General features: G+C 34.2%; 1 protein-coding gene across 1 annotated transcript; it reads left to right on the top strand.

The window, feature by feature from the left end:
- Window positions 1-28,596: 28,596 nt before the first annotated feature.
- Window positions 28,597-60,570, top strand: Tom7 (Translocase of outer membrane 7). The gene is made up of 3 exons (XM_089090065.1): window positions 28,597-28,735; window positions 51,324-51,372; window positions 60,468-60,570. The coding sequence occupies exons 1-3, from the start codon at window positions 28,636-28,638 to the stop codon at window positions 60,481-60,483; spliced, it is 165 nt and encodes a 54-aa protein (XP_088946191.1). The 5' UTR covers window positions 28,597-28,635; the 3' UTR covers window positions 60,484-60,570.
- The last annotated feature ends 378 nt before the right edge of the window (window positions 60,571-60,948 follow it).

Below are 60,948 nucleotides of genomic sequence, written 5' to 3' on the forward strand. Positions count from 1 at the left end.
TTCTACTACTACTAATACTACTACTGCTACTATTATTACTACTATCAATCAACAGTGGAATCAATCAACAGTGATATAGACAGAGATGAAACACCTTTGTCTATATTTATAGATATTTGCAAAGCATTCGATACAGTTGATTTTCAAACTCTGCTAAGTCGGATGGAGTCGTTAGGTGTACGCCGCAACTGATGAAAGTAGTTTGAAAGTTAACTCAAAGGGCGATCCCTCAAAATAGTGTTGAATGATGTGGGCTCAGCAGCATTTCCAATGACATGTGGATTACCACAAGGATCAGTGTTAGGTCCGCTGCTTTATCTCATCTATGTTGATCTCATGCGTCTTTATTTGAAAGATAAGTGTCTTATCTCGTTTGCTGATGATACCGTTTTAACTATGTTTTCCTCATCTGTGAAGGACCTGGTGAGAAAAGCGAATCTCGCATTGGAAAGGCTGGAGATTTTCACTTCATTAAGTCTATTGTGTGTAAATGTTCGCAAGACATTTTTACTGATGTTGTGTAGAGTTGGTACACCACTGGATGTGTCTGGCCAGGTAACTTTATGTGGTAATCTAGTTCAGCAAGTTGATCATCTCCGCTACCTTGGTTTTTATCTTGATTGCCATCTGGTATGGAAGTGTCACAGTGACGCAATTTCATCAAAAATGGCCCGTGGGGTAGGAATACTTCGACGTCTGCAGCACTTTCTCCTTTAATATTATTCGTTGGTTTATTCATATATCTCCTACGGTTACCTCCAATGGAGAAGTAACTTCTTATGCAGCTATAAAAGAGTGCAATCTCTACAAAATAAAGCTTTTAGAACAATCGGTAGGTATGTCTAGGATGTATATGACGCATGTCCTTGTTTTAGGTACCTGAAGCTCCTCAATGTAGGTCAGATAAGAGACTATCAAGCTGCAGTATTTGTGTTTCAGTGTAAGAATGGCTTAACCCCTGATGTTCTTAAGAATTTTTGCCAAATTAATAATGACGTGCATAATTATGGAACTAGGCAAAGTGAAAATATAGTTGTTGATTTGCGTCATGGTACCAGGTCTTCATTTTTTTCATATTCGTATTCGTATTCCTTTAATCAAATAGCTTTCGTAGCAAACAAAACTGAACGCTAAATTATGCTATTTTACAGTCGTTTAAGAAAAAAAAAATATCACTTATTTAGTACACTAACAAAATATGGTACGAAGGAATTTGCAAATCTCATCGTTCGGCACTTGACGGGTTGTAGTCTGTTCTGATGCCTGGTGAGTTTGGGGGTCGGTTTGGTTGGAGGAAGAATTGAGCGATGTTTCTCGCTTGAGATGAGTGATTTCCTGAATCTCATTATCAAATCGTGTCTTCGGGCGAACAAAGTGGGCAAACTCATATCCACAAGGGAATGCTCGTAACTCTCATACCTGAGTCCAAGAACTATTTTAGTAGCACGTTTTTGAACGTCTTCTAGTTCCTCTGACATGTAGGCAGTGTTTTTTGCTTGGGGACCCCAGACAGGACAACAATATTCAAGGATTGGCCTGATATATGCCGTGTAAGCCAGTAAGAGTTGACGATCTGAGAAACCCAGCCTTCGCATACTCGCTAGACTTTGGATTGAGTAGTGTCCTTTGCGCACGATATTGTCTACGTGCAGTTTAAACGAGCAATCGCTTGTAAAAGTCACGCCTAGTATTGTTGCGGACAAAACAGTTGGGAAGGGAGCATCTGGTATTGTAATATCTCGTTTGAGCGGCTTGAAGCGTATAACTTTCGATCTCTGCTCGTTCAGTTGCAGGCTATTAGATTTACACTGGTCAAAGAAGTCCGAAAAAAGTGTTGGTTCGAACTGCTGTTTTGCTACTGCGTTTTCTACTATGTATTTGAGAAGCGAAGACAAGTCGTCAACGAACTTGAAACGATCCTCAAATTCTACAAGGATTTTATTGATGACTGCCAGGAATAAAAGGGTTGTTTCTCAACTTGTTCCCCTCCGATACTTCTCCTACGGCATGGAGATTGCATCGTTTTTTGATCATTATTTTGAGCTCTGAGTTTAGCCACGGCTTATCTGTTTCAGAAACCAAGCGCATTTTTACAGGAAAGAATTCGCTGTATTTTTGTTGCAGAGTCGAATATAGTGTCTCGACCTTTTCATCGATGTCAGTTATAGCACAGATTGCGGCAAAATCGAAGTTCTCAATCCATCTCCCAAAGGCTTGGAAGGAGTTTTCACTCAGTGGTGTGTATAGTATTCTAGTCTTTTTTGGTTTAGGTATACAGTTTCTGTTCTTCGACTTCCAGCATAAAATGTTGTGATCAGATTTTGCAAGTGGTCCTAAGGAAAATGGCGGTTCATAGTACGCTTCAAGATTTTTCAGTATGAGGTCCAGTATGCTTCCACTTTTATGAGTGGGAACATCGACAACTTGTTTAAGGTTCAACACACGTGAAATCCATTTTTTGTCGGTTAAGTTGAAGTCTCCTGCTATGATAAATGCTGGATTGCTGTACTGTTTCCGAAAACTGTCAACTTGATATTGCAGATACGTCACTAATTCTCGCCTATTACGCGTACCTTCTGGATAGTATATCGCTGCTATTATGATGCATGAGTAAGTCCTTGGTAGCCCCTTCGGCTTGCACCAGAGCCAGATTGTCTCGTGGCACGAATCTGAGGGGATACCAAGTTTTTTGCATGGTAAGTCTTCGCGGCAATAGATTCCTACGCCAGCTCCACGTCGGTTGTCCTCTCTATCGCGTCTGGTATTAAAAAAGTTCAGATATCCTTTGATTACACCCGTTTCGGTTGGTAAGGTTGCCCCTGCTACTAGGGCTAAAATTTGGTAGCGTATTGTTACTGATGCGTGTTGGTAAGATTGGTACTCTGAATTCAGTGACAACTGATATTTGTTATTAAAGAAATAAAATGAAATTATTCTAACTCTAATTATAATAATTCTCAACCTCTTCTAGGTCTGTTGTCTAGTATCCAATGGGTCTGCTTGTTCAATCCACCAATTTTTACTGAAAAAAAGGATTTAGTTAATTCTAGGCTATCTAACGTTTCAAATTGAAATAACTACACTTGGATGATCAGACTGACTTGGGCACTGGTGTAATTAAAGTTCTTTGCGTCAAATTATAGTTCCTAGGAATAACCTTTTTATCAAATCTCAATGGTTGTATAAGTTAAACCAAGTTTAGAGTTTATAACCTGAAAGGAAAGTTGATGTTATTCGGAACTCTGATAAACTACAACTTTCTAGAGAAAAATGGATCTTTAGACCAAAGAGATTGGAAATCTTAATGTAGCAATTTAATTCTTCCTTTATTCCCCATCCATTGTGTATAAACATCAGGCCTGCCTTTATAAATTGTTAGCACGGGATGAAATGCTAAAGTGGCTAAAAGAAGAAACCGACTCACTCTTTTGTATAAAGTCAGAGAATTCACTAGGGGGGGAGTATTGTAGGGTCCTATCACTCCATTCTTTTTATATATAAGATTTTAGTAAACGCTCGGTAAATTTCAAAGGTCACTAAGCTGGAAAAAGGAGGCAAAAAGGGCTCTTTGATTTATTCTTTAAGGTCAAGGAGTTTATGTGGTGCTCAAAACTTCGGTTATTCCCACGTTCCAATTTCTAAAGCGATCCAATCTTATTTATCTTCTAATCTTTATGAATTGCTGTATTTTGCTTATGGCCCTCAAGCCTGTCCAAACAAACGTATTCTAAAGCACTAAATCATAGTCAAATGTCTTACCTTAGTTTCAGAACTATTTTTTATTCTTGTCTTGTATATGTGTATTAAATTTGTATCCAGGTGACAGAAATATCTTAGAGAAGGTTTACTGATTATCTTAATTTTATTTTCAAAGGGAAATTCAGAACGACATTGGCAGCCAATCTTAATTACAAAGAAAACACTTACTCGTTGTTAGTTCCAAAAAAGACTACCCCCTTTCTGTCCCCGAACCATTATTACAAGCTTTGTCTTATTTTGTCAGTCTTGTCTCCCATTGGCGAGAGACCCGTTTTGTAACAATTCCTCTTTTTGTAACAAGGCTAATAATAGTTCTTTGTTCAAAATGTTGGGTTCCGCTTTCCCTATTCAAAAACGCTGTTTTTGTTCTATATCTTGTCTATATCTTTTATATATTTTTGTCGCTTAATATTCTAACCATTGACCTCTGGTTTGAAGCGGTCCGGTTTATTTGCATTTTATGGACCTTGTTGAATCAAGGGTATTTTTATTCAAATCTGATTTCACAAAGTTTGGTTTGTTTTTCTTACACAAAGAAAATTAATGCTTTGCTTCTTTAGCCACTGCTCAAAAGTCATAGTAAAGCTTTGCTATTTTTACAATTTAGTCAGGTTATGATAGCTTTCTCACAGGTTGTCATATCCCAGCATTCAGTAATTACTGCTAATGGTGCGAAGTTTATGCGCAAGACAAGTTCTAATTCATCAACCTTGTTCGTTAGGGACCGGAATTTGCAAAGAATCAGGTTTGGAAGATATGTCTTGGCATACAGCGTTACAGGTTTCATTGCGGGAGGGGAACTATTCGAGGGGAGGGGGTCCACAGGATTATCAGGAGAGTAAGGTGAGAGTAGGTTTCATTTTCAATGAAACACCTGAGTCCATCAGTATGGAATGCGCTACCATTGAGCATTATAGTAGCGGAACATGCACCTCAATTTAAAAAGAATTTAAAAGATTAATTTTTGGGGGGAATTTTGTTAAATTTTATTAGGGCTGGTAGGATGGGTAGGGGAGGAAGAGGAGCTAGAGAGGTAAAGGTGGGCTGGGAAGGTAAGGGTGGGTTGGGGCTAAAGTAAGGTTGGAAGGGTAGGGTGGAGGAAGGGAGAGGGAGTTGAGTATAATGAGTGATGGAGATTGGATTTGTTATTATTAATTTTCTTTCATATTTTATTTATATAATATTATTTTTAATTCAGTTATTTATTTATTTTATGTTTATTTTTTTATATAGGTTATAGTTTATCTATTTTTGATTTATTTATAATAGTTTTAATTAAATTGCTGAGGTTTATGTAAATAGTTGAGTTAATAGGTAAGTACTTACGTGGACTTTCGCGCGATCGCAAACCTTCATAGGTTTTCTCCAGCGTGAAAAAGTTGTTTAATTTATTTATTTGTTTGTGAATGTGGATTAATAAACTTATGAACTTATGAACTTACTACAACTACTACTGAGGCTAAGGGCATTAAGGTGAAACTTTCAGGAAACATTTAGGGGGACGTTGAACTAAATCAAAACACACTATGTGGATATAGGTTGTTGAAAGGATATCTCACAAAAACCTTAGTAGCGGCTTAGAATATGTTTTGAAACTTTCATGACATATTGAGAAGGATGTTGAATTAACCATAAGGCACCATTTGTATACTACCATTATTGCTACTACTATTACAGCTATTACTTTTTACATTGCTGAGGCTAAGGTTATTAACGTAAAAGTAATTTCTTAGACCACATTGGCATGTCATTATATAAAAAGAAAACGAAAAAAAAAAGGTTTTTCTTTAAGGCCAAACGAAAATACTGAAAAAACCACACAAAGCGAATATTTTGAGAGGACAACGACCTCTCTTCTTCAGTGCAAATAAAAAAAAAATGTATTTAAGGAAAATGCCAAAAAAAAGACAAAGAAGAAAATAAAGCAAACGCGGAAAGTCAATGCGAAAGTCAATGTAGTTGTTCACTATTATCTGTCGAGGGCAGTTCAAATTTTGGATTCTGTGCAAATTGCGGATTTTGGTAAATGACTCACTTTATGGTTGTTAGGTATTTGGTTCTAATTCTTCTAATTTTGGCTTTTATTGGATTATATACATCTTTTAATTTTGTTTTTTCATTGGTGTTTATTTAGCTTCTTTTTGGTTTTCAGGGAATGTTGAGGGAAATAATTCTACCGAATTTTGAGGGGACGCTAAACTAAATCAAAAGACACTGCATGCTTGCAGGTTATCAAAAGGGCACATCAGCTATATTTCAGGAATAGCTTAGAGCATTAAGTAAAACTATCAATGCATGATGGGGAAATTATGAACCAACAACAAAAGCATAATGTTAATACTAATACTGCTACCGCTATTAATACTACTACAGCTGTCACAACTATGACCCCCATTGCAGTTTTTGTTACTATAAAACTAAATCAAAGGGTGCTATGTGCTTGCTGGTTGTCAACAGATTGGATATAGGGGAGTTACATTGGGAATTTTAGAGCGTGTTATTGAAGATGCTGAAGAAATCAAAAGCCACTATGTCGATCTAAGTTTGTATCCAAGTATGAGGGTATTAGATTGAATCTTCCAGAAGTACTATAGCTACTACTGCAACTTTTACTACAACTGCTACTACTGCAACTACTACTTATGCTAATACTATTACTGTTACTATTACTACTACTACGATTACAACTACTACTACTACTACTACTACTGCAACTATTTTGACTGTAACTGTGAATATTTACGACTGCGACTGCTAGCATTTGCGACTATTTACGACTGACTACTTGCTACTGGGACTCCATTTACTTTTAACTGCAACTGTAAGTATGTGGAACTGCAATTGTGACAACATGGGACTGCGACTGCAAAAACTAATCCCGTCTGCAGCTACTTACGACTGTGACTTTAGGTACTTGCAACTGCGACTGTAAATACTTGATAAAATAACTGTGACTACTAATGACTGTGACTACTTGTGACCACTACTTCGTCTTCTTCGAATTACGACTGTGGCTACTTGCAACTGCAACTACTGTTACTACTAGTAATATGCTACTACTACTACCTCAACTACTACAGCAACTACTATTACTAGTTCTGCTACCACTACTGCTACTACTACTACAACTACTACTACTACTGCTTCTACTACTACTACTATTACTACTACTACTATGACTACTACTACTACTACTACTACTACTACTACTACTACTACTACTACTACTCCTACTAATAATAATAATAATACTAATACCACTACTACTACTAATACCACTACTACTACTACTAATACTTCTACTACGAATTATACTGGTACCAAGTCAAGCTCAAGACATGCCAAGACTTGCACTAAGGAAGTAGGAATGTATCAATTATTGTGATTTCTGTTTGTTTTGGGATTTCTTTATTTACTGGTAGTGATTTATGGAAGTTTTACGCTTTGTAATTTGTTTATGCTCATCTTTAGTTTAGTCTACCTCTTCACTTTTCTTTGAAAAACTTCTTTCGTGGAAGAAAATTTTCAAAAGTGACAGTCTTTTTCATTCGCTAAGATAAAAATATCTAAAATCTTTTCCGTTTTTCTCTATAAGAATCCAGATTTGACTTACAATTTATATTTCGTACAATATTTTGCATCAATAGTGGTACTACTACTATTGCTAATACTACAAAAACTGCTACTTCTTATATCTCAGGAAAAACTCAGGGGAATTACGTTGGAACTTCAGGGTATGTGCTTGGGATGTTAAACAAAATCAGGAGACACTCCGTGCATCGAATTTTGTCCAAATAGTATGTCTGTAACGGCTAAGGGTTTTAATTTAAAATTTTCAGAACATTTTGAATAGGAAACTGAACTAGATCAGAATAAACTAAGTGCATTTAAGGTTGTCAAAACGGTGCATCTGCGATATCTTGGGAAAGGTTAAGGGAATTAAGCTGCAACTTTCAGGGTATATGGAGGGCGGGGTGACTTATTAAGCTGTTCTTATGCTCAAAGTCAACATGTTGTGAAGCTTTATTTATTGTATTTGGGGGTTGTAGTCTTAGATGCCTTTATTCTCCCTTTATAGGGGAGATAAACTCTGGCCCTAAGGTAATTGAACTTTGGTAGCGTGCCTTAGGCTATGACCGAACCAATGAGGCGTACCGACTGAGTATGTTCGAGAGGCTAAAAATAGATCGTAGAGAGTTCGTCTAAAATACAATACTTTTTTTCATTTATCAGATAATAAAATTGGATATATTCTGGCTACTGGGACTGGCTGTCCCAAGTAGCCCACAAGTCTCAAGAAAACAACAATTAAATATAAATTAGACACTTACGATTATAAAGAAAGGTCCCAAAGTATTGCTAAAACAACGGACCACAGGTCAGTCCGGCATATAGTTTGTAAGAGATTTTTCCTTCCGATAAAATGTATCTTTTATACATTTTTATCAACCACACCTTCCCACGTAAATGCTAGGAAGTGGTAATTTCTTAATTTCCCGTTAAACAGAGCTTAGCAGGATATGTTTTTTTTATCTTAATAAAAAGTGGTATTTCCAAACTTCATATTTGCGTCATATATATTTTTACTAAATTAATAATTAACTAATATTAGTAAGCTTTACCACAATGCTCCCCATTTAAAGAAGAATTGTCCCAATTCTCAATATTTTACTTTTAAAACAAATTAATTTCGTTTAAAGCTTTTTTGCTGCCATCTTTGGGTAATTTTGTGCATCTACCCTCAATGGGTTTCCTTTGGGTTATGTTTCTGGTCCATTTTAGGCCATGTTATTTTTTTTTTTTTTTTTTTTTTTGTCGAAGGATTTAAATTTTAAATTCATCCTTTTTTATATTTTTATATGTCTCTAGGACAAACAATTACTCTTTCATCCTCTTCATATGCATCTTCTGTTTTACTTGACCCCAAGCGGCTTGTACATTATATTAGTGGCTTTTCTTAAATTAAATTTATATTAGAATAGTTTTATGAATTTTTTTTAGTTTAAGTTTAATTCCCATTAATAATTTAATTTATCTGTGTGATGTGGTTGATATACCGTATATTTTTTTTTGTTTTAGGAATGCCTTGGGTAAATCACATATAACATTATTGATTTTAAAAAATTTTCACATATATTTTTTTTCAGCAAAAAGCATTTTCACATATTTCCATACATAAGCCATTTGGCTATATATCACATATTCTAGGCCTAAATTAAGTTCTTTTTTTTATCTCACTTTCGATGATTTTGTAGTTCTGTAGTTTCCAAATATCAGTTGATCAAGTATGGTTTGGTTTCTGATGGTATTAGGATATAATTGAACTGGCTTTGAAATTTTCTACTTTCCAAAAATGCGTCAAAGAAATGATTGAGAAATGGGTCCAAAAGGATGTTATGAAAAATTTGATTTCCAAAAAAAAATTAGCTAAGGCTGTATCTAAAATAAATATTCACATTAGTATACATATAAAGCATATATTTTTACATACATAGTAGAATGAAACACTCAGCATTCGAAAGTTAATTACTTTCTTTCTCCACTTTTTTTTAATCACTCCAAAAATAATATCCCGCTTAAATTGAAACATATACCAAAAAAAATTATTAATACTTTGACTCGAGGTCAAACATTATCATATAACAATAAATCACTAGTTAAAATTTAAAGTAAATTCAAACAGCGTATATATAAATAAGCATTGTATAATAACTTACACAATTATGTTAAGTAGCAATTATACTTTAAAGCATCAAGCATTCTTTTTTTTTTTTTTTTTATTATTATTATTTTAAACGTCGATTTTTCGCAAAACAACTTAAAAAGTGGTATAACTCTTTTTTTTCCTTCCGTAAACACTTGAATTGCGAATTTATTTACATTAGTAACAAGTATTGCTGTGACACAGTAATAAAATCGCTTCAAAACAATAATCGATTTCTCTTTTATTTTCATGTTCTTGAAAACATAGTGACAATCGAATTGTCTGCGGTTGTAGATAAGTTTTTTTTTTTTTTTTTTTTTTTTTTTTTTTTTTACGATAGATTATGGTTTCGTGCAGACAGGGTTTCTTATATCCTTCCCTCTGGGGTTTGATGTTTCCTATAATACCAATATTTAAAAACATATATAATCAATCCCATAATAATTAAAGCATTTATGGTTGTCAAAACCCTGAGACAAGTTTTTTTTTTTTTTTTGTATAATACTAGGTTTAACTGTAGTAATACACATATTAAAGGTTTATTCTTTTCTAAAAGAATATATATCTTTTTTTTTCAAAATTATATTCAACAATATAATAAGTTTGAAAAAGCTTGAGATGGAATTTTCTGACTTTTTACATTCTTGTTGTGCCCTTACCTCAGTAATGTCTATTTGGTGCTTGATCACCATAAAAAGCGTCTGGTAGGTTCAACAGCAGTTTTCCTTGTGATTCTGTTCAATCTAATAGGTTTATTAAGAACACTAGACACAACAATATATTATGTATATCTAAACTTTTTATTTTTAGCTAAAATCTTCCCAGAGGCTCTTCCCTTTATTAAAAAGGTGGTTCCTTTCCAAGGAATATATCCTTATCTCCATATTTTTTTTTTTTTTTTTTTTTTTTTGTTAAAATTTTAATTAAGTTTTGCCTTGCATTTGCTAAATTTTCTTTATTAATAAAAATGTACGTTTATAATATACTGATTCCCACAAATTTGTGTGGTTTTTGTAGCAGACATATATTCCATGTCTGCGGTATTTTACCAAAAATTTGTGCCTATGTCGAGCTAAAGTTGCTCAGAGATAGGGTTTATCTTTTCTTGGCTTCCCTATAATTTTTTTTTGAATATATAATTCGTGTCTGGAATTTTCCTCAGTTTAATTTGCGCTTTTGTTTAATACAGTCATTGAGTGTAGTTTGTCCCTTTTGTGATATTTTGGATATTACTCTGTTCTACAAGTGTATGAGTTTAGTGCTTGTATGAAAGACAGTGGCGCCATTTCTTCTAGCACGACGTACTCCACACAAACACTCGGCCCGAACCTCCTCCAAAGTTTGACTTTTTTTTTTATCTATATTTGGTGAGCTTGGTGGATTCCCCCTAATGACAACTCTTAGCATTTTTTGTTTTCAAATGCAGTTCTGTCATTGTTGTTATTCACCTGCAATGTTGTCACCCTGTAATTTCTGTCAATGGCTTGTAGTGAATTTATTTATTATGTGAAATTAATTACACCCGAGAAAAACTTTGCTTCACGCTATGCTATACTTTTTAAATTGTGCCCGTTTTATCTACGTTTTCTTGTTTATACCTATTTTCCTTATTAGTAAGTGTTTAATTTATTATATATTCTACTATTTATAACAAGATCACAGCTAGCTTTTACATGTAGTCGACTTAACGTAAACTCTTGCTGTTTTTCCTACTATAATTATTTTAAAATTTTCTAAAACCATTTTTTTTTTCTTTTTTTTTGAATTATCCCCCCCGAAAAAAAAATAATTTTTTTTTCAATATGCATATCAAAAGAATTGCATTTTAATGCTGATTCTAAATATGTATAATTTAATTTGGTTTACTACCCCCATTTAAAAGTTACGTGGCCTTACTTATTTCCCTTTTTCTCTGAATTGAAGCCTAATTCGTTTTGTCAATTTCACCGCTCGCGAAGTCTTATCTCGTATTGGAAACAAAATGTGTTGCAGGAACCCACGATGTCACTTCCGATCGGAAATAATAATTTGACTTTGGAATGTGACGTTCATAATTTTTACTGGCGATATGTATTTGAAGGAAACTTAATGTTATCTATGTACCGATTAAAAAAATATAGATATTTATTTAGTGGCTTTTATGCTCGTTTGATTTTTATTTAAAATATATTTTTTTTTTGTTATTATTGTTTTATTCAAATATTAATCTGCTGGGTGCTGTGCTTGTTCTGCCTTTCTCCGTTTCTTGGTCCGAGTTTTGGACTCCAAATTTTTGCTTTTCTACTTTATACTATTTGCAAGTTTTTCCGTGATTTCTATAGTGTGGTTTGAAAGGCCGAGTGCTGTTTTGTCGCCTCGTCAAATATCTTAAATCGTTGTTACTCTTGACGTTTGGCCTTCTTCATGAGTGTTTTAGTGACTTGTGCTGCTGACAAAGGAACTTCTTCCTGCCCCTTCGGTTTCTTCACTGTTCTCCATAATTTTTCGCTCAAAGAAGGTTTTCTTGACGATGGCCTAGGTTTAGCTATATCAATTTCTGTCGAAGAATTTTTTGTGTCACATTATGTTAGCTAGCGTCTGGTAGATGGCGTTTGTTCCAAAAGCCATTTTTGTGCTACGACTGTAGGTGAGTCTAGCGTATTAAAATCAGATACTTCTTTGGTTTCTTTCAATTTTTCTTCCTCTTTGGATTTAACCTCTGGTTTATTATGTCTTAAACCCGTAGGTTGTGTTTGAGGCTCTTCTATTTTGCTTACATCGCTTGTATCCGATGTATATTGAACTTTTTTTTTTTTTTTCTTGTTTGTTGTGGAAAGTTTACAGCCAAGTCTGTGCTAAGTATTCCTTCCACTTCTCCCAACTGTTGTGGTCGTTAAAAAGGTCATAAAATTCATATGGTCTTTTTATCTTCTTCTTTTTAACAGCAGGCGGGATTTTCAGTAAAACTATTTAGCCCTTTTCCTTTTGCTTCACTCTGTGGGCTACAGAGCTACTGGCTTGATTGCCTCATATTTATTATATATATTCAGATATCTTTCAGTAGATCTTTTGACTCAAGGAGTTCGAATATAAGATGATAGATGTCGATTTCTATGCTCTGTGTGCAGGTATAGTTGGCTAGGCTCTTGGCAGATAGTGGGATTTTGTGGTGTTTGAAGTATTTTAACAGTTTACAAAGCAAGGTATGTTGTGCAGACGTCATCATATTACATTCAAATAGACAATGGTCAATTGTTTCATTATTCATATTACAATGCCTGCAAAGAGGGGACAGGGGAATTGAGCCACTTGAATTAGAAAGCTTATATGAGAATGCAAGGAAATTTAGTCCATTTGTTCCAGAACGAATTCTATGATAAATTTTAGAAAGATGCTTATTGGGAAAGGGGGAAAGGATAGGATTAATCTTATTAAAATTAATATCTGATAGCCTCCATCGGTAAATATCTCTAATTGGGATTGGTCTCCCACTTGGCTGGTCAATATTTAGAGCATTTTTTGCTATTTCATCAACCTGATGATTACCACTTATGCCAGAGTGGCTAGGAATGTACTGAAAGTAAGTTTTTATGCCACTTGAAGCAAGATTATCAATAATACTGAGACAATGATAAGTGTCAATGTCCAACTTATATTGAGGAGCTGAGGCCAGCAACTCAAGGCTTGATAAAGAGTCGGAATAGATGATAATATTATTCGAATTTTCAATCAAAGGTTGGTTTTGCTTAAGGTGTTCTAATGCCATGATTATGGCATTTAACTCAGCAGACATTATAGATAAATTATTAAATAATCTCTCGCCCATTGCAATTTTCAGGTGAGGAAGGAAAACACCACTTGCAACCATCTCATTCATTTTTGACCCATCAACAAATATTTGGAAGTGATTTTTATAATTAATTGTATTAAGTTCTGCAAATTTTTTCTGGACAAAAGCAATGGGGGTTAAATCTTTATTCCATTTTGAAAGTTCAGTATTTAATATTGGAAGTGACCAATTCCATGGAGGGGATTGGGGGAAAGTAGGTGCAATAGACTTTGCTGGTACAGGGAACTTCTTTTGAATATTGGCATACTCATTTGCAATATCTCTATACATGGCTGGATTTCTTAACCAAATATGCAATGTGTGTGAGCTATTTGATTCAATTTTTGTAAGATGTTTTATCAAGAGAAAGCTACGTCTCTCCCTTATTGTTGTTAATCCACTCTCCATAAGCAGAAACTTGGTGCTTGTGGGTTTCCTAAGACCAAATATGAGACGTATTATATCATTTTGTGTTGTTTCAATTTTTTGCATCTGGGTCTTTGCACATGCACCATAGACAATGAGCCCATAGTCAATATGGGGTCTTATATGTTAAAAAACTGGAGTAAGGTTTTCTCCTTACAACCCCAGTGTGTGGAAAGAAGTCTTTTTAGTATATTTGCTTTTCTATAACATTTTTTTATTGTGTTTGAAATGTGGAGGTGGAAATTAAGTTTTTGGTCAAGCATGAGACCTAGGTAATTAATATTATTATCTTCTGGAATAGTTGTTTTATTTAGAGTTAGTTTTGCCTTAACAGGGTTTCGCTTCCGGTGAAATTGGATTATTTTTGACTTGGTGGGTGCAATGGGTAAATCTGAATGTTGAGAGAATTTTTCAAACTGGAAAAGTGACTTTTGCAGATTTGACTGTGCTATCTGAAAGGTGTTGCCAGATGACCATAGCACCAGATCATCAGCATATTGTAGATTCGTGTGGGGTAGGTTCATGTCCCAGAGATATAGGGCAAAAAGGAGGCAACTGAGGACTGCTCCCTGAGGTAGGCCTTTGGATATTGTCTTTTGGGGTGAAGAGGCTGAACCAACACAAACAATAAAACATCGCACTTCTATGAAGGATTTAATAAAGGATACTAGCTTAGGAGGTACTCCAAGGTTTGCAAGTTTATTTAAAAGGATTTGGTGGTTCACATTGTCATAAGCTCCTTCAAAATCTAGGAAAGCTGCCACTAGGATATTATTTTTTGAGAAAGATTCATTTATTGCATTTGTTAGCAAAATGAAAGCATCTGTTGAGGAGTGGTATTTCCTGAATCCAGTTTGAGTGTGTGGGATCATGTTATTTTTCTCAACAAACCAGAGGAGTCTGTGATAAATCATTTTCTCCATTATTTTCCCCATCACAGGTGTACTCATGATGGGCCTCTAAGACTCAGGGTTATCTTTTGGTTTATTTTTCTTTAGGATTGGTAGGAGGGACGAACATTTCCATATATTGGGGAACCTAGAAGATGCCCAAGCATGATTATAACAATTTAGCAGTTCTTGTTTGTATGAAGGTGTGAGATTCTTTATCCATGTAGGGTGTATATTGTCATAGCTACTGCTAGTTTTGGACCTAATATGATGTATTGCATTATTCAATTCCTGGATTGAAAATGGATTAGTTATGTACTCGGATCCTGGGCGAGGTTGGTAACTAGGGTTCATAGGAATTGTGGACAGCTTGCTTTGATTATTTGATGTTAGCTTATTAACAAAAAGAGTTGCAAATAGGTTAGCCTTTTCGTTATCATTGTCATAATGGGTATTATTATGTATAAGCTCATACAGGAGTGGGTTCGGAAAAGTCTTTTTCCCACATATGTGGCTTATGACTTTATGTATAATTGGCTCATTTGTTTCTCTGGAGAGATTATTTGCAAAATTATTCCAGTATTTATATTTAGCATCTATTATAGTCCTTTTTAGAATAGATTCTGCTTGTAATTTTTTTAAATATGTAGTAGGTGTTGGTTTTTTTATGAATTCTGTCCTAGCTGCCTTTTTTATCCTCCATTTAATTAGGCACTCATTTGTCCACCATGCTTTAGGAATTTGTTTAGGGAATGTTTTCTTAGGTGTTGTCCTGGGGATAGCATGATTAGCTGTATTTATTAGTAAAGATGTCAATGCTTCAGCATGTGTGTCAACTGTTGTGTTAGAAATGCATGAACTTTGGGTGAAACTTGTAATTTCATCATTTAGCTGATTTTGGAAAATAGACCAATTTGCTTTAGTGTTGATATATTTGGATGTATAAGATAAAGTTTCAGCAGGTTCATTTAGGGAGCAAACTATAGCAAAGTGGTCTGTACATAGACTATCAATTTTATTTATGTAAATTTTGTTCAAAAAATTTAAAGACACAATTTGTAGGTCAATTGTGGAGAAATGGCCACTTTTGGGGTTGAAATAATTATTCAGGTTTGGAGGGGTAGCAACAACTAATTCATTATTATTTGAAGTCATATGCTCAATAAATTTACCAGCTTTATTTGCTGGTTTATTCCCCCACAAAAGGCTGTGGGCATTGAAATCTCCACAAATAATGATATTTTTTAACATATTAGAATTATTTATATAATTAAAGAAATCCTTGGCATCTGTAGTTTGGCCATTAGGGTTATAAAAGCTTATTATGTAGGTTTTTAAATTATTCAGCCAAACACTTATACCAATTACATCAACATCATTTTCAAAATCTGGAAATTTGATGCCACAAAATTTTATATTATTATTAACTAATAAAGCTACACCACCTCCTTTTCTCTCTGAAGATCTATCCTTTCTCAGGATAGTATATCCCAGAGACTTAATTTGTTGATTTTGGGTTAAATGAGTTTCTTGGAGGCAAGCAATATTAATTGAATTATTATTCATAAATGATGTTAGTTCATTTAGCTTATTTTCTGTGAGTGATCTTACATTCCATTGGAGTATTGATAAATGTTGTGTTGTTGATTTATTCTTCATATGGATGTGTATCAATGTTCAGCTTTGTTAAGAGTAAAGCAAGATCGTTTTTTGCTTGAATGAGCATATCATCTGGGATGTAAATTTTTGCAAATTATGCAATAATATTTGCTTTCTGTAGTTGATGTATGTTCATGGCCTGAACTGCATTACAGTTTAGAATGAATAAGCATATATTTGGGGATTGCATTTTTGGTAGTGCATCCTGTTTGTTGGTTAATGAATTGATTCCTGGTAGTGTTTCTGGTTTGTTTCGTCTTGGGAGGGAGGGCCAGACTGGCCTCATCTCACCGGACATGGAGGCTTGTTGGCTTGGTGATTGCTTCTGATAGGGATTTGAGCTAGAGGGCTTAGAAGATGGTGTTTTCTATGGGGTGCTTGATGCATTGGGGGCATTTGACTTTGGGGTTTTGGTTGGTTTCATTACAGGCTTTATTTGGTATTGTTGGGCAGCATTTGCTTCCATTGCTGCAAAGGGGTATGGGATTGCCTTCTCTGTTGATATTTGGAGTGTTAGAGCTCTTTTCTTGTATGCAGGGCATAATGATTTATTTGTAGATTCATGTGGGCCTTTGCAATTGATGCATGTAGGCTGAGCGTTGTTGCAAGTTGTCAGCTCTTTATGATGGAAAGATTTACAATTACTACACTCTTGGAGAATTTCATTGCATTTGTTTGTTGTGTGTCCCAGTTTTAAAACACTTCTGACACTGAATAGGCTTAGGTTTGTATTCCTTGTGTGGTTTGATTTGCCCAAATAGGAATAATTTTTCTGGGATATCAATTTTATCCTTCAGTGTGAATAAGAAGGATCTACTAGTTTTTAGGCCATTAGAGTTGGGTTTTCCAAGTTGGGTAACATCCTCAACTGGGATTGTGTTTCCAGCCCTATCTGAAAGGCCTTCTTTTAACTCCTGAGTAGATATCTCTGGGGGAACATTATAAACTACTATTTTTGTTGGTGATTGTTTTGGGTTCCAATTAGATGCAATAATTGGGGTATTCAGAAGGGATTTAAGGTTAATTATTGTATCTGCTGATTTCTGATCTTCTACAGCTATTAGCAGAGATCCATCACGGTTAATGTTAAGAGAGAACATTGATTTTAGCAATTTAAAAATTGCAACTCTTATTGCAGTGATCATTTTTATTTCAAAGGGGGTAGTGGGAGTAATTTTAAGGTAAATTCCTAAGTTTTTGGAGGGAGGATCTTGGGCAGGGAGAGGAGAAATGCTTTTAATTGGGGAGATTTTTTTCCTTTTTTAGAACTTCTAGAGAGGACCTCTTGAAACCCATTATCATCATTTATGGTTACATTAGCCCCTACACTTATCATTGTCCTATTCTCCGAATTGGAGCTATCATTTGAACTTTGAGAAAGTGTGCTTGACCAGCCAAGATGGGTATCTTTCACTATGGCACATTCACTGAAATTTGATTTGGGATCTGGGGGGACAATTTTTTTGGAGGACTTCTAAACATTGCCTATTGGAAAAAGCTTTAAACAGAGAAAAACAAAACTAAAGCAAGAAGGGAAAATGGAATGATATCAAACCGTCTGCACTATACTATGGGGAGGAGAACACCACAGTATAGCCCTGAGGATGAGTTGAGCAGGATTGGTTTGGTATAACTTTTTATATATACTGGTGAGATCGTTTCTTCTATTTCTTCTTCTGAAAGTATAGGCTCTGTTTTCCACGGTTTTGAAAAATATCCCTTTTTCAATCTATTATGGTGTATTACTTCTTTCTTTTCCTTATGCTGATGTTTTGGAATATATGTTAAGTTATTTGGTAGAATTTTTGTAATCGTATCAGGTCCGTCCCATTTTGGTTTTAACTTTTTTGTTACTTCTAGATTCGTTTTGTGAACATAAACCAAATCTCCTAGACAGTAACTCGTTTTATTTTTGCTTGTTCTGTCTTATTTTTCTTTTTGTTCTGTTTTCGCATCTTCCAGATTGTCTTTAACTTGTTCCATAGCTTTTTTCATTCGCATCACCATTTCTTGCTTATATTGGTCTAAGTTGTAATATATTCTGTCATTTTCTATTTCATTTAAACAAATTCTGGGATCTCTTATGTGTTGAAAAAAAACGGTGTTTCTTTAAAGGTACATGAAAAAGCCGTATTTATTGCAAAGAATAAAATTGGTAAATGTTCATCCTAATTTTCATTTTCCTCTCTTGCATGTATTCCCAGAATGTAAGCTAATTCCCTATGCTTAAGTTCAACCTTCCCATTGGCTGCTGCAAGGTAAGACGAGATAAACCATCGTCTAAACCCCAGATATTCTGTAATTTCGTCTAATAATTTGGCTCTAGAACATGGTCCGTTGTCGCTAAGTAAAACTCTAGGGATAACCCCGTGTTCCAAAAATAAGCAATGTACCAAAACTTTCGCAATGGTTTTTGTCTTTTTATCTCTAATTGGAAAAGTGTAAAAATATGAATTAAAATGGTCGACTATGGTGAGTACACACCTGTTTCCTGTCCTGGACACTGGTAAACTTGCACCTGATCCCCACACATTTATTGGTGTTTTTTCTCCTAGCCCTTAGGGGGTCGAGTTTTGAGGTTATACAGCCTTAGGGGTCTTTGGTGGCGACTGTTGTTTTACATACTCTTGGCAGCCGTGTATTGAAGTCTATACTTTTGAGCACATTTTTCAAAAACAGAAATTCCTTTTTTGTCTCCCTATAATTTTTGTTCTCCGGTGTGACAGCCAAGTGTAGCATGGGCCATCTGTAAAACTTCTCCTTCAAGAGATTTTGGAATCACTGGAATAAATTTTAAGTCATTTTTCTATATTCTTGCGATGGTCTATGGTATCTTACTAGAAGATTTTCACTTTCGTCCAGATCAAAATTATCTTAGTCCTTTAAAAAACGTTTAAAGTGCTCTGGCAGTTCCGTTCCTTTTGATAAACAGGATTTCATTGCTAAACAAAAATCGTCTTTATTTTGATGCTTTGAAATATTTTCATTAGACAGTATTTCTACCCCTTCCAGTTCGTTCTGGATGGTTGCTATCACATTTTACTTCTTACCTGGATTTCGTGATAAATAGTCTGGTAAAATATTTGTATGGCCCTTTATATATATGGGAGTATATGAATATGCTTGCAGACGCAGTATCCACCGTGTCAGCCGGGCTGAAGTATTTTGCATCGTATGTAGCCAAACTAATGATTTTTGGTCTACTCTTAATATAAATTTTTTTCCAAGTAAAAATTGTCGAAAATATTCTGTAAAAACTATAACTGCTAAACACTCCCTTTCGACTGTCGAGTATTTTTTTTCTGCTTCCGTCAGTGACCTACTGGCGTATTGAACTATTGATTCTACTCCCTCAGAATTAATATTTAATAATATGGCCCCAATACCGTACCCCAAAGCATCTGTTTGCAAACAGATGTCTTGTGACAAATCTAGTAACTTAAGTATTGGTGTCAGTAATAGTTGTCTTTTTGTTCCATTTAGCGCTTGTTTTGCGTCCTCTGAACATTTGAATGTACCTGATTTGTTTAAAAGGTTTGTCAACTGTTGTGCTATTGTGGCATAATTTTTAATATATCGTCTAAAATAGGTTAATAGCCTTCAAACTGATCTGCAGCTTTTTTGATCTTTAGGAGGCTTTAAATTTTCGATGAATGTAAAATTTTCTGGATTTGGTGAAATAGTACCTTGGTATATCAGGTGTCAAAGAAATACTAATTTTGGTACTACTATTTTTAACTTTTCTGGTTTTATTTTTAAGCCTACTTTTTCAAACTTTTCCAGTATTTTCCTAAGTCCTATCAGGTGGTCTTCCAATTTTTCATTAAACAGAATTACATCATCTAATTAAGCCAAGGTATCTTTTTTCCTTCCTGGTTCGATATGTTTTAACACCAAATTCATTAGCTTACTGAAACAATTAGGACTAAATGATAGTCCGAATGGCATACGTTGAAATGTGAATGTTCTTCCATCGTCTAAGATTACTGTAGCCTTATGCTTAGTTTCTGCTTCTAAAGTGATTTGCCAATATCCTGCTATTAAATCAAAACTAGTGTAATATTTTGAACCCCCTAACGCATCTAAAATTGAATCCATTCTTGGTAACTTCATTACGTCTTTAACCGTTATGGCGTTTAGTGCTCTAAAGTCTATACATAGTCTCCAGGTACCATCTTTTTTTCTGACTGTCACTAATGGAAAGCACCAATCACTAATACTTTCTTTAGTTATACCCTGATCTTCCATTTCTTTTATTTGGCTATCTAGCCATGGCTTTAAATGATAAGGTTTTTTATACGGTGACTTTTTGGTTGGAGGGCCCTCTGTTGATATCTTGTGCGTGATTAAGTGATTTAATCCGTAATCTGATTTGTATCTTGCAAAAGTCCATTTAAAATCCCAAAGAATATTTTCCACCCTAGTTTTTACGTTTTCCGGTAAATGTTTTAAATCAAATTGTTGCAAAAAATCCGTTTTCGTCAGTCCATACTGTTCTCGTGGTTTCGGTTTTAATGAGGATAAATGTTCGTGGCTAGAAGTGAAGTTTACGCTTAATTCTGGACTGCTTAGAGATTTTATTTCTGAATCTGAAATCTTTTCTACTGATCCAAGTTCTACCTGGTTCAGTTTTATTTTATCATTACTTAGATTTGATGTTTTTAAGTTTGCTACACCATATTCAATTTTTATAATTTGATTTTCCACGGAAATCATTGGGTATTCTCTTATTGTGTACCCCCCTATCACTGCATCCGTCGTTTGCCCCTGTTCTTCTTTTTCATTTAATTTAGATAGAAATTGCGCTGTCGTCCCCGTTTATTGTGATTTTCTCGCTTATTCTTAGGTTGACATTCGAATATTTACTGTTGGTTTTTGTTGTTTAGCAATTTTACTATTACTTTCATTTGCCTGGTTTATTGTGATTGTATTGGATATGGGCTCCCATACAATCCCATATTTTCTGATGGCATCTACTCCTAGAATACAAGGAAATGGTAGCTGCTTGCATATTATTACTGTTACTATTATTTCTTTATCCCCTGCACTAAATTGGAGCGGACGTTCTCCCAAAATTGTCAGTTTGTGCCCTGTCCCTAATATTAGGGTATTTTGGCATCTGCTTACTTTATTTTTGACACTAAGAGGACACATATTTAAGATTTCCTCTCGAATTAAGGATTTGGATGCGCCTGTATCTAGTAAATATAGTAAATTTTGAAAACACTCAATTTTAAAACAACACAGAATCGGTAGATTGTTATTATTCGCATTTGTATCACAGTATTCCAAACTATACAGGGGTTTTTGTAAGGAAACTGCTCTGTCGAACCATACAGGCTGGTTTATCTGTTTAAGTGCCCACTGTTTGGCCAAAAATGTCTGGAAATATCCCAGTTTTCTTCAGCGCTGCTACTTTGACCCTGGGTATATTTAACCGTTTGCCTTCTAGGCCTAAATTCAGGAATATTATTAGGTGTTTGCCAAGTATTATTTGTTCCCTGTCTTCCTAAATTTCTGTCCCCTTGCGTTCTGAATTGGTGTCTTGTCTTGTACGTCTGACCTTCTTTGCGTATTCTATGCCAGCAATCCGCTGCATAGTGGTTTGGTTTGTTACAATAATAGTAATAAAATTTTCTCTTAATCTGTTTGTTTATTTCCTGGTTATTTCTAAATATTTTTGATCTGTCCTTGTTGGTTCCCCAACTATCTGTCTTTGGTGGGGGAGGGTGCCCATATTTTCTATAGTTATTAGCTGCTAATCTCTCAAGGTCGTGGAATTTGTCAGTTATCTCCCTAAACGGCAACCCTCGGCCTCCGTCGCGCCTTTTTGGTTCACGATTCGGCTCTTCAAAGTTCACCCTTTTCTGTCCTCTTTCATATTTTATATTTTCTTGGGCTCCTGTGTTATTTATTGACATTTGGTCAAACTTTTTCATAGCCTCGTCAATTTTTACCTCTGTTTCGACTAGTATTATAGCCTGCTCTAAATTTTCAGGTTTCCGCGATAATATTAGTCTTAATAACTTTTTGGTAACCCTTGGGTAAAAGTATGTAGTTGTACTTTCTGTACTGTCTCGTCATTTCCGCCTTTCTCTAATTGTAAACAAACGGATCTACAAATTTTGTCAGCATATTCCCTGATAGTAGTTGAGGTATCGAATGTGACTACCTCTGTTCTTAACCTCTCGGAGATGCTTGTCTCAATCAATCTTGTTTTAAAAGATTAAGTTAGAGTACTGATGTCCTTGGGCTCTTTTTCCTTAATTGCTTTAAAATGTTCAAGGGTACTTCCCTTTAATATGGCCGCAACGCAATGCTCTTTGACGTCATTTTCAAACAATTCTGTTAGTTCATCGAAAATTTTTAATTTTTCGATAAATTCATCTACATTTGAATTTCCATCATATACCGGTATAATTTTGAAATTTCATGTACTGTTGATAAGGAAGTCGTTTTTTTCTCTGCTAAAGACATTTTATTTCAATCTACTATTTTTTATATAGCCTTCTCGACCGAGTTTTTCTAGCGACCACCAGTTGTTGTGATGCTTTATTTATTGTATTTGGGGGTTTTAGTCTTAGATGCCTTTATTCTCCCTTTATAGGGGAGATAAACTCTAGCCCTAAGGTAATTGAACTTTTGGTTGCGTGCCTTAGGCTATGACCGAACTAATGAGGCGTACCGACTGAGTATGTTCGAGAGGCTAAAAATAGATCGTAGAGAGTTCGTCTAAAATACAATACTTTTATATTATCAGATAATAAAATTGGATATATTCTGGCTACTGGGACTGGCTGTCCCAAGTAGCCCACAAGTCTCAAGAACACAACAATAAAATATAAATTAGACACTTACGATTATAAAGCAAGGTCCCAAAGTATTGCTAAAACAACGGACCACAGGTCAGTCCGGCATATATTTTGTAAGAGACCTTTACTTCCGATAAAATGTATCTTTTATACATTTTTATCAACCACACCTTCCCACGTAAATGCTAGGAAGTGGTAATTTCTTAATTTCCCGTTAAACAGAGCTTAGCAGGATATGTTTTTTATCTTAATAAAAAGTGGTATTTCCAAACTTCATATTTGCGTCATATATATTTTTACTAAATTAATAATTAACTAATATTAGGAAGCTTTACCACAATCACAATGGGGGTTAGAATGCCATCAGTCCTGTAGAACCCCAAAGATAATACAAATTTTCAACCTATATATTTGAATCTTTTTCTCAGAACCAATCCATCGAAAGCATAATGGTTCAATCGTGGTTAAAAATTGTTGCAAAATATTGTCCAACATATAAATACTAAGCCAAAATCTTGATTCACATAGAGAAAAACCAAAAATTCTTAGATGTTCTTTTTTAAAACCAATGAAAAAGAGTATTTTGGCTAAAAACTAATTTAAATTAATCCAAAAAATGTTTTCCATAAAATAAGTCTTTCAATGAAAAGTGTAAAGGAACAATAAATCAGTATCAATAAATAAATGAACGTCGAAAGAACAAAAATTACAATAAATACTACTATCGTATTACATTTAATGGAATAGAAATAATCTTAGTGGATTAGAGGAATAACCAAGGTCTGTTTTGAGCTTGACTTGGTTATTTATTGCAATTCCTGCTCATTTTGGGATCAATTTATTTGTTGGTATTGATTTACGTTAGTTGTACACTTGAAAATTATTTCTTGACTTTATTTCTATTCATCATTGGTTTAATGTAATTATTTTCTTTTGTTTGAAAGACTGCCTTTTTGGAATTTTTTGAAACTTAAAAAAAATGAGAGCAGCTTTTTTTATCAAGGAGGCACACTTGTGCCTCTATAAAGAGGCGACCCACCACAATGTTAATTGATTTCAGGTCCTAGAGGTCGCAGAGAGACGGCGGTAATTGCATTTTGTAGCCCAAGCTCGAACTAAGAAACTTGCAAAATTTCATCCTCCTCCGACTTTATCTTCATGGGGTAAACTGGGCCGGAAGTTTGGACCCTCCCACCACAGCCCCCCTTTAACGTTGTCCGATTGGGCTGAAATTTAGAGGTTAAGCTTATATAGGGCCCGGGAGCTTATCCTCGACATTTCAGCTCAATCCGATCACTCCTTCCCTGTTTTCAAAAAAACAAATATAGCCACTTAAAATTCATCATCATTTCTTTTTTTTTCTTAGCCACGCCTACAGGCTACAGTTGGCAACGAATCCGGTTGAATGAGGACTCATTCGAAGCAGAATTTGGCCTGTTAGGGCCTTTTGATATTTTCAGACCGAAAAAATTATCTCCCGAATTTACATTTACGAAAAACCTCGTTTTCCTATATTAGCCCATGTTAATTTTTCTCACCAGAACCCCCTTTAACGTTGTCTGATGAGGCTGAAATTTGGAAGATAATCTTTCCTGGGGCCTGGAAGCTTATCTTTAAAATTTCAGCTCAATCTGATCACTCCTTCCCTGTTTTCCAAAAACCAAATATCAAGTTTTTTGGGAATTTGCTTGCGTCAAAAATAGCTTCAATTTACTACAAAACAATTACTATTGTGTCTGTACAGTCCAGCGGTTGATACTCCAGACTGTCAGGCGGGAAACTCGGGTTCGATTCACCATCAGAGCAAATTTTTTATATACTGAATTTTAACTTTAAAAAGAAATTCAGTTTCTTTTTTAAAATATTTGAAAAAAATTACGTTTTCTAAAGAGTTAAAGAGGCTGAGTTACAAGGTCGCCCTTAAAACGTACAGGGATTAGGAGGCACAGTTGGGGGGCTGTTAAAGAGGCTAATTCACAAGTTCGAACCTTAAAACGTACAGGGATTAGGAGGCCCCCTGTACGACGTGATTTGAGTATTCAGGAATTAAAAGCCTTAACACAAGAATGTTCAAGAGCGGGGGGTTTGGGGGGTGGCAGCCCCGCAACTTTAACTCCTGACACGATCAGCTAACAGTTAGTCAAGCAATAATAAGTAATAAACTGTACAAAACGTGCAGAAATTATTTGAAAAAAACTACGTTTTCTAAAGAGTTAAAGAGGCTGAGTTAAAAGGTCGAACCTTAAAACGTACAGGGATTAGGAGGCACAGTTGGGGGGCTACCGCCCCCCAAACCCCCACTTTCGCAGCCTTTAAATATAAAAAAATTTCTTTAAACTGAAAGTAAGGAGCGACATTAAAACTTAAAACGAACAGAAATTATTCCGTATATGAAAGAGGCTGTGCCCTCCTCAACGCCTCGCTCTTTAGGCTAAAGTTTTTATTGTTTAAAAAAAGAGTTGTGAGAAAGTCAAACTTTAGCGTAAAGAGCGAGGCTTTGAGGGGGCACAGCCTCTTTCATATACGGAATAATTTCTGTTCGTTTTAAGTTTTAATGTCGCTCCTTACTTTCAGTTTAAAGAAATTTTTTATATTTAAAGGCTGCGAAAGTGGGGGTTTGGGGGCGGTAGCCCCCAACTGTGCCTCCTAATCCCTGTACGTTTTAAGGTTCAACCTTTTAACTCAGCCTCTTTAACTCTTTAGAAAACGTAGTTTTTTTTCAAATAATACATATTTAGAGACAGATATAAGAGGAAAGTTGATTTTTTTCAAGCCATGGAACTTTTTTTTGTCGGCAAAGCTATTCAACATAAGAACAAAATTTCTGTTGCGACTGAAGGTGCACCATCTATGGTTGGTCGTCACCATGTCTCTATAGCTCATATAAAGGGACAAATGCCTGAAGTGCTGGTTATCCTTAAGTGATTCCCATGGAGCATTTAGTAGTAAAAAATCCTGAGTCCTAATTAGCATTAGTCTTTACAATATGTTACAAATTCTTTTAACCAAAGTTGAAGGAATTTCCTGAACTCTCACTTATTTGCTCAGCTATGTGATAAAAATTACGAAGTCTTTATTCGATTATTCCTGCACACTTAAGTTCACAGGCTATTAAAAGTCTCTTGTGTAGCAACATTTTCAATTATTTTTAAGTCTATATCGGAGGTTTTGCAAGGAAAAGGTCCGACCTTGAAACCAAATCCAAAAAGTCGTAAAATAGATATTCATTACTTAATTGATATCTTTTCTATGACTGAAGAAGTTAAATTGTAGCCTCAGGCTGACGATCTTAGCTTAACTTATCCTTTATGGAAGACTCCAGTAGGATACTATGTTATGGTCTGTAAGCGATCAGAATTGCAAGATTCAGTAACGAGAAACACCTTTGCACTTTTAAAGGTGGGAAGATGGCTGCAGTCTAAGGGTTCCACACTTGTGTAAACTAGAACTTCTCTAAGACCTTCAATTCACCAAAATATAACAGCTTGAAAAGTTGAAGAAGATATGATAAATATTTACTCGAATAGCTGTTTAAGGATAGCTTACTTACTCGCTTGGTTGCAGGTTTGATCGACTTTCAATAAGAATAAGCATTGCAAAAATTCAGTTCGGTCCAACTTTTTAGGACTAAAGTGAAAGAAAGGAAAAAGTCACTAAGCCATGTTTGAAGCATGAAGTATGATAGATCGCTCCAAATTTGAAATTTTTTAGCATTTTGGGGTACAAGAAAAGCTTAAGTAGCTTCAGTGGCAGTTCCAGAGGGGGTGAGGGGTCGCGTGCCCCCCGCCTCCGAACATAGTCTAAAGCACTATAATTTACCTAATTAACGAAAGTTTGCGTTAATTAAAATTGGTCCTAACGCAAGTTTATCGGATCCACCTATTTTGCACCCCACCACCCAAACAAAATTCTGGATCCGCCACTATGTAGCTTTGTCGGCCTTAGGTGGCAAAAGTTTACGATGAGTTGTTAAAAGTAGTAGCAGTATCATGCCATAACAGAAACTACTCAAAATAAGAATTTAAAATAAAATTTCTTAGCTAAATACGTAAAAATGATTCTCAAATCACAATAAATTATATATTATGGGTCTTGTGTCAACCAGTGTAATATGCCTGGGTTGCCAATGTAATATCATCATTATAGTTGTATATTGTTATCTTCTCTCGATACAAACCACTTAACAAACACATGTAAAATAGTTTTTGTTTGGCCATCTTGAAACAATCTACCAGCCAAAAAAGGGCTGTATTGTTACGCATCTTAGGTATGCCATTATGATTGGCCAACTTTTGACTGAGCCACATTATTGTCAAAATTGTGGATAAAATCAAATTTATGTATATGTGCAGCACTCATAATGTATTCCATGTGTGCATTGGTTAATTGAGCAGTATTGACCTTCCAACCCTAATGTGTGTGATTAATTAATCAGATTGAAGAATTACAGCAAATTTTTCTAATATTAGAATAGACAGAGTCCTAGAACAATAGTTTATATGCCCACAGGTGAATTTGATCCAAGGTAAAAACCACCAGTACTATTAGAAAATACTAAGAAATAACTTAGTGTTGAATTTTGGCTTTCTAATGCTATTTCTTGCCACTGTAATGTTTCATTTCTATAGCAGAAATATATGTGTTTATATAAAAATCAACAAAGATGATTAAAGAACGAAAAAAAGGCAACCAAGACTTTGTGTATTTAAGAAACTAGTTATCGTAAAAACATTCATAATTACTTACTACCTTTATTCAGAAATGGCCTAAAACAACATATCTCGCCAATATATTCTTACTGTATATGGAAGATATAAATATAGTAATCTGATCAAAACTAACCCAAATTGGTCTTAAATGTTGCTGTATATTGTTTTGGAGCGAAATAAAGAACAAACAGTTAAGCATGTATTCATCATGTTAGAGGCCATGCTGACCCTGGAAACATGCTTTCTACATTTTCTACTACTTCAAACAAACTGGCTATCATAAATTTTTAGCCTGATATTCAGGACAGCTACAGGAGAAAAACAGGTACAAGGAGGGGTTTGGTTGCATTCCACTCAAATTTAGCCTCTAAAAATTACAATTGAGGCCTCAATTTCCAACAGAGTCACCCTCTTTGTTACCTTTTACCAGTTGAAGGCATAAGGCTCATGATACTAGAAAGTTTCCATAGACTTTTGATTTGGCTGTCGTATTCAAGAAGATGCTTTAATTGATTTAAAATCAAGCAAGGATTTATTTGGAGAATTCTAAATAAAACTAGAATTTGATAAAATCGAATGCTATTGGGAGAATTTTGATCATTTTTGCAGAATAACAGTCATAAACTTGAATAACAGGTAGGCTAATATCGTTTGCAAAGTTTTAAGGTACATCAATCTACGCTTCGTTTTAATGATTAATGTAAATTTCAAAGATACCTGTGTTCGAGAATTTGTGGAATGGTCTCGGCGTTACATCAGCAAATAGAAAAATAAAGTTAAATTCTGCCGAAAAAGTATTAGCTCTTATGATTTGACATACGCTGCAATTCAAATAGTGGAAGAAAACAAGACAATTGAAACTTGAAAGATGGGCTCAGATATCAAAAGCAAACAGAGGATATCTGCCGTAGTAAACTTTACGAAGACAGCATTTTATTGGGGATTCATACCAACGGTCTTATATTTAGGTAATTTGAACTAGAAAAGACTCGAGAGCTTCTGACCTAGTTTAGTAGGAGTGCATTAGACCAAAACAACTCTTTGATAGCCAACAATTTCTAGGGCCTATGTTACAGCCTAGATTATAGTTTATAATTGCTACTCAGACATAGGCTAGTATAGGGTAAGGGCTAGTGGCCAGTTTGATTATTTTGTGGTTATTTGTAGTTATGGAGCTTTTTGCCATTTTGGAAAGTCAAATAAAACTTCCAGGGATGGATATACAGATTGAAGTAGGCCTATATTCTGGGAAGGTATTTTAATGAGTGAATTTTTGGTAAAATTCTACTTCAGCTACTTTTGGATATCTTGGAAAGGGGTTAGGTTAGGAAAATGAAACTTTCAGGGATAGGTCTAAAGGCTATGGTATGTCCTGGGAAGGTATTTTGAAGTACCTAGGCTACCTCCATTCCTTCTCCCTCTAGAGGGTACTGACCTTTGATGACCTTTAAAAATCTGTGTGTTATAACAATGAAACCTTGCAAAATAGATCATCTGCTTAAATGAAGTAGGCCTACAACATAAGGTAAATATTTACTAAATCATATTATTGAGTTACAACTAAAGTGAATATACCACTTGATGCCCTTTTTATGCTCTTTACAAATATAGTAATTATTTTTGTTGGAAATGAATTTTAGCCCCCACCCCTATATATACCAATTCAGGGTAGGTCTATATATTTGCACATTAGGGGGGTGGGGGGAAAGTTTAAACTTACCTCTCATTTACATCAGAAATAAAATTACCCCAACCCCCTAATGTGCAAATATATACCCTGAATTGGTATATATAGGAGTGGGGGCTAAAATTCATTTCCAACAAAAATTACCTTAAATCACACTTGCTAGTGATAGGACAAATCCTGTGTCCGCCAGCTTCGGTGATGATAGTTAATCATCATATGTGGTGTCCCAAATGGTGCACCACAGTTTGTAGAGGTTACTGTTTTTTCACTAAGGGAGTTCCACAAGCTGACAACTCTATTTGAGAAGAACTTGTTCCTTAGTCTGGTGTTGGCTTGTTTCTGGAAAAGCTTTTGAGAATGACCACAAGTTCTATTTGAATTGTCCAGTTGGAAAAGGCCAGGAATGGTATCCTCAGCATTTAGAAGCTTGTATGCTGTTATCACATTGCCTTGTTTGCGACAATATGTTAGAGATGGTATTCTAAGCTTACAGAGACGGGATGGATAAGGGACATCATAAAGGTCTCTAATACATTTTGTTGCCCTCCTCTGGACTGATTCTAGAGCTCCTTGGTCTGTCTTATTGATTCGGCATGCGATACACATTCCAAACTCTAGCCTTGGTCGAACTAGACTCTTGTATAGCTTGGTCACAACAGTTGGAGATCTGCTAGTGAACATTCTTTTGATTAAGCCAAGAGTCTGATTAGCCTTCGTAATAGTTACTTGTGCATGAATATGAAATTTCAATTTGTTGTCTACCAGGACACCAAAATCTCTCTCCACGTGGCTGCTGGAAATGGCATTTCGGGACCCATCCCTACAATCCATATGGTACTGAGTGTGTGGGTTTTTCTTCCCAAGGTGGAGAGTCTTGCATTTTGATGTGCTGAATTCAAGCCTCCAAATATTAGTCCAGTGAGTGAATGTATTGAAGTCCAGTTGGATCAACTTAATATTCTCTGCTGTGTCTGCATGACTGATAAGTTTTGAGTCATCAGCATAGAAGCTTACTTTGTTGTTTAGGATTTTTGACATGTCATTTATATATATATTAAATAAAGTTGGACCCAAAACTGTGCCCTGGGGGACACCACTTCCAACAGCGGCCACCTTGGAGAAAAACGTCCCTCCATCCTTGCCAAATACTTTAACCATCTGTTTCCTATCTGTTAAGAACTGCATCACCCACTCAACCACACCACCACTCACCCTAATAGCTTGGAGCATGATTCGAAGTCTTTTATGGCAGACTTTGTCAAATGCCTTTGCCAAATCGAGTAGTATGATGTTGACTGGGAACCCCTGGTCTAGAAGATTGGTGATATAATTATAAGAATCAATCAAGTTTGTTTCGACCAACCAGACCTAAAGCCATGTGGACATGATGAGAATAGTTTATTGGTTGTCAAGTGTTTCAGGAAAACAGTGTTAGCAAGCGCTTCTAGTAGCTTCCCGACTGCAGAGGTGATACTGATTGGCTGGTAATTGCTTTGCGTCCTCTTTGCTGCCACCCTTATGTATGGGGGTTATGTGGGCCGTGCGCCAATCCTGCAAGATACACTTTTCATCAAGGGATTTCTGAAAAAGGTGAGTGAGCGGGCCTGATAGTTCAACATGCAATTCTTCAAGAAGCATTGGGTGTACACCATACGGTCCCACCTTCTTATTTGGATTAAACTTTTTTCGGCGTGCCTCTCCATCGCCCATAGGGCCGGTAATTGGAGTAATAGGATTTCTGTGGGTTTAGGTGGGGAGGTCTGGAAGAGGGACATTATCAGGTGGAGTAAATACAGATGTAAACTGCCTATTTACGGCATTGGCAATTTCTATTGGGTCATCTATTATACAGTCATTCTCTTTAAGTTGCGTAACAGAGTGTCTACCAGGTTTATGGGCTGAGGCATAATTCCAAAAGCGTTTGGATTTAACTTGCTTGCTGCTGCTACAGCCTCCTCATGCTGTTCAAATAACTTTCTGGATAGATTTCTGACTTGATTTTGTGTCTAGGTATATTTTGTGTAGTGGTTCTTATTGTGTATATTCTGTTTATATAGTCTCCAATACCTTTTCTTTTTATTTCTTGCTTTCTTTAATTCTTTGGTCATAAATGGTAGGGTTTTGGGTTTACAAGCCCATCTTACTGCAGTATTTTTCTCTGAGACCTCTAGCAGTATTTTCTTCATCATATTCCACGATTTATCAACATCATTCTCAGTGATAAAGGACCAATCCTGCCCCTCCAACTCTTGCTTCATCAGACAGTAATCTCTATACACATGTTTGGTAAAAACTGATTTTTCTGGATACAGTCTAAGGGAGCATTGTATGGCAGCGTGATCGCTTGCACTGAAGGGCAGTAGTGGGGCCACGTTTAAGAGCGCTTTGTGGTCGTTTACTATTACGAGGTCCAGCAATGACGGGGGGTGGCCATCCCGGTGCCTAGTCAGAAAATTTACAGCTTGGTAAAGTGAATTGTTAGCTAGACACTCAAGAAATGGTACAACTGATTTTTGTCCAGAATAGCCACTGCCATCTATCCATCGGACGGAAGGTAGCTTAAAATCCCCGACTATGAGAATGTTTCCCGTCAGCGCTACTTTTCTATGTCAGTGCTACTTTTCTATCAATTGATTTTACTACTTCAAGTAGGGACCTCTCTAAATTAGGGGAACTCGGACTTCTGTAAATTATACCAATCTGTATTCGCTCACCAGGTAGGTTTATTGATATCAATACTTGTTCTAGATAAGGATCATAAACAGATTTAATATTAATATTTCCTACCTGGAAAGTTTCTTAGATGTATAGGACGATTCCCCTTCTTTCCTGCTTTGATAGGTTGCTGATTATTTTGTATCCCGTTATCTGTATCTGTTGTTCTGTCAGAGGGATAGTAGTCCTTTTTGGTTTCACTTCACAGAAGACATAAATATCTGAAGCACCTGATCTAATAACACACTTAATTTCTTGAAAATTTGAAGTTAGACAATCAACATTGCTGAAAATAACACTAAGGGCACTAATCTTCCCACAGCTTCCACTATCAGAGGGAGTTGATGATCTTTCAGAACTCGGCAAATCAATGGTTTGTCCAGATCTAGCACTGTAAAAACTATCATCCCCGCTAGCAAAAGTATCACTTACATCTAATAATGCACTAGAAGAGAAACTATGTACAGGTTTTGGCAGCCCACTTAGAGTTCCATCTGAGTTGGAGGGGCTGGAGGTAGCAAGTTTTTTTATACGATTTTGCCACCCCAAATCACAATATCCGTCTCTCCATTTGCTCGCCAAGCTTGGATATCTTCAGATAGCTTGGCTCTTTTAGTCTGGTCTGCTTTGGATACGTTGTTTCTGAACTGAATTCTGCCAGTTCCTCTCTTTTCATATGACTTCTGGAGAATTTGTTTCAAGGTTGACAATGGAAAAAATGATAGGTGAGTTTGAGCTAGTTTGGTTATTTGGGTTAGCTAAGCAACGGGGATTTATGATGGATATATTTGGGAGGCTATACTCTTGGGACAATTACTGCTGGATAAACTGTCTGTTGTCTGGTTTTGCTGGCACTCCAAACACAACAAGGTTCAGTTTACGTCTCTGTCTGTCTCTATCTTTGACTATTAACTGCTTTATTTTGTTCTCTAAGTGGCTATCAAGATTGCTTTTTAAAGCCTTTACCTGCAAGACCACAAGACTATTCAGCAAGTCCTGGTCAACGGCAACGCCAGACATTTGCTTGAGGGTATCTATCCGTGTCTCAATGGCTTGAAATCTACGATCCATATCTTTGATCACTTCACGCTTAAACTCACTAAAAGACATTTTGACAGTATGTTGAATTTTCACATCAAGATCCTGAATGACCGCTAGGGCTGGTTGAAGTGGTTCAAGGGATTTGGTAATAGCATTTTGGATATCTGATGCATTTAGTCTTGCTTGTTTGTCACCTTTACACATAGGACAATGCCACTTGTATCTAATACACCTTGTCATCTTTGTTAAGAGAGCATGCTCTGGCTCCGTCATTTCGAGACAATCTATACAAAGCCATCGATTGCAACCATCACAATTCATCGCACTTGATTCTTCATCTAAATTACAACCACTAGCTGCACACTGATCAGTTCCTTTTTTTGGACTTGTGCAAAGTCATTTTGGTGGCATTTTTACAAGTATAGGACGAATAGCGCACTGTGGTTTCACTCTATCGGCACCAAATTTAAAAAAGCGGGATCACGTGAAAAATGTTCTGGAACATCAATGTTTACAAACAAACTTCACAGGTGTGTTTGTTTATTAACTTCACAGGTGTCTTTATTTACCTGGCAATATTCAAACAACTTAATAGATGGTACTTAATCCATTTACTTTTCAATGTCCAAAGATCTTCTTTCAAAGGGGAGCAGGTGGGTCCCTTTATTAAATTTATTGTTCTTTATGCATGGAGGTTTCTATTTCTCAGTCTCTTTCTCTGGGATTCACTATTCTACTATCTCAATTTAACTAATTCACATTATCAAAATCTAGCTAAAGTGGCCATATTTGCATCACTATCATCACTGATGATATTATATCATCACTGATGAAAAAAATGATTATTTTATTTGTAAAGAGCATAAAAAAGGCATTGAATTGTATATTCACTTTAGTTGTAACTCAATAATATGATTTGGTAAATATTTACCCAACAAAACTGTTTTCAGCTTCACAACTTTGCTCAATTCCAACTTATAAAGTTTTAAAGATATGCAAATACATTTCCTAACTTAAAAAAAAGACACTGCTATGGCTTAAAATTCTACTCAAGTAACTAGAATTGCATTTCCAGAACTAAAGCCAGAGGAAAAGAAACTGATAACAGAAAATTAAGGTAAAATGTTGTTTTGTCAAAATTTCAATGGGTAGGCTATAGACCTGTCATGTAGGCAAATTTCAGGACCCTCTAGAGGGAGAAGGAATGGAGGTAGGTACTTCAACATACCTTCCCATGACATTCTTTGGCCTCTAGACCCATCCCTGAAATTTCCATTTTACTAACTTAACCCCATTTGAAGATAGCCAAAAGTAGCTAAAGTAGAATTTTACCAAATTTTTGCAGTTCATATTATTGATTTTCAAATAAAGTAAACATGCCACTTCATGCCTTTTTTATGCGAATATGATAATCATTTTTGCTGCAAATCAATTTTACCCCCACCCTTATATATACCTATTCAGGGTACATATTCACACATTAGGGGGAGGGGTGAGGGTAAAATTTATTTCTGATGCAAATGAGCAGTGAGTTTAAACTTTACCCCCTCCCCCTAATTTGCAAATATACACCCTGAATTGGTATATATAGGGGTGCAGGTAAAACTCATTTGTGACAAAAATGATTTTTATATTTGGAAAGACCATAAAAAAGGTATCAAGTGGTATGTTTACTTTATTCGTAAGTCTTAATATAAACTCCAAAATTTTCACCTTTTAATGTCCCTAACTGCACCCATCCCCCTCTATATAATGCAGTTTATTGTGCATTAATAATCAAAAAGGCCATTGAGGTGCTAGTGGATGTTTATTTTGCAATTGACTATTCAACTGTTTAAACTCATATACTTTAATAGGTGCTTATTCATTTACTTAGTATAAAATTTTAATAGATAAAGTACTAGTAGTATATAATGTAGTATACCTACCTACCTAACTTAGCTACCTACCTAACTAACTTAACTACCTAGCCAACTAACTAACTAACTACCTAACTATGGGTTAAATCCTCACGATAATATGTTAATTTTATTTTTCAATACTTCTATTTTAGTATCAATGGGGTTCAAAGCTTTTTTGTTTTGTTTCTATAAGAACATTCTGTGTTTATTTGTTCTTAGAGTACATTGGGTTTTTGATAGACTTTCCACTTTTCCGAATAATATAACTTTATAATTCTGTAATGTTATTTTATCTTTGATGATATTATTTTTGATTCCTTTTAATTTTTTCTTTGTTTTAGTTTCATTGTCACCCTCTTTTAAATAAGTGTATATTTTTGACCTCAAACCTACAAACTCAGACATTATTGTTCCAGATAATTCATCCTTCATCATTCCTATCACTTTTTTTTTGACTGCAGGGAAGTTATAACAATTATCTTTTTTGTAATCTGAAGTATTGAATTATTCTTGGAGGTCAGCTTTAATGTCTCCATAAAAATCCTCAGTTTGAATATCATAAATAAAACTATCTGTATCCATGTAGCATAAGTCAATATTTTTATCATACTTAGGTTTCATGTATTCATAATTAAATTCAAACATTAATAGCTTGGATAACTGTAATACAGCAAATCCGATATAAATAGGTTTATCTAGATTTATTTTTGACTTGGCCATTCTGGCTACCAAGAAATTTTTGCTAAAGATTATTTCTGATCTAAAGTTATGTTTTTTAATTATTATTTGTCTTTGTTCATCACTAGTGATTATTTCAATACTAGCTCTTTTTCTAATATTTTCCATAGTTTTCCCAAAACAAGCATTATTCAATAATTTAAAGAAATCTTTTTTGAAATCATTCTTTCCCTTTTGTCATAATTTAGTATTATGATTGATATATTCTTTTAAATAGGGTGCTTTGGTAAATGCTAGTATTCTATGTACTTTTTTCAATACTAAGCCATGTTTTAAATAAAATTATAAATTCTTATAATGCACAACATAGTTTATTTTATTATTTAAAACTGCACTTATTTTACATTCAAAATGTTCAGGAGCAAGTGGTAAATCTTTGTGTAAATTGTGTAGCTCTCTTGGATATTCTAAATCAACTTCAAACATGCCTCCTACATTATCCTTGTTCATTTCTGATTGGATATGTTGTTTTAGTTGTTGGTAGTAATCTAAAGAATTGTTTTCTTTTAAATTTTCTGGTATACCGGTATTAATAAAAGTAAAATCTTTTTCTGGTAATTGTTGGGACATTGCCCAACCATATAAATTATTAGCGTCTAAATACATTAAATAGTTAGAAGGTTTTGTTTTATCAAAGTTTTCCATATATTTATTATTTGCTGTAGCATATCTTTTCATACACTGAGATATGCCACCTCTTATACCTTTTTCAATAAATGTATACATATCTTCATCAGAAAATAAGGGAATTTTAGCTTCAGAATGTTTGAGAAAAGCTTCCCATGTTAATCCCGGTGCTGAGAAGAAATGTAAGGGATCTAGTTTATAATTATTTAAAGATACATTTCTAAAATTTTCAACAACATCTGATAGAATTAAAACATCACTTTTTAGGTATAATTTAGTGTAATCTAATAGCGTTTTACATTTAAATAATTTTAAAATAGTGTGTGCTCTTTTCTAATCTTCTTCTGAGATATTTTTTCCTGTTAGTCTACAATAAAGTTTATTAATTGAAGGTAATTTTCTAACATTCATTTTATCATATCCATCGACATATTCATAAGAATATACACCTCTCTTTATCATTTCTCTAAATTTTTCAGTATTTTCAAATACAGCAGAAGTATACTTAAAATTATTTCTCAAACAGTTGCAATTTAATTTACAGTCACATTTTGCTAAATTTTCAGATAATTTATCCAATGATGAAGCCATAAATCGAAATGAATCTATGAAGTGCATTTTGTATTGGGTTTCATTAACAGTAATTTTTTTATAAAATGATTTAAAACTCTCCGCTGAATCAAAAATACCATTATCAGGTATTAATTTTCTAAGAAATAAATTAGTCATATTTTGAGAGATTATGCTTTACAATAGGTATATGTTTAGGAATTCTAAAGTTGTTATTACATTCTGCATCCGTAAATCCACGTATATTACCACTTATATGCACACGATCTAAATGGAAATTATTATCACCTATTTCACTTTCACAAATATGGCAGCTTTTATTAGTTGTATTTTTCCATTTTTCTCTAATTTCTTCTTGTGTATAACCATGTTCTTTTTGCCTATGTTCATACTCATTGGCTATTTCTTTACAAACTTCTGTTATGGTAGTTACAAAATGTTTGCTAGCATCTTCACTAAAGTATTAATAATATTTATTTTGTACTGCATTAAACCAACATCATACTTGGAATACATAAGCAAAAAATTTCTGTTCTGCTACTTTGGTTGTCATTTTTCCTTCCTTTTGCTCAAATTCTTCAATATATGATTCAAAATCACTTATTGCGTAATAATGTATTTCAGTTGTTTATCCATGTTCTTAAATTAAATTTTAGATGCTGGTATTGGCATAATGATTCACAATTTTCTTTTTTATCATGCTTTTCAAATTTTTCTTGTTCATTATAGTGTCTTCCACAGTAGGTGCAAAGATGAATTTTCCATTTAGTTTTGATATTTGAGATGCAAGTAGTTGGTTTAAATCTTTAATTAAAACATAATGATTAATAAAATAGAGTAAATTAATCATATGTGTAGCTCTTCGTTTTAGGAATATGAGTTCTAATCACTTTATTTTCACTTATTTCAAATAAACAAATTTTAATATTGTATTTGTTTTCAAATTTATAAATATCTTGAATATCCATTGGAAAATTAGTAATCCCTGTAATTGAATTCATTTTCATATTTTTGATAGTTTGATAGTCTGTCTACATGATTTTTAGCTGGATGAAGGTGAGCCAAGATTGACCAAAGAAAGCATTTATTATCATTATTTTTTATATTAATACACACTTTTTTATTTTTTACAAATTCAGGTAATTCTTTATAAGTACCTCCCACATAATTGGGTAATCTTGTCATTTGATAATCAGTTCCATCAACTCTTTCAAATTGTAAGCCTGATCTTGGGGTATTTTCAATGATTAATGTATGTATATTCCTGTGATTACTATTTAGATGGCTTTGATTGATATCACTATTTTTATTAAAAATCCAGAAATAACTATGATGGTGAATAGGCTCAACTTATTTCTTATCCTTCTGAGAATAAAATATTACACGAGTTGTAAATTGAACTCTATAACTATCTCTTTCATTCATTCTATTTTTAAATCTCCAACAACAGTGGCAAAAGTGTTCCAAAATCAGCTCCATTTGCATTCATTGAGATATTAACTGTAAGGGAATTTTCTCTAATCCATTGAATACTTGGGTTATTATTATTTTCTTCTTCTATTTTAAAAATATACTCTGGAATATCTGGTACTTCCCTTGTTTTTTTGTTACTTAGAAATAAATTAGAAATGTCAATATTCCTATCTTTTTTAACCCTATTTTTACCACTTAAGTCTCTAATAAGTTTTTGAGTTTTGTCATTCACTTTTTTATTAATCTCAACTTATTTATTGAAATGAATTTTTACTTTATTCTTTACTTTGTTATAATTTCCAGCAGTTGTAATCTGTTTTGATTTTAAGAATTTTTTAAGTTCAATAATATCTTTATTTCTCATAGTGTTAACATGATTTTGTAAATCTGAAATAATTTGATTCTTTTCTTTTATTTCATTTTCTAATTTTCGTAATCTGTTTTGATTTTAAGAATTTTTTAAGTTCAATAATATCTTCATTTCTCATAGTGTTAAATTGAGTTTGTAAATCTGAAATAATTTCATTATTTGCTTTTATTTTATTTTCTAACCCTTTTTTTAACTCTGGAATAACATTAAATCTGTAGGGTTTCTTATCATCTCGAGGCTTTGCATTACACTATAACTTAATCAAATTATCTTCAAGTAATATATTATTATTAAGATGATTCTTTATTTTATCTATTAGTTCCCCTTTTCTAACAACAGCTTTTAAAACAAATTGTTTCATTACTGTGCGTAATTCATGACTTGTGCAAAATGATAATTTATTTTTATTTTGATGAATTTGGATTTTCGTTGTAAACAACTTTTAATCACTTCTGCAATACCCTCCATTTCTTTAAAAATTATTTTATAAAACAAATTTCCAAATCTTAAAAATTTTCAATCCTGAGGAATTTCAGTTTTTTTTTTTTTTTTTAATTTATATTTGTTTTATATGTTTAATTATATTTGTTTTGAAATAACAAATTATTTTTAATTAAATTTTAAGATAATTTTGATAAATTGTATTATATTCATTTATCTTTAATATTTTATTTTTTAATAAGGAATTTAACAAAGTTACAGCTTCATTTCTAACTTCATCTGATTTTTCGAGCAGCTCTGCTACCTATTAGACTGTATAATCGTTCAGTCATTTCATTTGCACTCAGAAACAATCCAGTTCCTACTTGTGGTATTTCTATGTCTATTTTAAGGATTTTAGCAATCTTCAACAATCTCTACCTAAAAACTTTTACAAAATCAACTATTTCTTCATATCCAGGTATTCCATGTCTTTTTTTCCCACCATATTTTTGATTCAATCACCCGATTTCTTTATAGCATCTTGGAGGAGTTCAGGATAATTTATGTAATAATTAGGCAATTCAAAAGAAGTTGGTTCCTGAGGATACTTATTTTTTATCGTCTTCATTTAACCGTTTCAGCAGTTTAGTGTCAATATTCAAATTAAGATCATATACTCTCGGTGATTTATCAGGATTTTTTGTTTTTGGTATTTCTAATCGTTCAATACCTTGTAGTAACAATGATGGTGTTGGTAATGATTCAATACCTTGAAGTTGCGATGGTGCCGGTAAAGCGTTTCTTAAACTTTGATCTAATCTTAGAAATCACCGTTTCAAATTATCATCATTTTCTTTTAAGTTTTCTACAATTGGAGCATTCAGCTCTTCAGTATAATCATACAATCCTTCTTGTATTAACGCATTCTGTCTAGCCTTTTGTCTTAGTATTTCCCTGTTGTTGACTATATTTGTTAACAACTTTTTAATTCTTTAACATCCATTTATACAGATTAAATTATATATAAGAAAATTATTATTATAAATCAATAACTTTTGATAACTCTTTTTCATAAAAAGCACCAATGATTAATTCACCCGATTTATCGGATAATTCATACGTAATAGGAGTTGTCTGTTTAACTGTAGCAATTTGAAATATTTCCATTGTATAATTTGGAAGATAGCCTTTATCAAAAACACTCTTTTTCTTATTAATTCTAACCAAATCACCTACACTAAATTTATGTTTCGTTGTTTGAGATTGTATGTCTGGAAACAGATTTTTATACACCCTGTGTTTATTTTTTTTTTTACTAGCTTCTTTTGGTTTAATTTACACTGACCTATGATGTGACTAATTATAATTGCCAACTAATGATAGTAATACATCTGTCCAACGTTTAGTATTGTTGCAAGTTAAAAGTTTCCGAAATTTTTATTTAATAGTTCTATTTAATTGTTCCACTATTTGAGCTTTCAATTGACTTTAAGATGAAAACAAAAGAATTTTATGACTTTTTAGAAATGATTTAAAGTTTTTCACAAAGAATTCTCCACCTTTATCAGTTTTCATATTTTTAGGTTTTCTATTTTTAAATAAATCCGTGAAAGCATTAATAATCTCCTTAACCATTTTATTTTTTAAAGGGATACACCAAGCATATGTACTAAAACAATCAATCACTGTAAGAATGTAATTAAAATTATTATTTTATACCTTTAATATACCTTTAATCACATATACCTTTAATCATTGGCACATCATTTCTTTTTGAAACTGCTTGAGTCATTGAAGTAGTAACAGTAACCTTTTTACATTGCATACAGTAAATCTTACTTTGTAAATTCATTTCCATTTATAAGAGACTGAAATTATTAGATAAATTTTCTAAATAATAAAAAAAATTGTTCTTAAAAAAAGGTATTCTATTAAATGGGTTTGATTATAATTGAAGGTAATAAAAGTGAAATTGAACAATCTTATATAAGTAATCCAAATAGATTAGATCCTAATTATGATTATGAAATCGCCTTAACGCAGTGTACTTTATGGTATTCATGGCATAATATTAGTGATAAATTATAAAACAATACATTTGAGTTTAGAAAAAATAAAGATGAACCATGGCTAAATGTTGTGATACCCAATGGTATGTATAATGAAGAGTGTTTCAATTATTTTCTAAGTCATTATTTTAATGCTTCTAGAGAAAATTGCCCAATAAGTGTTTCATCAAATCCTGCAACAATGAGATTCGTTATATTATTAAAAAATAATTATGCATTTAAATTTAATAGTAACTTAAGTATTATTTTAGGATTTGAAAATGATGTTAAATTATCATATAAAATTATTGAAGGTACAAAAGTTCCAAATATTAAAAGAAATGTTGATAAAATTTAAGTCTATTGTTCATTAGTTGATAGTTCAATCGTTAATGGAGCTAGATCTGATGTTTGCACCTAATACTGAACCAGGTTGTTTAATTGTAGAAATTCCTAAAGAAAGACAATATCTCTTAATAAATCGAAAAGAGTTTATTAATTCTTTGAAAATGACAATTACAGATCAATTAGGTAGACTTAACGATTTTAATGGTGAGAATTTTGGTTATGTATTGGATTTGAAAAACGCTTAATGAAATTAAAAAAGTTTTAGTTAATGATATTCTCTTATAAAATTTTTACTATAATAAATGTTTATTAATAAAAAACAATTGCTATACACAAGACAATACGGTAGTGGTATTGGTAGTTTCTTTAAGAATATAGATAACTCCGAATTATTCAAAACTTCCCTGAAAAATATAAAAGATGGAGCTTTATCAGTGTATAATAATATGATTAAACCTTGATTAGAGTTAGTAAAAAATAGAGGTATTGACTATGGTAAAGAATTCATCAATTTAAATAGAAAAGAATTAGATGATGTATTTAAAAATAAAAAATAGACGAGAGAAGCTATTGGAAATAATAAAAGGTATATAGATAGAAGAGGTCGAGATCTCTTAAATACGTTGATTACAGGTAAGAGATTAACAACTTAAAAATGAAAAATTATTTAATAAATTTCTTCTCTATATAAATGGAGGTTGTTAATGAAGTTGTTGCTCCTTATTGGCAAATATTTGAAAAGCCTATTGTTGATGATTTGACAACGAAATATGAATTTAAAGAAATTAGAGAAACAAATGTTAATGTTTCAAAATTAGATAATTATTAATTGACAATAAAAGATTTAGAATCTTGGATCCTTCCTAGTGATAGCTATCTTCATGCAAAAATAAAAATATTGCGAGAGGATGGAAAGAATATGGATGCTGTAGATAAGGCTACTTTAACAAACAATGGGTTTAATCTGTTTAAAAATGCTGAATATAACATTAATGGTAAAACAATTGAATCTATTGATTATGTTGGTATATCGACAACCGTTAAAAATCTATTAGAATTTTCTGATTCGAGAAGCGCAGCAACAAATATGTTTTGGTATAAAGATAAAACGCAAACAAATGATTCATTTACAGAAGAATGTAAGTTTGTAAGTACTTCTACAACTGCAAAAGCAGGTGAAAGTCCAACAATTAAAACAAACAAAAATGATAAATTTATTAGTGGTTTATTAAAAAGATATAATAAAACAAAAGAAAGTCATGTAGTTAGTAGGCATTTACCATTGTCAAGGTTATTTTGATTTTGTCAAGACGTTGATCGCGTATTTAGAGGTATTACAAATAAAATTGAATTGAAAAATAACAGTAACAATATTATGATTATAAAAAAGGGTTCTCAAAATTTTTAAGTAGATATAATAGATTTATCTTGGATTCTACCAGCATTAAATCCTAGTTTATCCAATAGAAATGAGTTAGAAGGTAAATTAGTTAAAAAGAGTTCATTTGAATTAAGATGGGAAGCGTGTAATACTTATAAAAGTGATAATAGAAATGACAAGAATTGACATGGAGAGTCGTCAGTGAAAGATGCAATACAACTAAAATTGTTGTAGTATTACAGAAAACAGAAAAAAATAGTAATTCTTTACAAAATAATATGGTATTTGATCATATGAATATTGAAAAAGTGAGAGTGAATGGCTATAAATATCCACACGAAGATTTAAAATGTGATTTTAGTAATGATAATGAAGATTATTCTAATGCTTATCAAAGATTTTTACATTTAGGATACAAACATCGAAACGTTGATAGTGGAACTATTGTTAGCTATAATGACTTTAAAACAGTATATCCATTATTTTGTTTTGACGTTTCAAAACATGAACCTAATATTTATGCATCTGGATCAAATGTTGATATAGAAATTAAACTTTTGTTAGATCAAGAGCCTGCTGATTCATACAACATTTACTGCGTTATATTTCAGAAAGAAAAGCAAACATGGATGTCATTGATAATAAATTATATGTTAATCTATAAATTATTTTCGATTCAGAAAATTTGTTTAATAAAATAATTTATAGATTAATGGAGAAACTTTTAAGAGAAATGGAAGTGGAAAATAAATGCAATCGAACCGTTAAGAAAGAAGACTTAGACATTGGAATAGAATACACAGTTAAAGCAAAGAAAAACGTAGTAACTAAATACGGTAATAAACTTGTTATTATTATTAATTTTGAGGGTGAAGTGGTTGATATCTTTGCACCAAAACGATTTGATTCTAAAGCAGTTCATTTTGAAAAGAAATTAAAAAAATTAGAAAAAGATAAAGGTATGATTTTAAAGGTTATTGAAAGACAAGGGAAAGATAATAATAATTATCTAGATATTGATATTTAACCTAATTAGTAGTATATCGAACTATCTAATAAATATTAAAATATTACATTTTATCAGTAGTATAAGAAGAATGGAATATTTTTTCAAATTACATTACAAATTCTTATTTCAGAAGAACTTTATAGTTGTTAAATCTCATGATGGAAATTGTTAAAATCTTTGGAATTTTCATTTAAAATGGGCTGAATTCAATTGAAAAGGGGGTAAATTTAATTAATTAATGATGTGGTCCAGCTCCTGTATATCTTATACTACTCCTGTTTCACCCCACATCAACTGTTTGGTTTTGGGGGAATCATATTGATTTTTGTATTTAAATTTTTGTTAAAGTTAATTAAATATACCACTATTACTATCAAAAATGACTAATAATTATCAAATTTGATCAGAGCTAGACTAATAGAAACTTCAGGAGCAAATTTAGAGCATGACTTATCTCAAGGGAGGATTTTTTTTTGAATTGCAACCCCTGTCACAACTTGAAAAATTCCTTAATTCTGGGTGATTAATGAAAACTTCAGGAACAAATTTAGAGCATGAATTATCTCAAGGGAAGATTTTTTAATCCCCCCCACAACTTGAAAAATTCCTTAGGTCTAGTTTAATGACTTTAATGGTTATCAAATTTGATCAGAGCTAGATTAATGGAAACTTCAGGAGCGAATTTAAAGCATGGATTATCTCAGGGGAAGAATTTTAAATCTCCCCCCCCCCCATAACTTGAAAAATTCCTTAATTCTAGTTTAATGACCAATGATTATCAAAGTTGATCAGAGCTAAATTAATGGAAACTTCAGGAGCAAATTTAGAGCATGAATTATCTCAAGGGAAGATTATTTGAATCCCCCCCCCCCGCAACTTAAAAATTTCTTAATTCTAGTTTAATGACTCTAAGGATTATCAAATTTGATCAGAGCTAGATAAATGAAAACTTAGTGAACACGTCTAGAGCATGAATAATCTCAAGGGAATATTTTTTCGAATTCCCCCCCCCGCCCTCCACCACTCAAAAACCCCTTAATTCTAATTTAATTGCTCTAATGTTTATGAAATTTGAACATTTCTATCTTTCAATTTCTAATAAGTTATTTCTGCTTTGTCTACTCTTGTTTTCTTCCTGTATTTGAACCACAGCCATATGCCAACTCATAAGAGCTATTACTTTTAGGTAACACTGAGACCATTCCACAAATTCTCAAATACCTTTTGAAATTTACATTAATTATTAAAAATTAGCATAAATTACTGTACTTTAAAACTTTATAGATAACAGTAGTTTATGTGTAGTTCAATATTATCACTGCTATTCTACATAAATGACCAAATTTATTCCACTATCCAATTAAATCAATATCTAGTTATATATGGAATTTTCCACACCTTTCCTAGCTAGATTTTAAAGTGATTTCTGATCTTCTTGGAGGCAAGAACCAGGTCAAAAATTAGTGGAAAGTTACAGTGCCAAGAGCCATGTGCCTTCAACTGGTAAAAGCTACCAAGTGGGATTGCTTATATGTAAATAGTATGTTACTGTATTCTGTCTAAATGCTAAAAAGTGATATTGCTTTGAGGTTCAAGTTCTTGATAACCCAGGAAAAGCCATCTATAGCCTATGGAAAATTTGGGATAACCATGATTTTGCAAAGCAACTCTGTCCAGAACCCCCTTCATACATAAAACTGCCCTAACAAGTTTTTGGGTTTTCTAGCAAATATTTGAATTTTCCTTATAATTTTGCTTACTTAGTAGCAAAAATACTATTGAATGGTGATTATTTCAAAATTGTTTCTGCAATCAGAATATACATTACAAGGGGGTTAAGCTTTACAATTAAAAACAGCTATATTATACATGCTGAAAGAAATTGAGTTTTAGCTATATATAATTCTATTGTTCTTTCATTTTTTCTAATGGAACGATATTTAGTTAATTATAAGTAAGGTTCTGTTAAGCAAAAGTACACTAAAAAAGGTGATCACAAGTTTTTTCATTGTAAATTTTTTTAGTATCCCAATTTTAGGGTTAGGCTCTAGAGATTTTGGCCCCCTCTGAACAGCCATACTTTGATTTTGTAATATGAAGGAGGAGGGGTGGTGATAACTTTTAATTACAGTACACATTACAAGTGTAATTAACTTATATGTATTTGATTCATTTTGCTCAGGATGTCTCCCCATGTACATGTGTAGAGATTGAGTTTGGGAGAGGGGAAGTCTTATGAACAACAGTTGTCTTCTTCCTATATTTTTTGAAAATAACATATTTTATTGTATATAGTAATCTGCAGAATTTGTGTCAGTTTTAAAATACCATTAGCATCAAAATAAAAGTATTTTTGTTCCCTGGACACATCTTTGGTCTATTAAAACTTAAAAACTGTGATTTGCAAGATTTTTCTTTTGGTATGTCAAAAGTATGAAGTTTTTATGGTGGTACCACATTTTCGTTTGTTTTGTTATGCTGAACTGTGAATCTGAATAAGTAACATTGATTAGTTAATTTTGAGAATGCTTTTCATCCATAAAAATTCATACATTAGCAATCTGTTGACTCCCAAAGAAAGCTACATCTTCAAAGGCAAGCTATGCATTTGCAAGTAATATGCATATGATTGTCTAGTTTCCACTTAACAAATTCAAAAAATCTGGTTTCTTTCTCAATGTCCTTTGTACTTAAAGATCTGTCTCAAGTCTTATAAACTTGATTTAGAGATTTTTTTTGTTTCCCTCTCTCAGTTTCATGGCTGTAATAATTAAAGGCGATAAGGATGGCAATCAGGTTATCAGCCCTGTGTTTTGCTACAGTATCCTCTATCATAATGTTTCCATGGGAAAGAAGTTACCAGAACATATTTGGGTAGCAATAGCTTATATCAGGTAATAGACCAACTAACCTGCTAGAAGAATAACCAAATGCCATCCCTACTAGATTTGACAACCACTAACAACCCAGGATTGTTAGTGAACACTTAGTACCTCCATCCTATTGGTGCCAGTGACCACGTCTGCATCTGCCATGACTTGCTGCTTAGTGAACGAAAAAACAATTGCACTAAACAAACTTACATCAGCTACAGCAAAATCAGGGAGATAATACAGGCAGTAGAATGGGACCAAGTGATTGCTGAGGGAGGCATTGAGCTAACCTGGCAAAATTTTAAGAACACTGCGGCAATCTCAGAGGACATGTACTTCATGTTAATTTGTGAAGGCACCAACAACACTGCCACACCTGAAGTGGCCTATTAAAAGGGCTATGAACCATACAAAGAAGGCTTTTTCAAAATATAAGAAATCCAAATGCACACACCACTGGGATTGTTTATCAAGAGCAAGGAATAAACTGAGGCAACTTACTCAACACTTCATAGCTGACTATTAAAATAACTTGGCATTGAACATCAAAGACAACCCAAAGAGGTTCTAGAGATATGTATCTGCTAAAGATAAGAGTAGACAAACTATGCCATAGCTGACTATTAAAATAACTTGGCATTGAACATCAAAGACAACCCAAAGAGGTTCTAGAGATATGTATCTGCTAAAGATAAGAGTAGACAAACTATGCCATTCCTTCTCAACCCTGAATGAAAAAAGCTAGAAGATCCAGATGACATTACAAATTTGCTGAACAACACATTTGCATCCAATTTCTCAGTGGACCCCACTGACAAGCCACCATGCCCTGCCCCCAGGGTGGTCAAGCACCCAATGCCAACAATTTACATCACAATGGACAAGATTAAGAAAAGGCCGGACCCCAAACAAGCTAAAGGCCCCAATGGTATACAACCCAGGCTCATAAAAGAACTTGCAGATATATTAGCCGAGCCGCTCTATTTACTAGTTAAGCTGTCTCTTCAGACTATTATCTTACCTGCAGATTAGCGGACAACCATAATTACTCTGACATTAAAGAAAGGATCTAGAACCCAGCCTGAGAACTATTGACCTATTAGCCTGACCTCAGTTGTGGTCAAACTTATTGAAGGGATAGTCAATGATGCAATCATAGCACATATGACCATGAAAGGCCTTCTTTTTGGTGGTCAGCATGGCTTCAGGAAAGGCATGTCTATTGAAACAAATCTAATACTAGCTTTTGAATCTGTAACTGATCTGCTGGAGTAGGGTTTTCCAGTTGACATGTTAATACTGGATCAGGCTAATTCCTTTGATAAAATTTCTCACTGCTACCTGATGATCAAGCTGTAAGTATATCAGATAGACAATCACGTTGACAAGTGGATTCACAGCTTCTTATCCAACAGAATCCAGAGTTGTGCTATCCCCCAAGGGACCAAACTAGGCCCAACAATGTTTAACTCCTATGTAAATGACACTCCTGAGGTGGTCAAGAATGGCTTGGAACTATATGCAGACGACTCCAAACTCTTTGGTCCAGCAGCCTCTACAGAAAATTGCTCTTCTCTGCAAAAAGATCTCAAGAACCTTTGTCTGTGGGCAACAACCTACACTTTCAGAGTGCTGAGGAAGAGTGTGATTCTGGGGTATTAATTGACAATAAGCTTAAATTTCATAGTCACTGTCAGAACCAAGCAGCTAAGGCAAACAAGGTCCTTGGTTTGATCAAGCGTTCAGTAAAAAGTTGCCTACCAAAAGTTGTCAAGAAGCTTTACACAACCCTTGTTTGTCCCCATTTTGAGTTTGGCATGCCAGTTACCAACCCACACTTTAAGTGTGACATGGAGATACTTGAGGAGGTCCAGTGTAGAGCAACCAAGCTCCCTTTTGCCAAATAACAAATCAAACAAAAAAACAAAAAATTAGCCGCAAGGGAATCCCATAAAACTGCATCAAAAATTTAGCAGAAAGCATGAGAAGTACAACTCTTTGCCTATCGTGTTGTTCCACTGTGGAATTCACTCAGCAAATCTATTGTGTTGGCCAGATCAGTTGATAGCTTCAAGATTAATGTTGACCATGATTGGAGTGGCAAGTCATTGAAGACGCAGTGGGACAAATCAGTATCATCGAGCAGGGTCTATTAGGTCCCACCTGCTCTCTTTAGCCCCCAAATACGCCTGGCCGCCAATATATATAGTGACACCCAATGAGGAAATCAAACTGTTCTCTATATATGAAAATATTGATGATCCACTCATAAACTGTGATATGAAACTGTGTTTACTGTCCTGTTGTTATGAAATGTGTTGATTGTCCTATATATATGTAAATAGTGATGTTCCACACATGAACTGTGACATGAAGATTATCAAGTCAACATTACCTGGCGACAGCTACTGGATCTTCAACCTTAGTCACTAGAAGATGTGATTTAAGGTAGTTTAAGGTAACATCCATAATCATCCAAAGATTCATTCACTTCTTAAGAAAAGTCAGAAATGTCACATTATAGCCAGTACCTGTAGGGATCTCATACCTGTTGACTTTTGCTAAACCAGCTTGGGATGTACTGCTGCCTATCCATGTACATACATAGAAGATAAGTTTGCTATGTTTGTGGCACAAATTAGAGCAAGTAATTGGTGGATTGTTTAAAATATCAGCATTCAGGGGACATATTGTAAAAATATTGCAATTCTGGAAGACAGGAAACCCTCTTCCTTGTACACTAGACTTAAAATCAAACACAAGTATCATTCAATGTTTTTGTAGACTACTGTGTTTTTTTGCATATGTGTATGCTAATGAACTTGAATTTTGTTAGAGATCATCTTGTTTCTTTTAAAGTTAGGGCCAGTTTTGAAAAATGACCAAACTTGGAAATTGTTTGTATTCACCATAGGAACAGGAATTTCAATAAGAGAGCTTAAAAACACTTCTTCTATACAGGGGCGTCCTGAGGGGGGGGGGGGCGGGGGGGCCCATCTTTTTTGACATTCGGTACAATTTTAGCCGAAGGCGAAAATTTCGGTAGAAGTTTTGCAAAATCGGCCGAAATTTAACAAAATTCGCTACTTCTGCAGAAAACTCGGCATAAATAATGCAAGGCTTCGATAAAATATACAAAGATCGCCCCCCCCCCCAAATAAAACGAGCCTCGGGACGCCCCTGCTTCTACAAATGTAGTCATGCATAAAATTTGTAATTTGGCTTGTTAGTGAACAATGAGTATCACCATATTAAAAGTTATCAGGATCAGATATTACCTTTTTAAATTCTACCCTCAAACCCATCCTATCCCACATCACAGAAAATTAGCTTCCTTCATCCTTTTTTGGAATTTCAGGTTAATTTTGTTGCACAATTCTTAATTTGCTACAATTTGAGTCATTAGTAACAAGTTTCTTGTTGTCTCTTGGTGTTGTTGACTGTCTTTGGAAACACTATCAAATTTATTAATAAAAAGAGACTTTAATTTTGCTTTTAGAATTAGAGGTAGACCTTTATTGTTTCTTTATTGCATGAACTGCCACCTACCTTCACTATATCTGTGAAAGATTTCAAATTGTTTGGTGATGTGTTTCTCTGGAAAGAGATGTAAAAGATGGTGATCTAATTACTTTATTTTTAGTTTGTCATTCTACTTAAAGATTTATCATAAAATGGGGATTGCTTGAATCCTTGTCTCTGTTTTCTTGAAAACAGAAAAAAGCCATCATTCCTGATCACTGGTCATTTACTCTATTCTCTTGGTAATTTTGATGCAATAGGCCTATCCCTTTTTTTGGGTAGAATTCACATGCGTTTTTTTTTTCTTGGGAAGTAGACAAGTTAGGTGAATGGAATTTTCAGGAACAAAATTAGGGCCAAATTTGCTTAGTGCAGGTGTTTTTAAGCTTTAGTTTCAACCCCCTTCCTGTTTCCAAGGCTTAGAAAATAACATAAAAGACAAGTCTAAGCCTAAATAAACTCGTGGAAAAAATATGGTCTTCCATAATTTGTTTGAGCCTACTTTCCTTTCACTCTAGGTTTGGAAACCACTTTGCCCAAACACTTCGTTTGGGCATTATTGTGCTTTAAATCTATTTCTGAAAGCTTTGTCAAAGTCCATCAGTGGTCAGTGCCCTTTTTACTTGCACACATAGGATAAAAGTAAAGCATTTTGCAATACACTGCTTTCTTGTAGGACTAAATGATGCATTTTAAAGTACTGCAGATGTCAAATTGAACGATATTTAATCCTCCCCCTTACAAAAAAAATATATCTGACCACCCCTGAACACCAGAACTGCTTATACCTGGGACTTGTGATATGCAATGAAATTTATACTTTTTTTTAGGGTTCAGGAAAGGTGCTGAGCCAGGAATGCCTCCTCTGTCTGTAATGAGGTATTTATTTCTCAATATTTGCATTTCATTTAATTCTGGAAGCTTGTCTTAGTCTTTTAAAGCTCTTTAGATTGTGGGTCACCAACTTTGTGTTTGATTTGTTCTTGTTGATATTTTAGGCCTGTTTCTGCCAGCTCAGATAGTACCAACAGCTTTACATTAGTTGGAAGAAATAAACACTGACTAGTAAAAATTTGCAACCCTAACTCCCAGAGACATAAAATTAGGTAAGCAATTCGAAAACGGGATCTTTAAATGCAAACAAAATTTAAGTATTTCAGACTCTAAAACAAGCATACAACCACATGAAATCTTTAAAACACAAAATCTTTCCATAGTTCTTTCTTAAATGAAGAAATTTCCAAGTTTTAATTTTGTTTTTCAAGTTTTGAAATCCACCAATTTTTTTTTTTTGTCAGAACAGTGGCAAAACGCCTACAATTTTTCTTCTTCTTTTTTTTTGGGGGGGGGGGTAAAGTACCTTTGCTTGTCCTTTTTTTCTATTAACAACCAACAATTTTTTTTGTAGTTGTGTACTTAAAGCACTATGGACAAAAAACAATCAAATTGACAATAGTCAATGGTCATATCTTTTCATAAACCTGGGTTGATCTAACCAAGCTTGAGTCATACAATGCTTCAAGAAATTACTTGAGTTTTATTAACAAACAATTGTTAATTTCATAAAAAATGAAAAGTTTAGCTAATTAGTTGCAAACCCTGGCATGCTTAGCTTTTGGTGTCCTGATGATTTCAATTATTATGCTACAAGATATTTTGAATGATATTTTGAGGTAGCTTGTTGGATGAAAATTTTTTCTCTTCCCTTTATAATTTTGGAATTTAGTGTTTGTTTCGACACAAGTAGGTGCTGAGTTACAGAGGATATTTTGAAATTAGTTCGTAGAAATTGAGCTTGAAAGTGAAAAGGCTTTGGTTGGCAGTTGGGGTTATGCAATTATGGGAGATAAACTGGCTGAAGGGGTATTCTTTCAGAGCTGGGATGTTTTTATTTTGATTCAGTTCTAGGTGAGTGATGGTGAAGAAAGCTTTGAAATTTTTTTGGGTATATTTCTATATTTTTTGGGTATTGTTTTGTTCATAGATGTTCTCCAGGTGTCACTACATAGGGCTATGCCACATGGTTCGATGGCATGGCGCGCTCATTTTGCCTGGGTAAGGAAATTTAAGCACCGAAACCTGTATAGGCAATGAGTGTTCCTCTGAGGATCCCTGATATGTGGTGATTACTTGGGGAATATTAAATTTTGTAGACTTAAGGTGCTATGGCTTGGTTTTGGGATAATGAGTTACATTTTATTAATGCTGATTTTGCTCTATTTTGGACTTGATTTTCGGACTATTGGGTTGAATATACTGTTTTGTCCTAGGTGATTGGATGGATGAGTAAGGTTCAAGTGCTGTTCAAGTGCTCATTTATCTCAGTTACTAAATTAGGAAGACAGTTTTTTTTTTTTTTTTTTTTTTTTTTTTTTTTTCCAAGTGACTTATGTCCCATCCATCCTTGAAGGTCGTTTTGGCGCCTCTTCTTTAACCAGTTCATTGATATGCCTCCTGTAGGTCCTTCTGTTGTCGGTCAGGCGGAGGAGTTGTGGCAGGTTGTAGGGTGAGAAATTTTCTTTACATCTCTTTGGAGGGCGACTTCTGGGGCGAGAACCGTGTACTCGTCCAACGAAGGCTATCTTCGGGAGACGAGTGCTAGCCATGCGTTGGGTATGTCCAAGCCATTTGAGTTGTTGTAGTTTTATTTTGTCCACTATTGTGAATTTGACTTTCAGATTATGGAGAAGCTTGGAGTTGGAGATTTTGTTGTGGTAGTTGATACCAGCGATGCGTCGTAGGGTTTTCGTTTCAGAGGCAGCTATGCAACATTGATCGTCTGTTTTAAGCAACCAGGATTCACAGGCATAGATGGCGATCGGAATAATAAGGGAGTAGAAGAGTATCGTTTTGAGAATTGTTGTTAAATTCTTATTCCTGCAAATCGGCATCAGAGCTTTAAAACTGGAGCGCAAGTGTCAGGCGTCTCTTGATGTCTTTGAGTTAGTTATTATCCGAAGTAAGTAAGCTCCCAGGTAGGTGAAGTCTTCCACCCGCTCAATGGTATCTCCACCAAGCTGAAGGCTGAGATTTACCTGTGAATCGAGCTTGCGTGAGCAGCGCATGGATTTCGTTCTTGAGGTGTTGATGGCCATCCCGAAGAGGTTGGTAGACGAGTGAACGCTGTTAGCTTGGGATTGTAGATCTTGAAGGGACTCGGCTATTAGGTCTATGTCATTGGCATATGCTAGTTTGTCTATCACCACTCCTCTGACAAGGGTGCCGGTTGGGTTGACTATGAGTGAAAGGGCTGCAGATAGGAAGAGATTGAACAGCTCCGGTGATAGCAGGCAACCTTGGAGCACTGTGGTAGAGGTTTTGAAGCTCTCGGTAAGTCCTTCTCTAGTCATGACGCGGCTTCTGAACTTCTTATACATGTCTTTGATCAGCGAGATCAGGTTGGATGGGATGCCAAAGTGAAGAAGGATGTGCCATAGACCTTCTCTCCATATGTCGAAAGCTTGTTTAAAGTCTTAGTTGTCGCAAACAGCTTTAGAGCCTTTCCTTAGCAGGGGAACTATCGTGGCTTCATACTAGGGTTAGGGGAAGTGACCTTTTTCCCAAGGAGCTGTGGTAATTTTGTGGTAAAGGTCAAGGAGTGGTTCGCAGTTTACTTTCAGTAGTTCAGGCTGGATTCAATCGGGGCCGGCAGCTTTGTTTTTTCTCAAGTCTGATAGCTGCTTCTATTTCAGAGCAAAGAGGGGGAGGACTTGGGTGTGTAGAGGTTACGGGGAAGCTGTCGAGAATTGTTGGGTCTGGGTGGATGGCCAAATTCAGTTTATTTTTAAAATAGTTTTTCCATCGAGAGCGGACCCCATCTATGGATTGTATTTGGTTTCTATGTTCGTCGAGAAGGAACACGCTTTGATGTCCTTCTTATTGGCCAGTTCCCGCACTCTTCTATACATGAAGTGGGGGTCTCCTTTTTTGAAGGCCGATTCACATTGATCGCACTTTTCTTTAATAAAAGCGCGATAAGCACGTCTGATGGTTTTCTCTACAGCCTGTTTGAGTTGCTTGTATTGGTCCCTTTTTTCTTTATCTTGCTTGTTCGTGAGTTGGCACTTGTCGTCGCAGAGGGAGATGATCTCGTCTGTTATCCAAGGTTTATGATTGTTTTTTTTTTTGACCCAGTGTGGTATGAGCGACATCACATAAGATATTTGTGCTGCTAGTCACCAGGTTGTCGATATCTTCCTTAGACAGGATAGGTGGAGAGCTCGACGTGAGCTCCGAATTTTTTTCGGATAGATTGGTGATGTAGGTCATACGTGTATTCTCGTCTTTCAGGAGATCTACCCGAAATTTGGGTGTTTTCTTAGACAACTTTGATGCTGTTTTAAGTCTTTTGAAGCTAGAAATGACAAGCCAGTGGTCGCTGTCAAAGTCGCCACCAGCTAGCGTGACCGTGTTTAGGACAGACGTTCTCCAACGTCTAGACATGAGGATTTAGTCTATTAAGTTTTTAGTTTTTCCATCTGGTGAGGTCCAGGATGTCTTACGGCGAGGTCTGTGCTTGAACAGTGTGTTTGTAATGACTAAATCGCTGTCTCTGCAGAATTCGATAAGCTATTCTCCTCTTCTGTTCATTTTTCCATGTCCAAATTTGCCCATTACATCTTCTTGTCCTGTGTGGTTGTTTCCAACAATGGCGTTGAAGTCACCAATGACAAGGATTATTTCCTTTTTAGGGACAGAATCGACTAGACTTTGAAGCTGGAGATAGAAGTTTTCAGACTCTTCGTTGTCTCTGCTGGAATCCGGAGCGTATACTTGGATAATTGTGAGGTTGGTGGATGAACCTTTCAGGCGGATCATGATGGTTCGTTCCGTGAGGAGGGTTACGGTGATTAAGGTTTTTCTGGCTTTATTAGACCGTAGGAAACCTACACCTTGTCGATGTTTGCCATCATTACGTCCCGAGAGTAGAAGGGTGACATATCCATGTTTCTCATCACCAATGACTGGAAGATGGGTTTCGGCTAGATCAATAACGTCCCAGCTGTATCGTTTTATCTCTCTTAGGAATAGGTCTATTTTTCCTTGTTTAGCGAGGGTTCTAGTGTTGAGGGTACCTATTGACATAGTTATTTTTGGAGAAATAATGGCCTTCAGGGTTGGAGTTGTCAACGTAGATATATACGCGCGATTCGCGGTCGTCGAATCGTCGGCTGCCCCGGACGCGGTAGCACTGGTTCTCATATTTGATCTCTTGTTCATATTCATCGTTAAAATTAAAGAACGGCTTTCTTGGCTGGCTTCGGGACAGCGGTAAGCCACTCCTCTCTGTCCCTAGCAGGGGCCGACTGTATCTATTACCGATAGTGCACCCTTTTGGTGTCCTGCAACACCAGCAATTTAACCCATTGCTGGGGGAAGGTTTGTGACTGACGGGAAGCATCCATACGCCGATGGGCCCTGCCCAGTTTACATCAGAGGGGCCATCCTCCTCCTCCGTCTGAATTTATGGCCCCCAAATGAGGGTGCTCCAGCTATGTTTCAAGACCCCCTAGAGACTAGGTCTCCCCATGGTCCGCGCCTCACTACCCATGAGGTAACCTGCATATCTGCAGGGCGTTCCCCTATTCGCCTCCCCTACAGACCGTAACCCTGATCCAGGTTTTAACCTGATTATGGATAATTATTTGGGGAGGTTATTTTGTTTTTGATTGATAGATTGGTCTTACGGTTAATGGAAATGGGCTTGACTTTTGGATATGGTTCGGATTTTGTTTGGTATGTCGTTATGGTTTTACTGCTTGATATTTTAATGATTAACACGAATAAGAGTAACATTCACGGCGATCTACCGGATATTGGTAAGTGTACCGGTCGTTGTTTTCTTTGCCGAGATTATTTCACCCCTCAAGCTATCGTACAGAGCACTTTATATAATAAAAGTTTCAATGTTTATTTCTGGGTAATGTAAATTGTAAAATAACTAATATTATTTGTCTATTAGAATGTAAAATCTGTGGCTTACAATATGTGAGAGAAAGTATTAACAATACGTATGATAGATTTTCGGGACACAAAAGCACAATTAACAGGAAAAAAACTAATAGCTATCTAGTACAACACTGTAATAATGGTACCTGCTCTTAAACTAATTTAACTATTAAGATTTTAGAAAATTTGGATTTAAATATTTTAACTAAAGAAGAGAAAATATAAAATTACGTAAACGTCAAGATTAATTGATCCTTGTCCTAGGTACTGGTTATCCTTTCAGGTTGAATGATCGAGTGCTAAATATGGAGACATGTCTAATGTTGTTGTTAATTGTATAAATGGTTTAATGGACCGTCCTTTTTTTAATCATCCCATTAAACGTAAAAATCGATCAAGAGGGCATAGGAAAAATAATAGAAAAAAGAATATAGATTTAAATATCTATTTCAAGGATTTGTGCCAGCTATTTGGGTCTAATGGTATGGCGAGTATAATAAAATGCTTAAATAAGTTATCAAAAAATAATTTAAAGCTGGAATCCAGCAATAGGAAAGGCAATTTTGACCATTTTCTAGATTTAGACATTAATGTTACACCTAATAATGCATTAATTTTTAAAATTAACAATAAAATATATGATTTTAATTTTCAAATAGTTAGTTTCCGATTTCCTTAAAGTAATATACATTCGAATATAACATATTCATCGTATTTTTCCCAACTGTTTAGATATGCGAGAATTTCTACTAAATACATTGATTTTAAAAGTAGAAGTCAAACACTTAGCCATAAATTAATCGTAAGAGTTTTTTCCACCAATAAACTAGCTTGGCAATTTACAAAACTTAGTTTCCAATATAATCAACTTTTAAATAAGTATAATAAAAAATGATCAAGATATTTTGAATGATATTTTGAGGTAGCTTGTTGGAGCTACCTCATTTTTTCTTTTCCCTTTATAATTTTGGAATTTAGTGTTTATTTCGACACAAGCAGGTGCTGAGTTACGGAGAATAGTTTGAAATTAATTCGTAGAAATTGAGCTTGAAAGTGAAAAGGCTTTGGTTGACAGTTGGGGTTATGCAATTATGGGAGATATACTGGCTGAAGAGTTATTCTTTCAGAGTTGGGATGTTTTTACTTTGATTCACTTCTAGGTGAGCGATGGTGAAGGAAGCTTTGAAAAAATTTTTGGGTATATTTTTATATTTTTGGGTATTGTATTGTTCATAGATATTCCCCAGATGTCACTACATAGGGGTAGGCCATATGGTTCTATGGCATGGCGCGCTCATTTTGCCTGGGTAAGGAAATTTAAGCGCTGAAACCTGTATAGGCAATGAGTTTTCCTCTGAGAAGCCCTGCTATGCGGTGATTACATGGGGAATATTAGTTTTTGTATACTTAATGTATTACGACTTGGTTTTGGGTCATTGCCATACACTTATTAATGCTGATTTTGCTCTATTTTGGACTTGATTTTCGGACTATTGGGCTGGATGTACTGTTTTGTCCTAGGTGATTAGATGGATGAGTAAGGTTTTAAGTCCAACATTGTTCAAGTGCTCATTTATCTCAGTTACTAAATTAGGAAAACTTTTTTTTTAGGACAGTAGTAACATGCCGTTAGGTTGTCATTCAACCAACAAATTTGTCTACTTGATCAACTAAGGGCACCAAAGAGGTTTTTTCAACTAAAGTTGATTTAATCATGTTTGATTCAGATAAGGCTAGATAATTTACTCGAATTGTGTGAACCAACAATTGTTTTTCACCTCTTCAGGTTTTTTTTATCTTCACCTATTTGTGAATCTGAATTATTTGGAGTCCCCCAAGGCTCTGTATTTGATTTTCTTGTTTATATCAATAATTTTCATTAAGCTCTCTGAGACTCATGCTTGGATATTCTTTGCTTTCTCCAGTATTCTTGATTGGTAATCAGGTAACATTGTACTAAATATATAACATTTTTATTAATGTTAAAAAAAATAATGTCAAATTCGATAAATATATCAAAGTAAATACTTTTCAAAGCCTTTTTCTAGCATCCTTCAAAGCTATTGTTCTTTGGTTTGCTTATAAAAATTCAAAAATCATGTGAAAGCAATTCGGGTCTTTACAAGCAATAGAGATTTAAAATATTTTCTCCTTTCCACAACTGGATTGCCACAAAAATTGCCCATTAAATCTGCATTTGTTTATCTAGATATTTGTCTTGTTTCTCAGCAACTACATTTAGTTGAATGATTTTCAACATGGTGTCACAGTATCAAAACGGTCTCTTTATTTTAAGACCTAAATTTGTTTCTTCTTTCATCAGATGTTAGACAAAGAGAAAACATATAGGCTATACTGACTGGTCTTGTTCTGAGATCTAAATTTGATCCAATGCTTACTATTGCTTGATCCTGGGATGTACACACAGATCTAGTGGATAAATTTGTGTTATTATGAACAACAAAGAAAGACATTAAAATCTGCCCTTTATTTGCTCATAAATGTATAACTTTTATTTGTTTCTTTGGTAGATATTTAATATAATATATATTTTTTTTTCACACTTCATGGGAAAGGTGGAATAATTATGTATTCTCGTGATTTATATTACCGTGTCTAGGTAATTAGGTCTGGTATTTACTAGGTCTAGTATTTTGAGTCTTTCTCTTCTTAGGCCTTCATCTTTTGGGGAGATGATGAACTTCTGCTTGTTGTTGTCCATAACAACAAAGAATTTCACTGTTATTGAAGTAACAGTAAATAACAGGGAAATAATAACAATAAGAGTGAATAGAATTTGCATTTGAAATGTCAGTGCATTTTCTTAGTTGTCTACTTGGTATACCAAGGAGAGGAAAAAAATGTTCCTAAAAAACAATGATGGTCAACAGCGACATCATTTTCATCTGTAAGGGTTCATTAAAAATTTTGAGTCACCATTTTTAGTTTGCTTGCAGAAACGCAATTGTTGCAAATAGTTTTTTTCAGGACAGTGGAAACATGCCTTTGGGTTGTCTTTTATTGACCAATAAGTTTTTTTTAGTTTTCTACTTTTTTTTTAGATTTCTGTGGTTGAGAAAAGGGAGTAAGTGCATTTTGACAAAAAACAAATATTAATAGCTTGACATCCAAATAAAATAGGAGTGAAAAGATTAGAACAGCCAATAGAGCTTGCTTGATTGAAGTAAGAGTCTTGTCAATCAAAATTTTACAAAAAAATATCATATACCTTTGAGAGTACTGTAGATGTCCGGTAATTTTTGAAATCTCACTGTTTGCAGTTGAATTGGTCATTTTTTTGTGATTTACTACATAATCCTTGCAGACTTCACAACCCTTTCATGACGAGTATAGTAGTTGAATTTTTTATAGCCTTACATGCCTTTTTCTGAGGACTGGGAAACAAAAATTCGTCTGCTGCCCCCCCCCCCAAACTAAAAAGATGTCAGATAACAATTATGGAATACTGCAAATGACCTGTAGTTTTCAAATTCTTGTTGATTTCTGTTGAACTGTTAACTTTATGATTTACTGTATAATTCAAAGCACATTCCATGACATAGATGTATATTCAACCCTTTCATGAAGACTTGAAAAAAAAATATTTACATTATTTTAGAAAAGCTAAAAATTGACCAGGTCAATTAATTCTACAAAACGAAAAGTATATAAAAGTGGAAATGAATATTACATGTTTTTTTTTATTATATTGTGCCAATCATTGGTGGATTTGTTCTGTATTTGGATAATTTTAAACATGTTTTTAATTGATTTGGGTTATAAATAATTTGATACCAAACAAATCAGTCAATTTTGTTTATCACTTAGAAATGATATGAAATTTTTAACGAAATCAGTATTTCTTTAGCAGTTTTTCAAATAGATTTACTAACTGCATATACTCCTTAGATTGATTAGAGGTTGATTTGGATATTTTATTCTTTATTTCTGTCTTTATTCTTTATATTGTATAAATTATATTCTTTTTTTATATTCTATTATTCTTCAGCTTACTTTTTTTTCAGCTTACTTTGGGGATGAATCAACTAAAGCCTAGCAGAGACGTCTGACAAAACTGTGTAGTCATTTTTGTTACGGAATGAATTTTAATAAAGTTCTTTGCCAGAATTAGCCAATCCACATGTATACAAGGGTAGAGACTTTTTTAAACCAAAAAATGGTTGATTTAATTACATTATTAGAATTAATTACATCCATAATTAGTTTCTATGTATGAACAGAACACTATCACAATGATAAGGTTTTAAGAAATCGCAAAAACAACATAAAAGAAGGGAACGTATTTAAATTAACATTGAAAGAATAAAGGATAAAGCGAACAAAATAATGGAAACAAGTAACCATATAGGCTATTTTTATGTAAAAAAGAGAAAAAAGACAGAAAAAATACAATGCAAAGAATTCAAATAAAGTATGTGCAACAAAGACATAACTGCAAAAACAGTTGAGAAGCAGAATTAAAATATGAAAACAGAATCAAACAGT

Source organism: Artemia sp. Qi Xiang Cuo, chromosome 6 (assembly GCF_049724085.1).
Source record: "Artemia sp. Qi Xiang Cuo chromosome 6, ASM4972408v1, whole genome shotgun sequence".
NCBI classification, from domain to species: Eukaryota; Metazoa; Arthropoda; class Branchiopoda; order Anostraca; family Artemiidae; genus Artemia; species Artemia sp. Qi Xiang Cuo.

Excerpts from the sequence above, each read along its gene's own strand:
- Tom7 (XM_089090065.1), top strand. The coding sequence starts at position 28,636 with ATGGGCTCAGATATCAAAAGCAAACAGAGGATATCTGCCGTAGTAAAC. Across the intron at positions 28,736-51,323 it reads ACCAACGGTCTTATATTTAG|GGTTCAGGAAAGGTGCTGAG; the intron begins GTAATTTGAACT and ends ACTTTTTTTTAG.